Consider the following 72,089-nt stretch of genomic DNA (forward strand, 5'->3'; position numbering starts at 1 on the left):
TAAGTCATATGCTTCATTTTAGAAGCATCAATTTCAAGATTGTGCTCAGAACAAAACAGATTGAATATGTTGACAAGATTTTGGAGACCCACCCTTGTTTTAGCCACATAAAAAAACAGTGTCATTGACAAAACAATGAGCTGGTACTTTCTGTCAAGTAACAGTGGGGGATCCAGCAACACATTTAGTCAAAGACACAATTGTTGATATGAAATAGGAAAATAGTAGGAGCCATAACACAGCCCTGGCACACACACTTGTCAACAGAAATTGACTGGGTTAGTTCTCCTTACATGCCACATCAGACCCCAGCAATATTCTCCTCATAGAGACACGTAATAATGTTTAGAAAATTACAGGGAATCCCAATCTCAGATAGGACCTCCCACAAATGGTTCCTAGGTGCCAGGTTGAAAGCAGCACAAAGATCGATGCATGCTACAAAAGGTCCCCCCACCTCCATTATCCACAGTCTTCTACTTAGCCAAAAGGAGGCATAAGTTCTGGTCAATTGAAATTGTCTTAGACCTAAATCCTGCCTGGAATTCTGCCAGGATATGTTTTTTGTTGATCCAATCCAAGTCTCTCTAGGACTTGTTTGCAGAAAACCTTCTGCAGGTTATCCAAAAGACTAATTAGGCAGTAGTCATTTGGGTAGTTGGTTACTCTATCAGTAATTACTCCCTATTGTCCCACCACTCCCTCTTGTTCCTTCCACATTTTCTACTGAAAGGTATACCGATGCATGAGGAGATATCTGCCAACACAGCAAAGATTGCTGCACAGACAAGATAGGAGACGAGGAAATAGAAATCACCAGATGTAGGTTTGTGAACTGAATTCTGTGGTATGTGCAACAGTACTACTAGCAAACCTCCTCCCATACTCCAAAATACCTTTTGTGACTCAGACCAAAGACATTTTTTCCCATTGCACCCACTTCCAATTGTTGCATGCAGATGGCCCACTGGGATTCAGTATAATTGCTGATTGTTACCAGCATTGAACGTATTTAAGCATGGTGATCACTTAAAGTTCTAGGCACTACTTTAAAATCAGCCTGCAGGAACAGTTTTCAACTTTCTTCATACTTTGATCTTTACAGTCGGAGTTTCCACTATGGGCACCAGTTAAGAATTGTTTTAGGAGTAGCTACCAATGTCATTATAGGTTAAGTTGTAAGGAGCCCTTCTCAGCCTAGTGAAGCTACAGAATGAGATTAGATCAGAGAAGAGAAGACATGTTCATTGTCTGCTATGAGGATTCCCTGCTTGTCTGCTAGAATAAGAAGAGTTGTTCAATTTTTGGAGCTGGATTCACTGTCCATCAAGGTGTGCTCAAGGTCTATACAAACACAACATCGTGAAGTATCCAATAGAAATATTTGTGCATAGCCATACTTGGTCTAATCTGCTTTCCTCCTGGGGGGCCTTTTTTTGAGACCATGAATAGTTGGGAAGAGTAAGAAGCATTCCAAACTGACTATGTGTACCACTGTTATGACAGTAGAGACCTGTGCTCCTAATGAGGAAATACTTTCAATAATTTTCAAGATGACTGGGATTATTGGCACAGTCTGCAAGACATCTGCATTAAAAACTGTTTGAAAAAGCATCTTTGTGTGAAAAACCTACATATGCAAAACAAAATAACAGACTTTGGAGCCTGAAGAAAACTGGGATGGCCTCCGAAAATCTTCCCAAAACCAACACCATTTCGATTCATGATTAGTAAGGGCCCCATCCCAAACAAAGATTTTTTAAACACTGGAAAGCACTCAATTAGGAACTTGAAAAGAATACTTATGATGCAATTGGTGGGAGAAAGCAGCTAGTTTTATTTTATTTGTGTGATTTCTTATTTTGTTATGTATTAAGAAAAATACCTTCAGTTGAATGTATTGTATCATATTGTCTTGTAATTGCATCTACATCGTGCTTATTGCCCCTGATGAGGTATTGGAGCATGTTATGGCAGATTGCATGCTGCTAGAAAAACCCATTATTAGTGGTTAATCAAGTGGTCTTTGTGGTAGATTATGTTAATAGATGTTATTTGGGATCATTAGTGTAGTTCATGCAAATGATTGGTGGGAGAAGATAGGAAAGACAAGATTAATTGTTGTTAGATTGCAGGAACAAGGTGTAGGGGAGGTGGTGATATATAAGTGAGGTGTGAGTAGTTGCAGTAACACAATAATGGAGAGTAAGCCAGACAGGCATGCAATAAAGTAGGATACACCATGATGGAGTAAGGTATGTAGAGGATGAAGGATGTGGAATTACAGGGCCATTCAATAGAAAGAGGCAGAAGGAACAATCAATTGTTTTAGGAAAGGGTCCATTTTTGATGCAGGAATCTGGAACATAGTGGGAGAAGGATTTCTGGGTTAGCATGAATCAGAGGAGGTACTATAGAAAAAGTATTGATGTTTAACACATGTGGGCAGGTGCTATGTGCTGTAGCACATCTGATGTTCCTTTTGGCTGTGGATGATGTTGGAAATGTGTCCATTGAGAAGTAACATTAATAGTAAAGATTATTACCATTCAATTTGTGTTTGTACTTGGCTCCTTCTAAGGTGCAGCTCTAATTTGACTTTGTAGTAGGCTCTTTCCAAAGTGTGGTTCAGTGTTACATGGTACATCTGGAGAGATAGTCCTTTGAGTTTGACACGCAAGATTGAGAAGAGTGAACCACTAATATGATTTACAGTTATCTTTGCATTATATACTGGTTCTTAGTAAGCAGATGTTTGTGAGGAGGCTGCACTAATATGGTTCTACTTTGATCTTAGAGGGTACCTTTTGAGCAGTTGTCTGTAACCAAACAGCCCAAAATTTGAGTTAGTTCTTACCTTTGTGAACAAGATTGTATGACTTCTCTGATTGATATCTTTAGGAATAATTAAGTTTTAACTATTCCTTTGAATTTCAAGTGATTCTCAGTGGTTCCCATCTTTTCAGGTAAGAAAATGCCGTAGTTTAGCAGCTTGAACAAAGAAAGTAGTGCCACCAATAGTTTTCTTCTTGTAGACTGGAATTATTATGTGTGGTGCCAGCCTGGGACATAAGATCCTTGCTATAAGTATCTGATTATTTTTGACTTATGGAATGTTGGCCCTTTGACGTTTATTGCTCTGGTGGTGATGCATAATAACTTGAAAGAGGATCCTCCAGAGATTAGGAGCCTGCAGAACAAAAAGATATGCTCATTCATATTTTTACATTTGGAAGTAGTATTGCTGCTGAATTCTACAGTCTCTGTAACCTTCTCATGGTTAAGAATGGAAACATATGATATCATCTGTTAGTATAATCCTGTTTAGAGAGGATTAGTGATGTTGTTGCTTGTATCGTCTGAAGAAATCCAAGATATGGAAATATATGTCTAAATGTGTTGATTGTCTAGAAAGTTGATTTAGACAGCTTGCCTAGTTGAGTATTCATAGAAAACATAGACTCAAACATGGTTCCAAGATATTGTATCTCATGAACTATTTTTGGCAGAGAAAGATAGAGGATATTAAACTTTTCACTGGAAGTCAGTACTTCGACTTTTGAAGAATATAACTTGAGGCGATTCCATGTCATCCATTGATCTGTGGCTACAAGACAGCTGTTGATTTGCATTTTTCCTATCTCTTTAAATGTTCAATTTAAAAATTATCTCAGTGTCACACATGTAGCTGTAGCAGGTAAGTTCAGAACTGTCTATAAGTTCTAGTAAAGGTTCCATGAAAATGTTCAAAATAAGTAGAGATGTGATAAATAATAGAGCCTTGTGGAATTTTTTTTTTATGATAGATGAATTTGATGAAAAAGGAGGTGTATGACTCCAGTTGCTTAGGTAAGAAGAAATCCAAATAAGAATATTGCCATGTATGACAACCTCTTTCAGTCTAGGAAGTAAAGCGTCATGGGGTGTTGTGTCAAAAGCTGTGGAAATATCCAGGAGTAGTAATGCAGCTGCGCCATTTTTGTCGATTGTGTTTTTTTAGGTCAACCTAAATTTTGATTAGAACTGATTCACTCCCTATTCTTGGGCAAAATCCTGAGAGCAGTTTTTATAAATTGCAAGATCTGTGGGAAAAATGCTCTCTCCATGTTTTTTCAAGGAAAGGGCCATTGGAAATTAGTCTGTAGCTCTTAGGGTCTTGTAGGCTCAAATTGTTCTTCTAAAGACAGAGGGTATGAATGCTTTCTCCAATTGCTTTTGGAAAATTTCAATGTTTAAGGGGCTAATGACAATATTTCTGACTTGGATAGCTTCAGATGTTGACGGAAGAATATTTTACAAAACTAGTGGAGGGCAGGTGTCTGATGGGCAGCCAGTTGGGCTGCTTACTTTTTCCAGGTACTCAAATTCTTGAGTTGATTAAATAAATCAAGATTGTTGAAGAAGTAGAACTCAAAATGTGTTGATTCGGTCCTGTCAGATTTCATTAGGACTTTGATCTTATTGGAATATTCCACAAAGCAAATTGGTTACATAACAGACTATATTTGATGCAGCAATACATTTTGTATTCGCTGACAATTTTTGGGTGAGTGAGGTTGGAAGTGTGTTGTTTTACATCATTACATTCCTAGCTTGCGGCAAGACTATTTGGTATTGAAATGCTTGAGTCTGTGTGTGTGTGTGTGCGTGTGTGCGAGTGTGTGTGGGTGTGTGTTGATAAAATGCCACGGATGGCATAATTATGGGGCACAGTGCATTGAAGTGCATTACAGTTTCAACTGGTTATAGATGGCAATGGTGGATTGTAGAATTAATGGCAAGAAGTACAAGTGGATGATGGTTGCACATGTGGTTAAGCCTTGTCCACTCTTGTGTTTGCTATCCATACATTGAATACTGTATCCTGGAGGAACGAGAAAGTTTGAATTTGTTACCAAAAATTTGCCTACTATGTCCATGAGAAGAATTAGTTCTCTAGAGTCACAGCCAGATGCCCAAGGACAGCAGCAGAAAACAGGAAGCAAAAGCTATAAAATGGTGAATCACCCCTCACAGAATGCAATCAGAGGTGACCGCTAAAGAGATGTACTCAGCAATTATCAAGAGAATCTCATTCAAGCTTAAACTATTATTTGTGTGCTTTACACAACACACACTCAGTGAAATGGTGATGAGGAGAAAGCACATGTTAATGTTCTTGATCCATGACTTGGATCAGGTGAGATCAGGCTGTGTTACTCATCACCTCAGATATGATGTTCAACCACGACCATTATGAAATGGGCATCTTAGCCTGGGCATAATGCTGACTTTCTCAAGAATCCTTGCTTGGCCCCTTCATGTCATGCATACAGAAGTAGAATCGGAGATGCTCCATGTAATGGAGCTCAAATCTCTGGACTGACTCTTTGACCACCAAAATGTCCTGAAATCGCCTGTGTTGGACTTCAATGACCTACACTTGAGAATGCCACTGAAGCCAGGGAAAAGGAGACAGGGAAATGTCCTCCCCCACAAGAGAAGACTTAGCATGAGAGCAGGAAAGAGACTAGGGAAAGTTAGGACATAAATGAGTGTCGGAAGAGGGTCTGGATCATGGATGGGAGTATTGCCAGTAGCATGTTCGTCAAGGTCAGATACATGAAATGGTACAAACTAAAATAGAAAAAATAAACTAATCCTGTGCCCGGGTATGATTGAAGTGCATTTGGAGCAGGAGTGTTGGCTTTAATGACAATGCTATTGCAGGGAAAGAACTAGATACTCTTTGAGTATGGTTCAGGAACTTTGGATTCAGGCTGCCTAAACGTATCAGAGGGTGAGACCACATCTCCTACAGTGGAAATACCTAAAGGACCTAACTTTGCTGTCTTACAGTTTCTGTGGCTGAACAGATTGTTTGAAGACAGTAGCAAATAGAAAATACCTTGGATGAGTTATATATTGACTTGAAAAGAGTGTAAATCTAGAGTATACATTTATTAAGAAGAGCTGATTCACTACAGAGGCAGCTAGTGTTTTCTTGGAAACGTTCATCTGATAAGCGTCTTACCAAGTCCCTGCCTCATCATATTCAGCAAATATCCCGTTCTTCCAATGCTAGCGGCAGTTATAGATTGTACCCCATCTGAGATCTTTAGTTGTCTTGATTGAAGTGCTCACTGCTTCTGAACCTGGTTTTAAAACAGCTGTGCCCACAATGATTAACTTCACCATTGTTACTTCTTTGAAATTTTGCAAGCTTTTTCTCAGCTGTGAGCTTTATTAGGGAGTGCAGTTCACTAAGCATTAACATTGGTGCAGGTCTACAGGTGTGATACCACTGGTTGTACTGTGAGGATGGCCACAGGCCACCGGTGGATCTAGAGAGGTGGCAGATCTCATGGAAGACTACTTCAGCTTGTGATTTCAATATGAACATGGTGTGTTGTGATTCTAATGGAGACCATGCAGTAGTATAGTGTAGCTAGTAATGAGCATTTTATGTGGGCAGATGATGGGAAAGCATCCTCCTAGTTCAGAAAAGCACTGACAACAGAGAAACAGGTCATGCTTCTTACCTTTAGATCTGTGATGTGGTGCTTGTTTCCTGTTTAAGCTGTAACTTTCACTTCTCAGAAAGGCATATTGATGGACTTCTTTCCATGAACATATGTTCGACAACTCATATTTCCTGCTTAGTTTTTACTGGTTGAAAGTGCTATAAATAATGGAGACATTTTGTAAGGCTGTACACTTTTTGATGGGGACTTATTAGAGGTGTCTGTAGACTAGAGGCTGCCAGTCATCTGGATTCAGTAAAGCACATATGAAACAAATTGCAGGTACTCCCTTCTGAAGAACAGCAAAGTTTGTTCACTGTAAATGCCTTTGAGTGATGTTAATTCCTGGGTCCCTGCTTATGTCAGGGAACCAACATCAGTTGGCAAACGCCTAACAGCTAATCTATTAATTCCAGTGGTAGGATTCTTCTGCCTTTTGTGTTGGGTCACTCACCAACGTACTTGTGTTCGTAGAAATGAACATAGCAGATTGATTGAAGGTGAACCCACAGGAGATGAATCCACATAACTGCTGCCAGTTTGAAGTATCATTAAATTTTTCTATCATCTCTAAGGACAGTCATTTGGTATTGAACGTGTCGATCTTTATGCCTAAGAGCGTGTCGATCTTCATGACTCTTTCACTGAATAAGTCTGCATATGGTGGAAATGAGCACTGACAGGAAAAGAAAGGCATGGGAGACAGTTTGCATCTGTCCTTAACCTTCAAACCCAAAGGTAACTACTGCTTCTGGTTCTTCATTTGTGCTAACTTTGTCATGGTCCTAGGAACTCTAACATAAGCACATACCAAAGTCCACTCAGACCAATGCAGGGACAAATCTACCACTATCTCCACACTCTTTATAGCACCAGCACTACTAACCTGTGGTCTCAAAGCAAAAACTCAATGCAACACATCTTGCAGTTTACACACCTTGTGGAGCCATCAGGAACAACTTCCATCTTTTCTGTGGCAGAGCCCTTCAGCATAAAGAGCTGTGCAAGACTATGTAGTGGTAGCCCAACCTACCATTTTTAAACCATAGATGTTGGTGTCACCCAGATACTGACACAGATTGTTTGCTGGGTTAACGGGACACTTAGCTTGTTTTATACCATTGTGATATAGACAATTGGAGCACCACTTGCTGGACACCACCTTTTCCATTTTCTGAGCGTCATAGTCCCTGAAAACAACTGCTGCAATATGGGGGTGGTAAGGAGTTAGTTGAAGTATTGTAAATGTCCCTGGTGTGAACATATACTTTCTGATATATGTGCCAAGCAAACAACTATCAAAACTGTTAGAGTTGGGTGATTCTCAGATGCATACAATTGTTATTATAAGGGGATAATGAACTTTTGAAAATTATGTATTGTCATGCAAAGTGTAAGTAAAAGCAAAAGAAGGAAATTTGAGAAAAAAACAATAAAAATATATATATTTTTTTAAAACGATGATTGATTGATTGATGGGAAACTTATATAGCGCAACTATCGCCCTACGGGCATCCTGGCGCTTAGGGCTAATGAAAATATTAAGTTCACTTTTAAGTGACATCTGTACTAAAGTGCAGCAACCTCCACAATGCATTGACTGTTTTGCTTGGGGGGAGTCTTGATATCCTTGCCTGGCTTCAATATGGAGAGTGAGTATAAGTAGATCGCCGGTTACTACAGCACAGGAAACAATGTTTGAATCCATTTTCAAAGAAAATGTAATTTATTTTTATTTCAGACCTGACAAAATAGTCACCACAGAAGAAATACAATCACAAGTTCAAGTATGCTGAAGAAAGGGAGCCATATACACAGAAGCAACAACAATGGAGGCAAGTTGAGTGAGCTAAGGGTTAAGATGGGTTTAGCAGGAGCTCTAGCATCCATCAATGCCTGGTATCACAGGCAAAGCATCCCTCTATGCAGCACCTACAAGAGCAATAGTGCAGAAAGAAGCAGTAATTGTATATTGAGCTAAACATGCACAATAAAATTGCAACAAACTTTTGCTTATCATATGATATATAAAACTTTGCCTGGGTTACTTTTTGTAAAAGAAACTGATCAGTACTGCATGGTTATAGCTGCTATTCCATAGGCAGGTTTTCAGACCGAGACATAAATCTGAGTGTTCCTTCTAATTACAGTCATACAGAGGCAGACTCTAGGCTACATCAAACTTAAAGTAGACATGGTACTTCTCTTTTGCACTTCCTCTTGTGACATTCTCCTGAAAACAGAGAAGTCTTCCAGAAGCCTGGGAACCTATTTGCTAGGGGATATCCCACCTCCTGCTGAGCAGCCGGCCGTCTCTGAGACTATCCCCAGGGCTCATTTGACTGCTGCGTGTAGGAATATACAGCAGACGAAGAACAACTGAGGAGTAGTATAAGTACTTAAGGACATTCACTACTAAACAACTTCCTTTCTGCAGTAGATCATTACATAGCTGAAAAGAGCCAACACAATTCCAGGGAAGCCAGGCATGAGTGATGTCCTTTTATAAAAGGAAGGATGGGCTAAATAGCTCTCTGAAACAGTATTTTTTAAAAATATTTTACTTCTTTTTTCATGAAAGACTGTGCTTATGTTTTGTAAAATGTTGTAGCTATGTCTGAAGCCAATTAAAGTGAAGTAAAACCATTAAAGTTCCCAGGTCATATATATAGTTCAAGGTATATTTGTGGTGCTAGGTTTAGAAAATCTGCACATACTTACCCTTCAATATTTTGTCACTTGATACTCTGTCTTCAATATTAAGGTCCCATGATATTCTCTACTCAATATTTAGGAGGCACGCCTTTGCAAAGATAGCAACCAGGGGCTCTGCAGCCTACTTCTGACGCTTTGAATGACCACCTATCATGGCAATGGCTCATGCTCCTGTCTGTTGATAGCTGTCGTCTTCCTTGTGGTTGATTTAGAGCTGGATGTATCAGCTACCAAAAGAGGAGAAGCTGGGTCCGTGTACAGTTCCAAGGTCATTGGTAACCCTTACGCTTTCTCTCCATCTGTCAAACAGTGTAACCAGGCAGCTGAAGGAAATGAGTGTGAATGAGAAGGTACCATCGTCCCATAATGTGTTGTAGAGCTGTATCCAGCCCAAAACCATGAGGGGTGGGATGAAGTATCTGTATCTCATAAGGTGCCATGGTATGTATGCTTCACGCGACATCAACCATGCGCCCCCACATTTTTTGCATCTACTGATGTGTTAGATAGATTGATAAAGTACCTTTCAGCCATGAGACATTAGCACACTATATCTGCAGACATCTATACTATTTTTTTCATTTTTAAGTGCACTAATACATAGAGCTGTCCAATCATCCTTTAAAGGTAGGGGCTGCGGCCACTGAGCCACCTTTGCAGGATCCTCCAATTTAAATGAAGAGTGCCAGCGAGGCTCATTCAATATGTTGTATTTCAAAGCTGGCATTTCTTTTGATTGACTAAATCCTTCTGGAATTGTTACTGTTGGTTACTCCATATACCAAAAACGATAGCTCAGCAATCAATGACCATAAAATGAGAAAATAAACATATGAGTGACATCCACAACTCCAATGTGTGAAAAAGTCAGACCTTTTGACTTTGCCAGTGCTTGAATATGTTGAGATTATGACTCTGCTTAGACATCCGCATCCAAAGTGCAGAATAACCGGGATGAGAGACTGCTGGTTCAGGACTGCATATAAGTACAGTGTTTTCGAAACCTTCCATCACATCTGTGGTCCCCACATCCACAACCCAAATTCAAGTGGAATGACCGCTTCCATCCGGATCATAGATGCCTTGTTGACACACAATAGTCATCCTACCAGCTCCAAAGTTGGCCATCTGGTTGCACTTTTAGCAACCATTCAGTGAATGTAAATTTCCCGTCAGACAGTTTGTGTTTATGAAAAGACCAGGAGTGGTCCTGTCGTCTAGTCAGATTCCCAAGCACAACCTTTCAACAAATTCACTTGTCACCCAGAGCAATTGATATCCATTTCAAGGAAGGCACACTCACTGAACTGGTTAACTAACAGAGTTGGATCTTCTCTAGAACTTCACCAGAGGGCACCTTCTGTATTTATAATTATCCTACTTCTACAGGGCTCAGGTGACCTACTTCCCACATTTGCCACTCTACATAGCAATTTGTTTAGAACCAACTCTTCTTCTGGGCACTCTGAAGTTACTAAACCACCTGCAACATATCTTTTGTCAGAACTTGAGGTCCAACTGTCTTTGTTAAATGCCATTCCCTTGCTTGCAGCGAGAGTGACATTTGATTGGCAGTTGGGATATCAAAGGTGCAGACAGGTGTGGCCACTGATATATACAACTAGTATAAGTTTGTGTTTTATAATGTGGCGATTAATTCTGACGCAGAAACTAGAGCATTATAGACACTTCTTTAAGGATGTCACCTAACTAATAACTAAGACCAGAGTTCCTTGGGCAACTCTAGGCTCCAGTCTAAGTTGTACTGTGTATTTTATTGAAAATCTAGTCACCCGTATTTTGGGAAGGAAGCCCAGGATATATATTTTTGCCAGAGTGGAATTGCCAATCCCATTACGGTAGAAATTAAACGAGGATTTCAGTGCTCGAGGAACGCGCACTATTTCATCTGATGAAGTGCTCCCTGGGCTATTAAAAGAAACTTTTTTTTGAGCCTTTTGTAGTAGTGTAAGGTAGCAGGAGCATCCTTGATGACAAAGAGATTCAAATACGGATGTTAGTTTCTAACGCTTGATGAAAATAAACAGTAACACAGTATCCAAGTTATGTGCCTAGAGTCTCATAATTCATGCACTTTTCTGATCTCCTCCCGCCTTTCCAGAATACTTTCAATGCAAATATTCATTGAATGATAAATTATTAATCAAATAATATTCGTTAGGTAGAAAGCAAATTGTGGCTCATTCCGATTAGCCATGCTGACAGGGATGATGGCCTGCAAGGTCAGCTGGCCACCATGTCCGTGAATGATTTTCAATAAACTACACTTTTTTTATTTAAACGCGGACCGTGATCCTTAAAGGAAACAAGGCTGACTTAAAAAAAAATGTGCTTTATTTAAGTTTTCTTAAGCGTTGAAAAAGGTTTGCGTGACCAATGCCTACTCTTTTACACTTCCTACTCTTTTACAAAGTTTGTTTTACATTTACGAGGGTGCCTTTACTTTTTACAAATGGGTTACCAACTCCTCTGAGGTGCCTGTAAATTTCCAATGCTCTACAACTAGATTTTTGTCGCCAAACATTAATACATACGGTACCAATTCAGTATTTGGAAGAGACACCTGCACACACCCGTTCCAAATAAGTATCAGGGAGAAATTGGTTTATTGGTTGTAATGAGGTGGATAAACACTTCTCATGCAGCAACCACAATCCATGTCAGGGAAAACCACAAATGTCACTAAATTAACCTGTGCTTAAATCTCTGGCAGCTTGGCACATAATTAAGGGGTCTGGCTTGGTTGTATAATGGAACCACACATGCAATTACTTTGCATGCCTTAACAACAAGCTCTTTACCATGGTCACGTCTTTACTATGCATGCCTTTACAATGACTTTTGTTGTAAAGGAATGATTGGTAAAGGGATATGCATGGCAAAGGTCACATCCCAGCCCCAGCCCCCGCCCTGAGACCTAAAGCTACCCCTAGCCCTGAAAACTACCCTAACTCTGCCATAAAAACACCCCAGCCCTTTGCGCTGAGCCCTAAAACTGGCCCCCAGACCCAATTTCTACCGGTATCGCCTGCTCTGAGCCCTAAAACCTGACTTCCAGCCCTAAAAACTACCCCGACCCCAACCCTGCCCAAAAAACTACTCAGTGATCCGCTGGCAAGAAGAAAGGAAGAAGAATGTCCAGGCAAGAAGTCTTCAGCACCTCCCACTCCCACCCATTTGCTCCAAGTCTAGAGCGCTGATTGCCTTTATAATGCATATGTCTTCACAGGTCACAGCACCACTTCAAAGGCACACAGGTGCATCCCAGGTGAGCCAATAGCTCAAGGGACCCATTTAAACACAAAGGAGTAGAGAGCACATTGCCTCTCATCCCAGCACAGTTCACCCCATTGCATTCTGGTAAATTCAGTATGCTTACTTCAAAGTTGTTGCAGGTAGGGCTGTTATCTCTAGATGTGTATCTGGGTTTAACAGTGTGCTCCCTCCCCCTAGTGTTTAAAAGCCTCCCATGAGCCTACAAGCTGACAACCTCACCTGGGATGCACATGTGTGTCTGTAGAGTGGTATTGTGACCTGTGAAGACTTGGGCAGAATTTCCGCAACCCCAGATGTCTTTTCTCTGCTCTCTACTATTTTTGTCCTCTACTGATGAAGCGTTAAACCCAGAAACATGTGCCTAGAGATAACAGCACAACCTGCACCAACTTTGGGGAAAAACTACTGCAACTTTGAAGTAAGTGTACGGCATTTACCAGAATGCAATCGGGTGACTGTGCTGGGATGAGAGGCAGTGTGCGCCCTCCCACCTTAAATATGTATAGGATTGATAACTTAATAGTATTAGATCCCTGGTATACCCTTAAATATGTGAAAGTGCAAGTGTGAAAGCATCTCACATCCAAAGTGCCATTCACTTTATTGATAGGTGTATAAATAATTATAGAGCTTAGTTGATTTTTTTTAAATATATGTATATATTTATATAATATTTATAGATACATGATGAGCAGAGGCATTCTGTCTTAAGTGATTCATTGTTCGTATCCTTATAAATGCATTGAAGACAAATGTTGCACTTTAAAGTTTTGCTATTGGCTATGGAACGAACAGTCGTGTATCCTGTACCAATAACTTTTAAATATCAGTAATGAGTGTGTAATGGATAATGGTTTGATATGATAAATTGTTTAGCACTCTTAATGCAGGGTATTACAATGTTAAACCTGCATTTAGCAGTACACTGATGTTTATTGTCTTTCCTTAAATTTGCAGGAAAAGGTACTAATTTACTACTTTTCAGGTTAAAAATTGACATTTTTAAAGTTATTTTTTATGTACTGGGTTTATTACTATTGCTCTTCATTCAAATAATATATCTCAATATTCCATACAACCAAATAAATCTATTCTCTTCAAAGACTTAACCAACCAGTATGTCTCGAACATTTGCAAGGAAATTGCTCCATAATATCTTATTCTTGTTAAACGTTTCTAGTTGCTGATTAAAAAGCATGTTTCATGCACAGTCATGTGATATTTTAGGCCTTTTCATGAGTGTCTTGATGTTTGGGTTAATATTTATTGAACCCCACAAAATCTTACCACTGAGTTGAATTTATCAGGTGGGATAATTAAATCTCAATTACGTGTTTCTCCCGATAATGGGAAATAACATGCAGATTTTGGTTTAATGCAGCATATTCAGCATTTCTCGGTAATTATCTGAGATTTCCCCCCCAATCGTTTTCAGCAGGTTTGACCTGCTTAAATTGATCTGAGAAAAACTGCAGGAGTGGGATTTTAACTACCCAACTCGTAAGTGTGATGTATGGTAAAAGGAGTTACCACACGTATCACAATGAATAGGGTCACTCACAATGAAGGCTTTAGGGTAACAGATATTCACCATAAAAAGAGGGTTTTGTTGGTTAAATTACCTTAAAATTGGTAGATGTTTCTTAGTGGGTCATATAGTGTCATTCAATGCTCCAGACCCTCTGTTCTGTTGATTTTGATATAATATAGTGGTGCTGGAAGGGTAGGGGTTGGAGAATATTAAGGAGATATCCGCTCTGTTCTGCCCATGCAACTTTAACTAAAAGAGGCCACCCTGCCATATTTTATAGTTCACTCCATGTGATAGATTTCTGTGATGAAAAATGCTATATTCTTATTGGGATCTTTCCTATTTCCCTAACTGTTGGTCTGTATCATAGTGTGATTTTACCATTGATTCAAGTTGTCTGGATGTAGCCCAAAGATTCTGTCCATTAATGCATCCTTACGTTAAATGTTTCATTGCACTGGGGTAGTTGTTGTCAGCTGCCCCATCCCATCAAGTGTGTCATCACATCAATATCAAATACTACCATTCACATCTTTTTGAATCATTCCCAAGGACACCAACCTCCCATAGCTGCATAGACAATGCACAGATTATCTACCAAATGTTAAAATTCACAGACGACAAGCCGCGGCATTGTGCATGGTATGTCATTCCATCGTCCATTATCAAGAACTTCTACACAGTCCTCATTGTCTTTGCTGTTATTGGGCTCTCCCAAGTTCCAGTTAGAGTAGATAATTTTTTCTCCATTCAAGTACTTGAAGATCCCTTCTACATGCTGGTCACTGATGCCCAAATAGGCCTTTCTGGCATCTTTCATCCCCAGTATGTCCTGGATAGCGGCATTTTCAGCTTCATTCTTTGGGGCGGCCAGCAGCCCCCCAGCTTCCGTGCATGTAATTTGGGAAATGTCAAAGGACTCCTCCAGCCCGTTGGTTACAAACACCTTTTCACCCACTCTCTTCCCTCCATGGAAAAGAAGAACTGAAAAAAAAGGAAAATCTCTTTTGTGAATTAAGTGCAGTCTATATACAATAAGTGCCTAATTTGATGCTTCAATTATAGGACAACTGTTGTTGTAGGGAGGAAATTATGTGGTAACAATGTGATCAGGGTTGTGGGTGATGGACTGACATCAAGGATGGTTCAGACTTGTAGAACATAAAATGCTTCATTTTGAATGTGCTTAGGAGTAATTGTATTTTCTATTTAATACCTACTGATTTGGTTTTAAAGGTAATTCAGACTACTTTGCTGTGACTCATTAAACTTAACAGAGTTTTTGAAATCCTATTTAAAACTACAGTGACTCATAATTATAAACAACAGAACTGAGGAACTCCATGTGACTTGATTCATTGCAAAAGAGAGAGAAGGGAGTCTTTAGGAGTGGCTAGACCTGCGTTAAATTCAGCCACATGCTTTCCTGAAGTCTTTTGACTCAACCCCAGCCTGGTAGTTATTTCATTGGAAATGACTTGTTGGATAATTACCCATCTCTGCAACTAATTGGAAAGTGTTAGTCAATTACTTGCTATATTGGAACTTTCTGATTTCATGCACTAGATTATTGTCAACACATCCCTTTGGGAATCAACACTCCAAAAAAGCATTCAACCATGTTAATTAGTCCCACTCCTTGTCCTAGAGCAAGGTACCATCCTTGTCTTTACTATCAGTTGTAGGGTAATTTGTGTTTTTGTCTTACCCTAGGTATGAGCCTTTATAACTACTTTCGGAGGACAAGAATGTTGAATTCATGCTCTCAAACCCCATTACAGGCTTGGACACTCACCTACCATTCATATACCCCTTTCTCCTTGTAGGGACAAACCATCACTTTCACCCTAGACATGTAAGCTTAGCTTCAATGTTTCTCATCCTCACAAATCCCTGGCCCAAAACAGCACCTCTTAGAAGAATACAATCTCTTAAGGTACAGCTGCACTCTACATTATGAAAAAGACATTCATCCCATTCACTTGCACTGTAATGCAGAAAACAGTGTACCTCAAGTCAATGTAATCATCAGAAATCCTGAAACTTGGCATCAGGCAATTCAATGAACCATCTGGAATGTTAATTGGCCATTCTGAAACTTCTTTATGAATTCAAATCATACAAATTTTACAATTTGGCAATCATAATTCTAATATTTCCATTCTCTTCTCACCCAAATTCTGTGCTTCTATTAAAAACCCAAGGAGGACCAAGTAATTTTCCAAATACCTTGGGCTTGAAACCCACTTGAAAGCTTAAGTTTAATGGCAATGGATCAGTTTCCTTCATGCACATTGAGTCAATATGTAGGTGGCAGTGCCATTCTGGTCTAATAAAGGTTTTGGGTCTGAGAGAAACACTGTTTCTCAACAAACATCACACCAAAGGGCTGAACCGCTTCCAAAACATATATAAATGTCATAGAACATAAGCAAATAAGAAAGAAACTTACTTTTCTTGAGCTTAGAGAAGGTAGCTTGTATATCCCGAAACTGTCCATCTAAGGCTCGGATTTGTCCTTTGAGAATGTCCAAGTCTGCAGGAAGACATTTTGTTTGGAAATGTTGATTAGGTTACAGAATTTTAACACCTACCTTCCTTCACCACATCTTTTCCTGTTTCTTCACACTGACCTATCATCACCCTCAGGAACTGAGAATTCAAATATTTATTTCTCAAATTCCTGTATTTCTGACTGAAATAAAGTTTCTGGTAATGGAACAATTCGTTAGTTGGTCTCTACTTGACTTTAAGGCTTTATTTAGATTTAAAACATTGCTGTAGTACACACTCTTGTGGGTAAAAAACCCTGAATCATATTCTCCAGCACAGTTCAATCCCCAGGTTCTCCAGGACCTCTACCCCACCCATGAATGTAGCCATGATATCACTATTGACCTAATTAAAAGAGGAAATTGATTGATTATAATGATCATTTAAGATGCACTAAAGACAACCAAAGCACTGCACATGACTAATGGTGAACATTCAAATATCCATCCTTCAGAGAGTGATGTCAAATAAAAAGGTGGACTATAACTTATATACATGTTTTATTGCCAATAATGCTGCATGAACCATTTTGCATCTGTTGTATCTGTCTAGATGCCTGAATCACGCATTATCATCATCTTCTAAATGTAGTAGTATTGTGTTAAGGGAACAAGCTCCAGCATAAGGCAATGCTGAGGAAAATTCTGTCTAGTAGGCAAAAGCTGCTCTCCTAACTATCCACATGAAGCCATAGGTCATAAAATGTAGTTAAAATATTCACTCACACACCAGACACACTACCACTCTCATCATGGGTCATTCGAACTAATTCACATGAGTACTTCATGGATAAACTTCATAATGGCAGCCAATTTCCAACAACAGCACCTCCTTGCATTCACAAGAAGACTCACCCACAGCCACACATAAACAAAACCTTCTCACTATATCAAATGCTTAGCAGTCAGCATATGTTGATTTGAAAGGTCCCACAACACTGGACCAATAACCATCAAAACATTTGAGAATAGACAACACACTCAAGCTGCATTCTACCCCGATACAAACACGAAGATATCAGGAACCCATCTTAATGCCAAGACAGGAAAAAGACAAAACCTCATCTCTATCCATAAGTTCTACTGAATCTTTATTTCAGATATATGGCACACCTGCAACAAGTAGTCCATCTTTGTCAACACAGCTGCAGATAACCTTTCCATCCTGACTAAGTTCCCATTCTCCGTAGAGGTGGGGGTCTGGCACTCATCTAACATTTACATAAAAAACAGGTAAGTAATAGGGTCTGAGGGAAAAGACGACCGGCATGGACAAGTCCCCCTACTGAATCTGTATAAACATAGAAGTCCACGGGTCAGGAAAAACAGAGAACTAACAAAAGTATTGAGACTGTGAAAAACTGTGTGGTATGGCACACCTGGACTACTGTCTAAATGAAGGATCCTCAAAAAGAGGACCTAATCCCATCACCCACTGGAATGGCATGCTTCATCATATGGGATCTCCTCTTAACCGCAACCTGGTACGGTTAAGGAGCTACAACTAGAAACTGTTCTACAAATGAGGATTTTAACAAACATGCTGATGTTTTGTCACAGAATCTCCGTTCTAGAAACTACCGTTCGAGATTAATAAGACAATCATATAAACGAGCAGCTAATAATAATCGGGAAGCCTTGCTAGAAGCCACTGAATCTAAAGCTCCTCTGGAGAGATTGACTTTTGTAAATACTTTCAGTACCTCCTCCAATCAGATCCAAAAGATCGTATTTTAAATGTGGGGAACGACAAACTAGCTCCTCCTCTGTTTTCCTTTAAAAGAGGCACCAATTTGCGTGACTCTTTAGTACATACTAGACCCAGGAATACAACATCTATTACATCCAATACCTTGTGGAATCTCCCGCCTGTTCAGGGACATTATCCCTGTGGGAGTTGTGTTGTATGTTCCCAAACCAAGCACACCACGGAGATTGATATAGGCATGGTTAAACCATGGAAACAAATTCGACACACTAATTGTAATAGTGAGAAAGTTATTTATTTAATCACATGTCCATGCCTTAAACAATACGTGGGAATGACAACTAGAAAAATCAAACAAAGGATCATGGAACATAAGAGCACCATTCGGTGCAAGAAGTAATCAACCCGGTTGACCAACCACTTCTTGGAGTTAAATCACAGTCCTGAACAGATTGCATGGACTATCCTAGAGCAACCATACATTCCTGCACATGTCACCGACGTGTTTACATTTCTTTTTAAAAAAGAACAACGTTGGGTGTTTAAGTTACGCAGCGATCAATTTGGGTTGAGTGATGCTATACCGTGGACTCTAGTACAATAGGTATGTTGGTGCACATCTCCATTTTTGAAATAGACTGCCTGTATGTTTTCATTCCTTTTTTCAGTACTGTCATCTCTGGGATTCATCCGTTCATAACCTTTGACATGAGGAATACACCATTTATAAGGGGTGCATTACACGACTTGATCTTGACAGCATACTCATAGGCATATTGATCTGATTAGTTGGTGAACCTACAACTGTCAATTGTATCAGATATATTTTTATGTTGATTATGTAGCTCTGGATATTTGGCAGTCTATCGCTTAACTACATGTTTGTGCAAGCACAGTAAGTTGCGACCTGTTTACGCTTCTATCTCGAGATACAGACTGCTTTTCATTTTTCATTTTTTTTATTTGTGCATTCAGTAGAATTTGACATTGTGTTTGTTTACCATTACCAACCTAGCATTTATGGCAACCGTTTGCCTTATGTGCCTTATCCACACGATAGAGAACTCCCCTTTTTATTACAAGTATGGTGCTTTGGAGTGTTGATGTCAGCTATTGTGTTTAACATCTGAGTTTGCTTTTCAGGATTTTGTATTTTGACTATATTCACGTGTCAGATACTATCCTGCCGTGCTGTTATATTGCTTCTATATTGTTCGTACGCAGTTGGCCCCTTGTGTTGACTACATCCCCATGAGTCCGCTGCACTGGGCTACGTCAGTAATGGCTGCCCTGGTTGTTATTGGCTAGAAGCTGGCGCGTGTTGACGCAATCGCTCATGCGCATATGCGCCTGTAATCGATCCAGGGATAATAAACACCGCGTACCATTGATGTCCGGTTACCGCGCGGATCAACCAGGAAGGAAGCCCGGGGTAACGACGGACAGGTAGGTAGCGGCTCCGCTGCCTGTTTGGTGGACATTGCTGCTGCTTTGTATCGCTATGTCAAGGCTTTGTGAATTAATTTAGTTGAGTGCTTCTCACTAAATTCACGAGCTATTGAGTAATGTTAATTTCTCTCTGGCCATTGAGGACTGTAGCGTTGACATTCTATACAATAAGGGTGGTTTCCTCATTGTTACAAATTGGCATTTTACTGTTATATATTGGCAATTAAGACACAACAACATCTCTTTGCCTTGACGCCCCCGTTTCACGTCTACATTGATTTATGCTAGGTGTGTCACTGTTGTGGGTGTAAGACTTCAGCTATACACCGGTTTTTCTGCCTCATCTCCGAGCGACTACCCATGAGACACGTTGTTTACCAGATTAGTAACACGTATGTTGAGTACATTGATGTTGCAATCTGGTACCTTTAGTATATAAGTTTCTTTTACTTTTCACAGAGCGTTGCCTCACGCCCTGAGTTGTGACCAGGAGCGGTGAGTGATATTCCGATTTGATACGGGTAAGACTGGCCAAGTGTGGTCTGGCTTATATTGATTTTGTTTTGATGGATGTAAAACTGTTTGGTTCACACACTCTGATTGAGAATAATCATTATATATTTTCTCTCTTGTTCTGTCTTTTTCCAACAGGAATCGATCCACTATTCCTGTAGTGTTTTAAATAAAAGAGACAACACACAGGTACACAGTTGGTTGTATCGTTCCACTGTTATGTAAATCCCCTTTTTTTGTTCCTGGTTATTTTCACACATTGGTGATTGAGTCACTTTAATTCGCTGCAGTAGTTGATCTATGGTCCTGAAGGAAGCCACGATCACAGTCTTTGATCTCTGTTGGCTGAAACATGTAGACCTTTGTTTGATTCACTTTATGCGCGTTCGCAAATTTGTTCAGATCACGCTTCTACTGTTATTTTAATGATGGCACTTGGAGATTTCTATTAAATTATCGTAGTCAATTGTAACATCACCTTTAATACACACTGCAACACTTACTTTTCACCACACTAAGGCCAGCTTCATCGATCTTTAGGAGATCTAGTCCTCCTTGTATAGTTGAAAACATCCGCGAGCTCCTCCCTTTGACAATTGCTGGGAGTTTTAGCTCCTTAATCGTACCAGGTTGCGGTTAAGAGGAGATCCCATATGATGAAGCATGCCATTCCGGTGGGCGATGGGATTAGGTCCTCTTTTTGAGGATCCTTCATTTAGACAGTAGTCCAGGTGTGCCATACCACACAGTTTTTTCGCAGTCTCAATACTTTTGTTAGTTCTCTGTTTTTCCTGACCCGTGGATTTCTATGTTTGTACTCATCTAACATTCACAATTCTGAGTTTTTAATCAGGCAATAAACCCTACTTCTTATATACTTTCAAGTTTCACATGGTATTTAACATTCCATTCCTCCTCTATAAATGGTCCAATTAAATAGACTTGCTGGATAAAGAAAAGGCATACACCTATCCTCCACTTTTAAAGCCTATAATCCAAGCAAGATTCTAATCAGACCTGCAGATAAAGGTGAAGTCACTTAAGTAAAGGATAAAGAGAGGTACACTGAGGAAGCCTCAAGATGTCTGACGCATGCACCATCTAAAGGAAAACTGATTATGATTTAGTGCATAATCTACAATGATTAATTTATTCTTTGGTTTAGACAGTGAAATATAACTTGCGGATTTCAATTATTGAAGCTGGAATATTTTTTCATAATACATTCTGAACACCTACTGTATATTTTACCTCATTATAACGCTTAAGAAGAATTAGCAACAATCCTGGGAGACCAATTACATTCAACAGTTCATCAGTAATGGAATATTGAATGTGGAATTGATGGGGCTCCCGTGTGTAATCTGTGGTATAACGCAGAATGTAAAGAGGCCACCTAGGAATTTAAAAGTGAAAAAAGACCAATGGTCAGAGAGGCCAGGGACAGTTATAATAAAGCTCCACTTAGAGCATGGAGAAGCTGGGAGGAGAAGACTTGGAATGACCTGTTGCAAGAGGCAAAGTCTGAAGATACTGTGACATTCTGTAAAATAGTTGTCCATGGAAGCAAAGACTCTGCCACCTGCACAGAGCATAACCTGGACCCAGCCACCTGGGTTCAAGACCTCACAGACCTTTACTCCGAACCAGTAGAGTACCTGGATGAACAATATCAGCCTCTGAATAACCCCAAAAATGCAGATATGGAATACTCAATCTATTTCACATGAGAAGAAACAATTGGGAAAGTTAACCCTATCAAGTTGGGTTAAGGCCCTGATATGGATAAAATCCCTGGTGATCTGTTTAAATATGATAAAGATATTTGGATCACCTTTGTCAATTGAATCTGCAATGTAGTTGCATAAGGAGCACCTGTCCCTTCCACATGTAAAGAGACAAATTTACAAAAAGGGGAGCAAACATGAACCAGGGAACTACAGGCTGATCAGTCTCCTAGACGTAATGCAGCAAATTTAGACTAGGCAAGTCCTGAATAAACTGAATGAATAAATCACCAATAATAACATCTTAACAGTTTTTCAGACTGAGTTTAAGACTGGCACAAGCACGATTGACCAGGTATTCAGGCTACTATGCATCCTGTGAAAGTATGTCAAAACGAAGGGGACCACATATACATTCAATCAATCAATCAGACATTTGTAGAGCGCGCTACTCACCCGTGAGGGTCTCAAGGCACTGAGGGAGGGGGGGAGCAGCTACAGGTCGAACAGCCAGGTCTTGAGACGTCTCCTGAAGGTCAGCAGGACCTGGGTCTGATGCAGGTGGATGGGAAGGGTGTTCCATGTCTTGGCGACGAGGTGGGAGAAAGATCTTCCACCGGTGGTCATTCGGTGGATGCGTGGGACAGTTGTGAGTGCGAGGTCAGAGGAACGAAGCTGGCGGTTCGGGGTGTAGAAGGACAGTCGTTAGTTGAGGTATGCTGGTCCGGTGTTGTGGAGAGCTTTTTGAGCATGGGTGTGGAGCTTGAAGGTGATCCTCTTGTTGACCGGGAGCCAGTGCAGATCTCTCAGGTGGGTGGTGATGTGGCTGTGGCGGGGGAGTCCAAGGATGAGGCGTGCGGAGAAGTTTTGTATACGCTGGAGTATCTTCTGGAGTGTGGCTATGGATCCTGCGTAGAGGGCGTTGCCGTAGTCCAGCCTGCTGGTGACGAGAGCTTGGGTGACCGTTCTTCTGGTTTCGGTGGGGATCCATCTGTAGATCTTGCGGAGCATGCGGCGGGTGTTGAAGCAGGAGGAGGAAACCGTGTTGACTTGCTCGATCATAGAGAGCGTTGAGTCCAGGATGACTCCCAGGTTGCGCACGTGGTTGGTAGGTATCGGGGCAGCACCCAGCGTGGCCGGCCACCAGGAGTCGTCCCATGCATTTATAGACCTGAGGGCGGGGTTTGACCTTGCCCCACAAGGGCGCCTAGTGGCTGCACTAGAGAAGCAGGGTGTGCCTGATGATATTTTCACCCAGATAATTAGGTTGCACCAAGATAATTTTGCCAAAGTCCACTGGGCCCTGAATGACCTTACAGAATTCCTCCCTATCAGCAGAGGAGTGAGGCAGGTGTGCATACTCACAACTACCCTGTTCTCTACATTAATGATGTTGTAGACTATCTGAGGAATTCTTGCCACGATTCTCTGAAACTCTGTGGGACCCCTATTCCTGCTTTCTTTGTTGTGAACAATACCATTCTAGTCTCACAGATGCCAAGGGGCCTTCAAAACCAATTAGAGGGTCTCAATGCATACTGCTTCAAAATGGGATTGAAAATAAATACCAGTAAGACTAGGTGTTTGGCCATGAAACCCCATAGGACTTTCAGGAGAAACTAAACAGTTGGCAAACAAACACTGTATCAAACTTGAGTTATTTAGGACTAAAACTCGATTCTAGATTATCATGGAATCCCCAAATAAATCGAGGAAGAACAGTCCATGCACACTGCTCAAGGGCTATTTCTAATAAACATCACATGTCCACAACCAAGATGATCTCACCGGCCCTGGACATCTACAAACACAAGGCCCAAGAAGCATTCCCAATACGGGGCAAAGCTGTGCGGGATAGGCAATATAAAACGGCTTGACCTCTGTGAGAATAATTTTATGAGAGGCTTATCAGGCTTGCCTTTGTCAACATCGTTCATACCTATGTACCAGGATCTAAAAATCAAACAGAGCACATTGCAGTTCTGAGGCTAATACTCTATTGGATCAGATTATGAAGTACACAGGAAATGGAACATTATAGGGAAGGCTTAAGAGAATTGCTGAAATTAGATCAAACTTAACATTCCCTTGGTTCTGACATGTTGAGGCTTGGTTTATCAAACATGGCCTAGCCTCTTATTGGAGTGAGCACATGCATTAATACCACACTCTAAGAAACACCTGAAGCAAGTATATTGGGGCCATGTTTTGAACGCTGCTCACTGTAATCCAAGCTTAGGTAGGCTGACTTGGCAACTTCTTGCCATAAAACTGAGCCCCAGCTTTGAGGAGTTCCTAGATAATGTTTAACTGTATCTAGGTAACATATTGTACCTGAAGTTCCGTTATGGAACTCTCCAAGTCAAAACCTTCACTGTAAAGTGAAAGCCACACAATAAAACCGATGAAGAGTCTATTTGCACTTTATGCACCCAAGGTAGCAAATGTGTTCTTTTGCATGGCCTATGACAACATCAGGAAGAAACAGATCCGCCCACCATGCAACAAAATGAAGTTCAGAACCCCTAAGAGTCCTGAAACACGACACTTCCCCTTTTATAATTTTCAGTTTGAGTACAAACCTACTTGCAGTTGGATTTGCACGCAATGGGAGGAGTCAAATATTTTAATGAATGGTGATTTTATTACAAGATGGGCCTAAGATCCTAAAGTTTGATGATATTATTATTTAATGTTTTTCACTAAATTATGCATTCGGGTTCTTAAACGATCAAACATGTATGAATTGTATTGAGTTTTTCAAATGAAATATCGAATTGTATGTATGTTTTAATGGTTTTAAATTATCAAATAAGTATGAATTATATTGATTTTGTTAAATGAAACATTGGATTGTATGTATGTTTTTAATGGTTTTTACCAGAATTAAAAGTTAATAATAATAATAATGATGGGTCACATATATAGAATTGTGATGTGGCAACTAATGTCTCAGTAACAATGGGCACAGAATGAGCATATTGTAGGGTACTAAAGTCAGCTAGCAAGGAAGACATTGCACTCAATTTGGATGTTCCTACTGCCATCATTTTACATCGAGTTGGTGTTTACAAAGCATTATTTTTCCTAAGAAAACCAAATTTATTGGTAAATCTAAGGAATTCAAAAGGGGCTATGGCTGTAAACAATCTGTCAAAGCAGTACATAATAAGTATTACATTCAATTTTGAGCAATAATCCCATGTTGTGTAAAACATGCCTACTTAATCAGATATTAAATAATAAATACACAGAAACAGATTAGAATTGATCTATAAATATGGTTATTTCATTTATTATGCTCAACTCATAAATGTGAATAAACATTGCAGGGCAGCAAGGAATCACTTTTTTACACAAACTAAATTCATGTAAGTTGATAACTTGTGTTGTAAGGTATGTTTTACACTACTATGAAGTGTGAAGAACGCCACATTTATTATAGAAGGGCAATCAAGACCATGTAGGAGGATTCATTCTAGGTCTTGACTTTCATGAACAACGACTCATCTGATTTGCACTCCATTGGGCTAGAGTTTTTCCTCAATAGATGGCATGCAAATAAGGTTCTTTCCAGTATGCTACGAAAGAAACAGTGTCTATATCAGGGTCTATGTGCCCAACCCATGTGGTAAAGCTTTCATCATGGGGTAAGCCGTGACCAGTAAGAAAGAGACAACCCAAAATGGAGGTCCCGTCACAAGAGCTGATGCACTGAATTCATGACATAACTAAACTAATGGGAAGATGTTATTGCTGAAAACAGTATCCTCTTATACAACAATATATGAGAATGGAAGAGCATTGAAAACTGTAATTTAAAAAGTAGCAAACCTGTTTGTTCTACCATAAGACCTCAAATGAAAATAACATATGTATGCATAGTTTTATAGTGGCTCATGTTTAATTAAAACTCATCCCTTAAATAAAGAATTCTGTTTTCCATAAGTGAATGCAGATAAATGAAATTAAACATTCTTCAGAAAAGTTTACAAAATAGTTTTATCCATACAGTAAATTGTTATAGGGATGAGGTCAGTATTAATTGTCGGTAGGTGCAATTTGCAAAGATCCCTAATTCAAATGTTCATTTCTGCACCAGTGCTACCTTCTTGTTCAATTTTAGCCCTTTCAAAGACTGTCTTCCAACCTTTGTGCCAGCATAAGACTAAAAGTATATGAGAGTAGACTGAATAAACTTTACTAGGGCCTCCCTGCAGAAATATTAAAAGCAAGAGGATCTAATGACGAAGCCAGCATGTTCAGGTCTAGCCCCTATGTAACCTTGAAGACATTGAGTATTAGTTATATGTAAAAAGGTATAACATATGTAAGAAGCAGGAAAGTATAACATATGTAAAAAGCAGGTAGCCCAAAGCCTTCCAGGCTACCACACATTTTATGTATGTTCAGGTATAACGTAAAACAAGTCAACATCCCAATGTGTGCACAACATGTATTCTATTACTTATGGTAAGGATTTTATATTTGAAAAATCTTTCATAGCTCGATGCATTATTGGAAAATCAAGTATTCTTTTGGAATCACTTATTATCATTGTCCATTTTAGATAAAAAGGAATCCTTGAGAGTTGTCTAGATTATTGTACATGTACACATGCTACAAATTGAAAACAGATTTAGAACGAAACCATACCTGAAGGAGGAATAATATTCAGTGTTTTTTTTAAATATATTGTCCAATTAACAATTTCTTTCACAGTAAAATTAATCTGACTGAAATTTAATTCATTTTATTTTGAAGGAAAAGGGTAATTGGGAAGCAGGTAATGTTGTTCCTAACTTAGGGCCTGGTTTAGATCCTTGGAGCCAAATGGGATACTTGGTAAGGCCCTCTATTCTCATTCCTATAGTGAACACTCATCAGAAGCGGCAAGGTGCATTTTCATTCCTCTTATGCCCTTAATAGGACTAACTAACAGCGACCCAAGAGGACCAGTGTCAAACCTCAGCACCATTGTCGCTCTCAGTTAACTTATTGTTGAACAGTTCATTCTGTTTGACATCAAGAAAACTGAAGTACTTTTGCAACATGTAGAGTTTTCTTTTGATGTCAAGAAGTATCTCGATGGCAAAACATGAACATCAGTTAGTGTTAGTCCCAACACTGATGGCACACTCTGTATAGTTAAGCCTAAAGTTTTGGAAAAGGACTAAGCCAGTGTAGCCTTTTCCTGTCCCCTCACAGCACTTGACTGAGTAGTCATAGTTATTTTGCCTTTGAAAAATGACAACTTTGCTCTGTTCACTTGCACACTATAGCAGGCGCTCTGAAAACAGCACATCAACCACCTGTGGTGCCATTCTCTACCTATCAGCAACACAACAAAAGCTAGGGGGAGGTCCAAGGGAGAGGTTTAAAGTCCTGCAGGTTGTGTTTCCCTCAATCACTAACACAAAGAGAATCACAGACCCAAATGATGACAAATAACGACCTTCTGTGAATGATGGGTCCTGTTCTAGAAGGGTTTCTCTCCTAAAGAGATGTCAGAACAGCTGTGAGTATTGTCTCCTGGTTTATCTTTTTTGATTCTGCACAGACCCAGGTTGTTTTGTGGTTATTGTGTTAGTGATTGAGGGAAACACAACCTGCAGGTCTTTAAACCTCTCCCTTGGACCTCCCCCTAGCTTTTGGTTTGTTGCTGATATATAGAGCGGCCTCGGCCGCAGGTCCTTTTTAGATTCCTTCAAGAGTAAGGAACCCGTACGCTCATTGGTTTGCTCTGTGGGACTTTTCCTGTACTGCACACTCAGTGGATGGATAACGTTTTTTTCTTTTCTTTCTTTCTTTCTTTCTACCCTTTAGTTTACTCTCAAGATGTCTGAGAGGCAGGGTCTCTCCTTCGATGATGCAGTGGCACTTGACATTCTCCAAACACCTAGCATCATCGATGTAACAACTAACCCTACTATCATCAATAATGATGACTGGAATAAAGTTTTATTTCTCAAACGTACACATTCACGCACACAGGTACATGGTGCAATAATGACCGAGTATTTACGATCAGACTGTGCGCCAACTGGTCTGATAGTGACTAATGCGCCCAGGCTTTTCTTGGAGGATAAGGCATTTCTCAAAGACTGGTCCCTGGTGGCTTGGCACTGCACAAGGGACTGGCTGATCCTGATTATAACAACAGCCAAGAGAATAGCTGACAGTATCCTAGTAGAGATTCAGACGTTGGAATCCCAGATTAAGTCCGTACTGGTAACTGCCACTTTCAATAAACAATCTAAAGAGACCGAGAAAACGAATAAAGAATTTAGAGACACTATCCTAGCTAACAAAATTATCAAATTCAAAAAAGATCTTGCTAAATTCTCGATGGTAAGGGTATATCCCTATACCAGGGACACTTATGTACCACCGACATATAACCAACAGGGTAGACGAACTGGCTCGAACTATTCTACATCTGGTAGTGATGGCGGTTCATCTGACTCAGATTCAACTCCAAATCAGGCACCGCGAGGGCAGGATTGGAAGAAGAGGGGGCGTAGGAGAGGGAACTTTTTTGGAGGTCCCCCGCCACCACAGTGGTGGCCCCCCGGTCCGTATAACTATCCACAGTCTCTCTTTCAACACCAGATGTACCCTGGTCCGATGTACAATGATAACTTCCAACAGCAGCCTTTTTTAGGACAAGGCCAACGCCGCTCCAGAGGAAAGAGAAGAGTGGCCCAAGCCAATGTTCATTGGAGTCCTCCTTCGTCTCGTACACGGAGCAACCAGAAAGACACGTCACTACCAGGCCCAAGCAACGCGATAGTCTGATTGTCAATCTCAGCAAACGTACACTTACTATAGATGAGATTGGCGTCCTAGAGAAAGGACTCGGCTATGTCCCCACGTATAAAGGAGATCCCTTTCTGACTAGACAAGAACTAGCCGGTTTTTTCAGGAAGGTAAGATTACGTGCCTTCTTCAAGGATAAACCTCTGCAAGATGATGAGGAAAGTACAAATATAAACACTGGATTACGACCTAAATCCACGTTTATCCCACCTACTCATCTGACTCCACCAGAAGTGCTCACTTTCGAGAGGGCTGTCTTGAGAGACACTGAAACTCTCTTCCAAACTGGGAATCGACATTTTACCAACCTTTCAAACAAAGAGCGTTTTGCCCTTCAGACACTATCAGACGATAAATCAATCACTGTAAAACCTGCGGACAAAGGGGGAGCCACGGTCTTAATGGACTCAGAAGCATATAGACGTGATTGTAAAAGGCAGCTTGATAACAAGAAGTTCTACTACCCTCTGAAATTGGATCCAACAAAAAGACTTATGGCGACCATCAAAGAATTAGTAGATGACGCATTGGAACAAGGCTGGATTACCAACCCTGAGGCTATATTTCTTAAGACTCTACATCCGGTAACTCCATATTTTTATGTGTTACCAAAAATACATAAAGGGATCATACCACCGCCCGGAAGACCTATAATTTCTTGGATAGGGTCTCTCCTTGAACCACTCTCTACTTTTGTAGATTTCTTCTTGAAGCCCCTTGTGAGAGCAATGCCCACCTATATTGAAGACACTAAGGGTTTGTTACGTATCCTGGATAGTATGCCATTTGACGACACACAAGATTTCCTGGTGAGCTTTGACGTGGAGTCATTATATACCTGTATTCCCCAAGATGAGACATTGTCTGTCGTCAAAATGCTCCTAGAACAAGTGGAACTTCATAGCACTACACCAGTCGAGTTCATTATGTCTTGTGCAGCGTTAGCCATGAAGGAAAACTTTTTCAAGTTTGAGGATAAACTATTTCTACAGATCTCCGGAACATCCATGGGAAGTGTTTTTGCTCCTTCTCTAGCAAATCTATATGTTCACCACATTGAGCAGACAGAAATTCTATCTGCAGACAATCTGTTTCTGTGTCATATTTTGACCTGGAAGCGATATATAGATGACATTTTGGTCGTATGGAGAGGCTCTGCGGATACAATCAAGAATTTCCATAGTTGGCTCAATAACAGAAATGAATTCTTGAAATTCACCTGCAAATTTTCTAAGATCAGCCTGCCCTTCTTGGACTTACTAATTGGTTCCAACGATGGCGTGCTTAGTACTGAACCATACAAAAAAACAATGGCTCGTAACTCCTTATTACATTTTCAGAGTGTCCATCCGAAAGCTCTAAGGGAGAATCTACCATTCGGTCAATTTCTCCGGATACGTCGGAACTGTTCCAACCTCTCTAAATATCGAGAACATGCCTCTCATCTCTCAGCACAGCTCCTTGATAGACAATACCCCCAAAAAATCATTAGAACATCTATGAAAAGGGCTGTCAATAATCACAGAGAGGCTCTCCTTGAAAAGAGGATTCGCAACCCAGCGGTCGAAGGAGATAAAAGAATTACATGCGTCAACACATATTGCTGTTATTCCAACGCATTGAAGAAGAGCATCCTAAAAAACTGGAAATTGCTTAAGATTGAGGGAGAAGCTCTACCTCCTCCTCTCTTTGCTTTCAAAAGGAGCTCTAATATAAAGGATCAGTTGATACACACACGTCCCAGAGAAACGAAAAGTTCTGACAACACCACACTATGGGGTTTACCTCCTGTTAAAGGCCATTTTCCTTGTGGCACCTGCTCGGTGTGCCCACAGACCTCGCATACAACAGAGGTAGACATCGGCACGAATAGATCTTGGATTCTGAACAAACACACTAATTGTAATAGTGAAAGAGTCATTTATCTGATCAAATGCCCATGTAAGAAGAACTATGTGGGCATGACATCTCGTAAGATCAAGATAAGAATATCAGAACACAAGAGTACTATACGCTGCAAAAAAAGTGCGACGAAACTCACGAATCATTTTATTGCAGCAGGTCATAAAGAAACTGACATACATTGGGTTATTTTAGAACAACCCCCTATTCCCTCACACAAAACAGATGTCCAACACTTCCTGCTACGCAGAGAACAACGATGGGTACATCGATTACACTCAGATACCATAGGGCTGAATGACGATATTCCTTGGCTGCTGTTATAAATCCATTTACAAACTGTCGATACTAGATATCGATACAACTATTCGATATTTTGAGCTTGAAGCTCTCATGTGACAGACCATCTTTGTTGTGTCTCTTTCATTATTCATATGAACCTTTGTCGGCATCTCTAGGTATATTATATCTTATCTTACTGTGAGACAACTCTTTTACTGCTCATTTCACATATTCCGATTATGAATCACAAATTGTTTTTGTTTAAATCGTTTTTGGCATAGATTGAGGATGCACCTAATATTTACTGATATTTTATGATACTGATTATGCCGTCTATCAAAGATCTGCTAGTACATTACGAACCGCTAGCAACTGTGCTTTTTCTTGTTTTGAATATACCATCTCTGTACATTTGAGCGGAATATTACGGGCGCTGACATTAATACAGAATCCAGCCCTGTCCTTTTATTTCTCCGAGTAAACGAAGGGCTCAGATACACTCAGCACGCATACGCTGGTTTGTGCACTAATGTGTCTTCCATACACGCATGCGCTTGTTTGAGCGCTACCTTGAAAGCGCGGAGGTCCGTACACCAGCTACTGGTCTAGTGTCGCTGATCTCTCACATGCGCGCTAGAATAGACCCTCTGTCTTTTGGTCTAGTGTCGCTTCTTCTGCACATGCGCACTAGATTAGACTTCTGATCAGGCATTAGCTTAACCAGCTTTTTGGACACGCGAACCTGCAACCAATTAAGACCTTTGGGCTATAAAGAGCGCGCAGGCCACCTCGGCGGTACCTCCGGTCTTTACTCTCAAAGACCGCCCTGGGGTACCGACGGAGAGGTGAGTTTGGCGTTCCCTTTTCTTCCTTGACCTTTTCTCCTATCAACTTTACTTTAGCGCGAGGTACTGGCTACTCCCTAAGAGATTCTTATAGTTTTTTTGTCCTGTTCCTTGTGAACAATTAAGTTACATCTATTTTGGTATTGAATATGAAATGTGACTAACAAACATACCCCATCATGGGTATATGGAATAGCGGTTCATTCTGTAAACACTTTTTCAATGAAAACTTTTTCAATGATCTCAGACAGACAGTGACTATTTAGTCACAAAGAGACACTCTGTTTCTACAAACACTACATAGTTAAAGGCACTTTGCCACTTAGACTATCACCACGATTTAGGTCCATTGACTTTGACAGTATGTTTTCCATTCCACGTGAGTGTGCATTAGATTAGTCTCGTTGCTGTTAGCCAATACTAACTTGAAGGCTATGCTTTGGGCATCATAAAATGGAGCCTGATTTTGTCTTCCTTTTTAAATAGAGCGGGCCCCCTTCCCTGAGTAAGGACCAGGTTGAGGTGAGGGCGTAACCCAATGATTATGGGTAAGTGCAACTTAATTCAATTACTAAGTGCTTTTAAGCATTACTGAATGCTTTTATTGAGTCATCTAAGAGAATAGACCAATTGCTGAATCTAAGTACACCAGGAGATATGTTACCACTAACTGTTCTTTTTGTTTCCCTAGGTATCCAGTTCACGATATCTTGAAATTCAAGAATTGACTGGTGCGGTAGGATTTTCATTTAAAAACAATTTCATTTAAACTAATTTTTGACATATTCTTTGTCACATTTTTTCACTATAGCAGCAGCATCTAAGGTCCTGAGGAAAGCCCAGATACTTATAGATCAAATTGGGCAGAAACATGTCGACCCTACTAATATGGACAATAGCATAATGATAAAGAATTTTTGCTAAGTTGCCATAGTGCTTTTTAATTATGACAGGAGCACTCTGCTAATAAAGAACATTTGATTTCCTCTAGTCATTTTTATCTTCACCAATTATTATTTAGTGCTGCTTTTTCTAGGATCCCCTTCACAACCTTTGGGTACACTGTCGTTTTGACACATATTGAGATCTGACAGAAAACCCCTTTTTTGCGTTCTCTCTGTGCGCTCCCTGGTCAATATGTCTAGACTAGGTTCGTCACTCTGAGAATCACAGACCCAAATGATGACAAATAACCACCTTCTGTGAATGATGGGTCCTGTTCTAGAAGGGTTTCTCTCCTAAAGAGATGTCAGAACAGCTGTGAGTATTGTCTCCTGGTTTATCTTTTTTGATTCTGCACAGACCCAGGTTGTTTTGTGGTTATTGCCATTCTCTACCTCCCATGTGCTAGTCCACCATCTTACTCAACTGCAATCAAAGGAAAAGTAATTGTGACAAAATGGCAGGAAAGACAGGCCATCTGGAAGTCGCCACACATAATGGAACCACCTTCGAAGTCAGCTCAGTAAAAGGGCAACCATGATGTCGCACCCCTTGACAAGCCTCCTGTGGTACCATGTGAGTCCTAAGAAGGATCTCACCTCAGTTTGTGATTTTGGGGGGGCTCCCAGTCTATCTTGGCCTGGAGGGGCTGCAACCCACCAAGTGTCCTAAGTATACCACAGACCCCAGCCCTACCTGGCTCTTACCCTTGACAGTCAGTCTAGCCTTTTGCAGGGCCTGCAACAATTCCTGCAGGTGAAACAGGTGGTCCTTCCAGATGCTACTGAAGACAGCTATGTCATTTAAGTAAGCAGCACTGAAGGCCTCCATCCCGGTCAAGACCTGGTTCACCAGTCTCTGGAAGGTGGCAGGGGTATCCCTTAACCAAAAGGGCATCACCCAGAACTGGTATGGGCCCTCTGGGGTGGAGAAGGCTGTCCTCCCCTCGGCTCCTTTGGTTAGAGTAATCTACCAGTACCCTAAAGTAAGATCAAAGGTACTCAGGAGCTGGGCAACCCCTAACATTTCAATCAGCTCATCTGGGATGAACATCAGTCTTGGTGACTGAATTGAGACCGCTGTAATCCACACAGAACTAGAATTCTGGTATGGTGCCCTGTAGGGCAGCCTATGGTACCAACACGACTGGGCTGGACATGGGGCTACTGGAAGGTTATATCTCCAACATCTTTTTTACTTTATCTTTGATGCTGGTTCTCACTTTATCCAACAGCCTATAGATTTTATTCTTGAAAGGAAGACTGTCTCCTGTGTCCACATAATGGATACACAGATAGGTAGTCTCAGGATTAAGGGAGAGCAGAGAGGAGGACTGCCCCAGCAACTGGTGACAAGCTCACTGCTGTTCTGAAATCAGGGTAGGGGAAAGATTTACACCTTTCACTGACCCATCTTTCTCTTTGGATGCCAAGAGATCAGGAAGAGGTTCATTCTTCTCTTCCTCCCTACCATCTGTCACCAACAACATAGTGAGCTCAGACCTCTTAAAGTGTGGTTTGAAACGGTTGATAGGGAGAACCCTCTGGGAGTCTTGAGGTCCACTGGGTAGGTAACCTCCCCCTTCCTCTCAACTACCTCATAGGGCCCAGTCCACGGGTGCCATCACTCGTTCTTTCTGCCCAGGGTGGAATTCCTCAGGGGTAGCCGTTTGCTCGTACCAGTGCTTCATTACATCCTGGCTGGCCTCTAAGTTGTCAGAAGCTTGCTTCCACAACATGGCCATCTGGCTTCTTAAGACTAGCATGTGGAGGGGGGTCTCGGGAGCTAACTCCCACCCCTCCCTAACCCAACTAAAATGTTCCCTTCTAGGATGACCATACATACGTTCAAAGGGGTTAAAGCCAACCCACCTCTGTGGTACCTCTCTGTAAGCAAAGAGCAGGCATGGTAAGAGGGAGTCTAACTTACCACACATGGCCTCAGACAGGTCCTTGATCATGGCTTTAAAGGACTTGTGGAATCTTCCAAAAAACCCATTGGTTTGTGGATGGTAGGGGGTGAAGAACTTGTAAGTAGCTGATCAATTTCTCCACATTGACTGCATATATGCAGACATGAAGTTAATTGACCTGTCAGACATCATTTTCTTCAGAAAACCCACTCTGGGAAAAATCCTTATCAGGGCCATAGCCACTGCATGTGTAGTTGGAATCCTCAGAGGGATGGCCTCTGTGTACTGTGTGACATGATCCACCGGAACAAGGATAGACCTGTTGCCAGAGGCTGTCTATGGATCCAAGGGGCCCCACAATGTGGATGCCAACCATTTCAAAGGGGGTGTAAATGGCAAGCAAGCTATTTAGGGGAGCTTTTAGCTTCTGCCCTGCCGTTCCGCCGGTCTAGCAGGCCAAGCAAGTCCTACAGATGGTATCTGAGGAAATCTTAATCCGGGACCAATAAAAGTGGGGGATAAGCTTGGCAAAGGTATTTTCCTGTCCCAGGTGTCCTGCCAGGGTTATTTCATGAGCCAGCTCTAATATGAAGGCCTTTTGGCATTGGAGCATGACCAGTGTCCTTGTTGCCCCATTCATAGGTGCCTTAGGCTCACTATGAAGGAGGTTGTCCTCCCTATAAATGTGTTTATTTTTAGAGGCATTACCTGCTGCCTTGGCTTCAGCCTGTTGCCTCGTGCCCTCCTAGGCTGGGCACTCCTTCTGCACCTTACAGAAGTCTTCCCTGGTGTATCCTCCTTCTACTTGCCATCCAGCAAGTTCAGGCAGGTCACCAAGGAAGACAAGTCCTCTCCACTGGGCTCCAGGGCAACCTCCTCTAGCACCCCTTCCATCTCAGCTGAGAGAAGTCCAGGGGCTAGTTTCCCAAGCCTGTTGCCTTTCACTCTTTTGGCAGCTGTCTGGGCCATCCTTTCAGCTCCAAACATCCTTGACTCCCTTCCTGGGCAGTCATAGACCTGGTGGTTGCACACAACCACTCATGCAACCTCAACATTTCTAGGTGTGACTTAAGCTCCACTTCCTTCCAGGTAGTGTGCTGTAGGTCATTCCATAGCAGACAGTGAACAGGCATGGCAGGGCTCACAGCTACTTTCAGAAGACCTGAGACCCCCTTCCACTCAATTGGAACAAGGCCACTGAGTAGTGACACTCATAGTTGTCTACTACCACAACCTGGTGTAATGTATTAGGTACAATCTGCTCAGGGGACACCAGCTGACTCCTTACTTTAGCCATGCTGCTGGCACCTGTATCCCTCAGAGCCTCAACACCTTGCCTTTTGATGGTAACCCACTGCCTTTTCTTTGCCATATGGAGGGCCTATGGGTCTTTGGAACCATCTCCACATCACCCATGAACACTAGTGTAACCTCACTGAGTCCCCCCATTAACTGGGACAAACTCCTCCACCATCACTACATTCACCACCTCTGGTGTCTTATCTCTAGTAGGAGGCTGTGCTATTTTTAGGTACTTAGGATCCCCCTTGTAATGCCCATATTCTATTAGGATTCCTGCCACAGCTCACCTCTCTTGACTATCACAATACACCAACATGACTCATATTATTTCTCCTTAACACTTATAAATGAACAAATGTCTTGTACCCTGACTTTTGACCATATTATATGCTGTTTGAAATAGCTAAAGGCAGCTGGTGCTCCCCAGTGTGTTTGAAAAGGCTTAATAGCTTTTACAAATGTTTTACCATGCATATACAAGGTCAGGTTTCAGGTGCCACGGAAACATCCAGAAAATCCACCAGAATAAGCAGCAAGCAACCGGTATAGATGACCTCAACGTGAACCTCCCGGAAGACATCCCTCATCAAATTAATCATCTGCACCTGTTTCTTGCTATAAGCAATTAGAACGCGACCTCTGTGAACATTCTAAAACACCTTCTAGAAGCCAGCCTCATCTAATTAATCATCAGCACCGGTTCCTTGCTATATGCAATTACGTGACCTTTGTGAACATTCTAAAGCACCTTCTAGAAGGCAGCCTCATCAAGTTAATTATCTGCACCTGTTCCTTATTACAAACAATTAGAATGTGACCTTTATGAACTTTCTAAATCAGTCTTATTTAAAGACCATCCACACTCCTCCCCTTTGCTTAGCCTCTTCACCTGCCACTTAACTGTTTCCCGGCTTCCAGGAATCTGTCTTGCCAGCTCCCTTGTTCCTTCCAATTCAACCTCACCACAAAGGACGCCCTGCATTAACAGACTTGATTTTGCTATGCACTGACCTCAGTTGCAACACAGCGCTTGCAGACAAGGTAACTAGTATTTTTGTTCAACTTGCACATTCTGTTGGCAGGGCTCTGCCAGAAAAGACTTGAGTGAAGCTAACCCCATCCAAATTAGCTTGTGGGGTTGATGCTGGAATCCTACTCACTACAGTTTAGAAACTTTGATGAAAGAGCCTCTTGGAACTATCAAAAAACAACTGACAACAAAACTAAAGGTTGCTTGAGATATTAAAAACTTTTGTGAGGTGATACCTTAAAAACTATGGCTAATACTAGTCTAAAGCCTTATTATTTGTTCATAAATAACATATCTGTTGATACCATTCATCAGACTGGTGTGAATGCCTGCTGCAGTGTTGCGGTTGATGAGACAAGCCACAGCATCTTTTTGACTCCATACGCTCTCTACATCCCAACCCCCTTCCCCCTGAGATTTGCCACTGTAGCAGTGTCTCCTTCTGTAAACCGAGTGCAAGTCTTGAGAGGATTCATGAACTAGCTTTGCCGCCCCATTGAAATCAACTGGGATCCAAGTAGATGGCTTATGACATATTCATTGAACTCATAGCACTTGGGAGTCTTGTTCTGACATTTGCAAGGGAAGCTCTTTTTCTGGTGGCCATATGGGGAATGGGTCCCTTTCCCCTGTGAACTAATTTAGGGGGGGAACAACCTTTACAACGCAACTTTTACAACGCACTACACTTACAATGCATTTTTTACAACGCAAAATCCATTACAACGCACTACACTTACAACGCATGACACTACAACGCATTTTTAAAAACTACCTTTACAACGCATTCCATTACAATGCCTACCATTACAACGCATAATATTACACTACACTATCCAACACTTACCCTACTGTTGCACCCCCTGGAGTTAGAATAGTAATTTTTACCACTATACTATCCAACACTTACCCTACTGTTGCACCCCCTGGAGTTAGAATAGTAATTTTTACCCCTATACTATCCAACACTTACCCTACTGTTGCACCCCCTGGAGTTAGAATAGTAATTTTTACCCCTATACTATCCAACACTTACCCTACTGTTGCACCCCCTGGAGTTAGAATAGTAATTTTTACCCCTATACTATCCAACACTTACCCTACTGTTGCACCCCCTGGAGTTAGAATAGTAATGTTTACCCCTATACTATCCAACACTTACCCTACTGTTGCACCCCCTGGAGTTAGAATAGTAATTTTTACCCCTATAATATCCAACACTTACCCTACTGTTGCACCCCCTGGAGTTAGAATAGCAATTTTTACCCCTATACTATCCAACACTTACCCTACTGTTGCACCCCCTGGAGTTAGAATAGCAATTTTTACCCCTATACTATCCAACACTTACCCTACTGTTGCACCCCCTGGAGTTAGAATAGCAATTTTTACCCCTATACTATCCAACACTTACCCTACTGTTGCACCCCCTGGAGTTAGAAAAGTAATTTTTACCCATATACTATCTAATACTTACCTTAAATGCAATTTAATAGTATGCGTTGTAATGGTATGCGTTGTAAAGGTAGTTTTTAAAAATGCGTTGTAGTGTCATGCGTTGTAAGTGTAGTGCGTTGTAATGGATTTTGCGTTGTAAAAAATGCGTTGTAAGTGCATGCGTTGTAAAAGTGTGCGTTGTAACGTCATACATCCAATTTAGGGGCCTTGAGATAACTCCTTCCTATACCTCCCTCCTTCTTCTGGTGAGAATCCTGACAACCCTTTTGGGAGTCCCCCAGATGCCTTCTTGGACACACTGGTGCTGACACAGATGTCCACCTCTTCAGCAAGCTTCCTGGGGTCAGTCAACATGCTATCAACCAGATGTCGGTGCACCTCTGGATAACAAATATAAAGAATGTATTCCTTCTAAATCAAGTTGTACAGCCCAGAATAATCACCAACCTTGATGCCCCTCTCCCAGTCCTTCAGTGCCTTTCTGGAATAGTCAAGGATGTCCACCCAAGTCTGTGAAGAGATTTTGTGACTGCCCATGATTGTCTGTCTATACCTCTCAGCTGTCAACCCAAATTTACTGACTAAACTGTCCTTCATGGAGTTGTACTGGGTCTAATCCCTTACCTCTACTGCCAGCATGTATCTCTATAAACTACACCCCCAGGACTCCACAAGAACCTTGTGAATCTTTAGCGCTACTTCATAGGTGGAGAACCATTTGTCAGTGTAATCCCCCACAACAAAACTAGGTACCAAATCATTTGGAATGCAAACCTTCCCTTCTCTAATGGACACTGAGTAAAGGTACGCTGCCACGGTTACTGCCGGAATCAACTTGCATGGTTCTAATGTACATCTCTCTAAAGCTTAGCTCATGTGCCATTCTCCTCTCCTCCATGGCCACCCTCTTTTATTCTAGAGCTTGCTCCTTCTCCTTTTTTGCAGTTTAAGCTTTCTCTCTTTCCTCATGTCTTCCAGCTCCTCTGGGGACAGTTTCCTGGATGACACACTGCTCCCTGCACATGGGTGGATTGCCAATCCTGGAAGGATGTTTCCCCCCTCCTCAGCAGCCGCATGCCAAGACCCTCAGGCAGGTTCTGCTCCAATTCTTTCTCCAATTCTGATCCTTCCTAAACATTTCTGTGTGGGTCTGGAGGGCCTCTGTGCATGCTCTCATAGCTGTTTGGACCTCTGCTTCGTTAGCAGTCCCTTTGGTAAACAACCTCTTCTCCTTGAAAAATCCCTTGAGCTGGTCAAACAACAACAGCAAGCAAGGAGGCATAGCCACAGCAAAGAACACATGCAGGTATTAGGCAAAAGCACACTGGCTGGCTACACAAAATGGCCACCGGCCACATAGTGAAACAAAAACAAGCAAGGATGCATTCCCACAACAAAGAACATTTGCAGGCCTATGGCAAAAGCACACTGACTGGCTGCACTAAATCGCCACTGACCACATGGTCAAACAACAACAGCAAGCAAGGAGGCATGGCCACAACAAAGAACACATGCTGTCCTTTTGCAAAAGCCCACTGGCTGGTTGCACAAAATACCCACCAGCTGCATGTTCAAACAACAACACCAAGCAAGGAGTCATGGCTACAAAAGAAGAACACATGCAGGCCTATGGCAAAAGAACATTGTCTGGCTACACAAAATGGCCACCAGCCACATGGTCAAATAACAGCAACAAGCTAGGAGGCATGGACAACAAAGAACACCAGACGGCCTATGGACAATGACTACACAAAATTGCACCCAGCTACATGGCATGGAGAACAAAGACAAATGGTGGCCTATGGACACACACACACACCGGCCAGACAACGGGGGCATGGCAACACTAAAGAAAACACTATAATTAATTCAGCAAAGCCACAAACGAAAATTAAGTCAGCTATACATTTTTTTACAACAACACACATCCTCTCAAGGCATCAAAAATTATCCCAACAAAAGGCACTTTTTGCAGAAAAAATACGTGAAATGCGAAGAAAAAAAAAACATGTATATTTTGATCCAATGCCATCACTGGCCTAAATGATGTTTTAAAACAACAAATGCCACATAAACATTTGTTTAATGTATCCATGAGAAATACTGGCTCTGTTGCCCATGGGCAGTCTATGCCACATAGTAAAGTAAATTAATAGTGCACAATTTAACAGACATGGAGAAAATGTGCTGAACTGTGCAACCTTTTTCCCCTTACAAAACATAAAACATTTAAAGTAAAAAAATAACGAGGCCCTTAATAAAGCTCCAGGCTACCCACCACAATCTAATTTAAAAATGTATTAAAAGTAGAAATAAATGCTGGGGCATGCCCTCTATCAAATAAACAACACCCTTACACAAACGTTTTTAAACTTACTTGGGATATCACAAAAACAAAGTCCTTAAATCCAATGGTGTATATGCAGCAGACAAAGTGAGTGATCCTTCCACCTCAAACTCTAGATGAAAAGTGACCAGGAAATGCACAAAGCACTGAGAGGAGTCTGCTGGACAGGAAGAGGAAGTTGGAGCCTCTGGGACACCTCCTTCTTGTTGACAAAAAAGTAAATTAACAAAAAGCTTTGAGCACTAAAAATCAACCTGAAAGGTCTACTGGAGCAGAATATTAACTTGAAAACTTATTTTCAAGCAGATTTAGCTGCTTCTCGAGTAGAGAATATGCTTGAGAAGCAGCCGCTTGTGCTTTCCAGGGTTACGAAAATGGTGCCTGAAGCCTCCATGGTGATCTGAGGCAGTGTTAGCGGCAAGCAAATCTCTTGTGCGCTCGCACGAGTCAGCAGAAATATGATTCCTCCACGCTCCAGATGGCGAAATTTAGCGGGTACTTTGCATTACACGCATAGCTCGGGGTTCCCGAATTCCGCCATCTTTACCAATGGAATTATATTTCCACCCAGGCCTAATTAGAACCAAAAAATATTTCAGAGGTTCACACTTCAAATAGTAAATCATCAGATATTGTGAACATTTCAGTCATTTGTCCCTGAATGTGCATTTATATATCAAGCCTGTTTATTCTAAATTGCCTGCGCTGGAGGCTAATGTTCCTCATATGAATTAATACCTGTTTTAAATAAGCATCTAAACTAATATATGAAAGAAAACCAGTTCCACAAGTAGAGGAACGGGTCTCCGTAAAGTGGCCATGTGAGCGAGAATTCCTTTTTCCTTAGCGGCCAACAATTTAGCCACATTCATAAACCTAACCAAGGAAAATGATATTTACATATTTTTCCCACTTGAGGCATATCTTGCAACCTCTTTCACATTCAAGAAGGCTTCTCTTACCCATTTGATTCTTTCCCTTAATAAGTGAAGACATAAACATGTAATGTGGGCTAAGGATTCAAGTTTGTACGCATAAAAACTGGAACTAATTATAGAGTATTTCTGCTTTGCCCAACCGTGGCAGAATTCCAGTACTGAATTGATAAAAGGCACAAGTGAATAAAGGAACGTCTCACAATCTTGGCCATACTGGTAAGCAAAAAAGAGTAATCAGAGAGTTTTTATTGTGATTAAAAGAATCCAAGTCTGCAGTGTAGGATTATATTTTCATTTGCTTTTTTGACCCTTCTTAAGCTGTTCCAATGACTGGCTGATTGACACTGGCAATCTCCATAGAAATTCCACTTGCAGAGTATTTAATGCAGTGTTAAGATCATTATTTCATGGAACAAAGCTTGCTGAGTCTGATGAGATAGCAAATCAGATTGCTTCCTTAAGGGATGTATCCCTGCCTCAGCCTGTGACTAGTGACAAGGAACTGGCTGGATGTGCTACTTACAGGAGGCATACTCCAATCTGCCAAAGACATATATATAAAATATGTAAGATTCCAAACTGAGGGAAAACAATAATATACAGTCCTTCCTTTTAGTTTAAGGTTAGCTCCTTGAGCTTTTTCAAAGTGGAGGGATCACCATGGTCAAACGTGAATCTTCATTTAAAATAATAGATTTTCCTTGCCTTCACTGGCCAAATTGCATTGCCATTTGTGAGTGGTGATGGACCTAGTTTATGTTGAAGGTCTTTAAATCCCACAAAAAAATATATCTTTCTTCCTCACAAATAATTCAATACATAGGATCAGTGCCTCTCTCAAACACATCAAAAGTGCTTCCTTCAGTAGACAGAATATATTAATTCCTAAACGAGTGTCATCATATCCAGGCATCATCTCCTTCCACAGTCAGACTTATTTCCCCACTCCGGGGCTCAATGGCATTGTGAATCTTCAAGTGCCAGAGTCAAATTCCAGCTGAGAGACCAATAGAAAGGACTAAAGGTTAATGGTGTCAAAATACAATTGATTTGGATTACAGAATTATAATGTACATGAAAGGTGTACATACTTTTTCATGATGGTGCATAAGAAGAGCAGGTTTCAAGGGCCCCATTTTAACCACCTCATATGGAGCTTGTGAATGATATGCCTCTGTAAGGATGGGGAGTTCAATGACAAATTCCTCTTGAAGTCTTCTCAAGTTAGGACACCCACACAAGTACTTGTCCGCCACAGACGGAATTTAAAAATGTCCATACTGGTCTCCTTGTACACAGAACCTTGCCACAATGACAATTCTCTTAAGTCTCATCTAGGACATTTCTGTATACTTCTCCGATCTGACTTCTACTAAATGTGATCTTCAACCTCCAATGCAAAATGATTCGAATCTCTCTAGGGTACTTTCTCCAACAGCAGTAATCCAACCAAGGTCAGAAGACTTGGTTGGATTACGGAGCGACCGCACCGCATCTCCTTTCCAGGATGCCGGGGGTATTCTACACTCTAGGCTTGGTTCTTGAGCACCATCATTATAGATATTCAAATGTAATGGATTATTGCGTGCCACCCAGAAAGAAGCAAAATATATTTCCCCAAGATAATAATGAGTCTTAAATGCATCATTAAGAGTGTTCTCAGAATTCAAAAATGTTCTACCTGACTCCTCGCAGACAATTATCATAATTTTGAACGGGGCTCAGTTGGATCACTCCTCAATTTCAGCATGATGAGATAAGTCATCATTTAGAGTTACTGTGAATTTTCATTAATTTTTTAGTCTAGCTATAGGACAACCAATCACTACTTTATTTTCCTTCGCAGTACACATTGCTCATGCAATGTTATCAGTCAAATTGTGAAAGTCAAATTGTCAACAAGTAAGTAAGTAAGTAAGTAAGTAATAATCTTTATTCAGTTGAAAAAAGAACCATAAAAGATGCAAAATCATACAATTTATATATGGCAAATGTCAATCAAGTATGCATATAGTCCCAAATCCACAAGTATCAAGAATTTATGCACCATTCCCATCAATAAAGTTTACCATAAAATCTGTAATAAAATCACTTAACTATAAAACACCTTGGGTTCAGCCGATGGCATGAGAAAACCATGTTCTAGCATTTATAAGTAGGTGAATACAAAGCCTAGTTTAGTAAAGTGCTTGTGCATTGCTAACAATTTAGTGGAGTGTGTGATAAAAAAAGGACAGAAAAGGTTTTCCTATTATTTATTTTCGTTTTTGAATCATGTATACTATTGTTTAATTCTGAGAAAATTTACATGATGAATAACAAGGATTACAAGTAATTAACATTTTCTTCCTTACACGCTTTACTGATTTAATTATCAACTATAACATTGAAAAGAACCAAAATCTATTTTAATCTGAGATTTAATCCACTGGCTCAACTTTGTTTAAAGACCCACAACTTGCCCTCTATTAACGAATTGAAAACCTGCCAAGACCTCATTCACACCCATGTTCAAAATGATAAGTATAACTTTTAAGGAAGCACAATAATTAATACTCATAAATTCACATCATTCTCTTTTAACAGACAACAAAGTAATTCCCATAATTTTAATCTCTCCTGCCCCAAATGACAACAGCAAATACAAGCAACAATCACACACTTATTCAGATCAACAAACTAACTGCACTCATCATCATAAAAGTGAATGAACCAACAAATCTCAGCACTGCCACACAATTCCTTCAGACAAAACATTATGTACTCCCTCTGCCCTTCAAACTAAGGGACCGCCCCTCTCTATAAAACAAACACCACACCAATAAGAAATAATGGCTGGTGCAAAAGCTAACTCAGTTCCTTCATCAGAATTTCAAAATGTATACAATAGTCTGGAGAAGTTCACCCACAATGTTCAACGCCAAACATTATAAGGCTAGCTTCAAACATTTTCTCTGTAAAACAACCATTTGATTTTAATTCTCTTAGTAAAGCAAACTACCTCCAACAGTAATTCCAAATCACCTGTAAGACTATAAACCCCACTTCTCTAAATCCAATATCAAAATAAATCTTATCAATTCTGCTAAACATATCCAACCATTGCACTGATAAAATCAGAAAGATTTGTAACATCATTCAAGTAAATTGAAGATTACTCTCCAAAAGCTACCTTAAAACAGATTTTTAAAACTAATCAGTAATCTGTCTTTCCCATCTCTTTGACACTGACCCATAAAACTACCTCTAGGACATGATGAGATATTTATGGGCCAGATCCTCTCTCAGTGACATGTTACCCCCAAAAATTCTTAAAAGTGTGGAGCAGCTTTTTTAAACACTTCAAGCACCCACTCCTTGCCATTGTTCAGAGTTATGACAAATAAGAAGCTCTGTCATTCAAGTATTCATACCACAACTTTTTATATCTTTGCCATTGTTAGGGGTAACAGCAATGATTAGCTTAATATATTTTAATAAGGCATACCCAAATGTTTTAAACTGGGTAGAAGTTAGTTTTACTCAATTCAATTACAACTTTATTCAATGCTCTTCAGTAATATAAAAGTATACTACAAAATAGATTAAAAAGGTTAACATTTAAAATGACTCTTCATATATACTGTGCAATTAAAAACATTCAGAAAAATAAATGAATAAAAAGATGACTCAATTTCATCTCCTCAGGTGACTCTTTAGGGTAGCAACAGTTATACTACAGGGGAACCCCCCGCATGCTTTTCCTTACTTTCAATACCTGCCATATGTTAGAAGACATTGCACAGCATATGAGTGGGGTATGTAATTGTTGTAAAAATAAGAATGCTGGTCTACAGTGTCTAAAATTAAGTGCTTTAAAAATAAAGGTAAAATATATCTCTTCCTTGGGATTTCACAGAATTTACAAAAAAATTATGATGTGTAAATTGGTTATGGGTGACACACTGTCACACAGGTACATTGCTAACTTGGACATGGAATGGCAGTTATTTGGAAATCCTACCATCAACAGTAACATATTTACCCTAAATCAGGTTAGGATGAACATTTGCTGGTCATTACGTAATAAGGTTAAATATGGCTTCAAACCCTTCTGGAGGGTCATTCTTTTATAGGTGTCTACAGATGGTTTTGTTCCCTCAGCCATCCCTCCCCTTTCTATTCCATTGTTCGGAGCACACTGTTTTATATGTTCTTTATCTATTGATTTACTGGATTCAGGATTGGTAAAAAGTTTCCATAAACCTTGCATATGGATTTGACATATCTCAACAAAGGGATTCCCATTATGTGGTCTGAGTTAATTGAATCATAAGTGTTAGTTTGTTCAATCCAGCTTCTTCATGTGAACAAATTGAGTGCCAAAGCAATATAGGGGCTATCTTCAATCTGTCAAAGATGTATGGGATTCCCAGTTCAACATGGACTATGTAGTTCAAGGAGCTGGAGAGGAGGGAAAGGGTGCATTTGAGAAATGAATCCTCAACTCTTTGGATACTTTGTATATTGGTCATTCCTGACACCCCTGTACCGTATGAAACTACTGCCACTGCTTTACTTGCATATATGATAAGGAGTTCCCTTATTGCTTTAAAACCTAGTTTCTTTTTAAACGTGGACACCCCATTGATGGATTTCTCCATTTGCACACATCTGCTGGTTACCATCGGGGACCATGAGTTCTTACTGCGAAAAAGGATCCCTAAGTAGAAGGTGGGTGATTGGCTCAAATTATGTCCTTCTGCATGGAAAACGGGTTTTGCCTTGCGCTTGGCCCCATAGGTCCTGATATAAGGACTATCCTAGCTATTGCGGGAGAGCGTAAGTTCAGAATCACACAAACACCTGCAATGGTTTTCTTCCCTCTGGCCACCCAATTTATTCACCTTAACATTATTAAATCATTATAAATTTCACTAACCCCTTTCGATCCAAACCTCCCCCCTAACCAGGGTGCACATTTGTTTGTTAGTGCCCCCCTGGTTTCCTCATTAACTTTCAGGATCAGCGGGACGCCTACAAGGACTACCATATATGGTGCACAATCAGGTGGCAAGTCTATGGTTCTTAGGGAGGATGAGCTGGTTCTGTGGACTTGATGTTGGTTTGGGGCTAGTTCAAAATTAATTGATTTGTTTATGTTACTGGTCTTCTCACGATTCTCATGGCCAATGATAGATCTAGCTCCATTACTCTCTGGGACCTTTTCTTGATTGTCCCCTCTGTACATCTCTAGTGCTATTTGGTTCAGGATCCTCCTATTACAGGCGGAGCTCTTCGTGCGCTGGTCTGGTACTCCGGTATAAGATTGCACTAGGGTCTCAACAGCAGCCAGGCGATTGGTCAGGGATAGGATCAAAAGGCTGTAATTTTCTGTTCCATAACTGCCAATATATACTTGATATATTTAAGGGTTATTATCGCAGGGTCCTGTCCCTCGTGCACATCTTTTCTGCGTGCATTTTATCTCGTTGTGCCTCCAACCTTTCTCTTATCTACCTTAATACCCATATGTGGGGGAGATAGCTTGGAGTGGCCCTCTTGTATGAGTTACTGCTTTGATTTCTTCTTTGGGAGAGATGTACTTTTCTCTGTAGATGTGGCTTTTAAGGTGTCTGTGTGTGGGTCATTCCCTTGAGATAGAAGTTGGGTAATGTTTTTTGTTTGTAGCTCACATCCAAGTGTAGTTAAGGCTATAGGTTCAAGTGACTCTGCTAGTGTGGGGGACTTTTTTAGAGTAGCTTTAACGGTTGCCTCGAGTTTGACCTCAGTGTCTTTTATTTTTTTGTTCAAAACCCCCATAGTACATGTTTAGAGTTTTTCTAATGGGCCGGTCATTCCCCCCTCAGCTGCGTTAAGTTTCCGTTTCCTCATATTCAAAGTCAGTTACCTGTGTGCGCAGCTTTGATCCAGTGAGGTGGGGTAAGTGCAGGTGGACTCCAACGTTGTCTTCACGTGGTGAGGCAGAACCACTGGGGTGGCCCAGCCTGGCCTCTTCCGCGCAATGACGGGTTAGGACGGGCCCACCCTTGGCCCGGGCTTTGCCCACATGCACTGCATGTGTGTCCTGCGTTGCGGAAGAGAGCGCAGCGCTTTGTAGCGCCCAGGTGAGGGCGCTCCTCCCCCTTAACCTGCTGACAGTCCAGGCGTGTGCTTTCTCGGACCTGGTGTCCCGCTGTTGACTTCCCCTGTTGCGAGAGAGAGCGTGGCGCTTTGTAGCGCCCAGGTGACAGTGCTCCTCCCCCTCAGCTGCTGACAGTCCAGCCATGTGCTTTCTGGGACCTGGAGTCCTGCTGTTGACTTCCCCAGTTTTACTCATTTTGTAGTTACTCATGATTTCATGGTGCTGGGTTTGAATCAAACATGGCAAACTGTTTTACTAGTAATACAAATAAGAACAGCTTCAAGAATGTTTCGACTGCTTCTTAAATGGTAAACACAAATTTCATAGAGTTTTTAGAAAAGTTGATCTTGTTTGTTAAAAGATAAGGATATCTTATATACATTTCATCTTATATAACTTTTTTATAAAGCTACAACGGTTTGGTATAACTTAATACCTATTAGTATGTACTGCTAACTAACTCAAAACCTTTAAATAACTTATCTCATGTTTTAACAACCAAACTCTTTTTTTAAAGCAGTTATGAAACTGTTGAGTATGTTTGTTAAAGACGAAGTCTAAAATTGATAACTTTCTTCCAGTGAAAATAATGCCTGTAGAAAACAAATTTTCTTGCAATTCCAGCATTGCATGGCTGTGTTGAAATGGTCAAAATGTGACACCCTCACTATCGGGTGAAAAATGTTGCACACTACTATGAAAGGCCCCGTATATGAAAAAAGCCATACCTTGTATTCCACTTCTGCCATCCAGTCCTCTTTCTCCTGGTGGGCCTCTTTCGCCCTTAGGGCCGATGGGGCCTAATTTCCCTGGAGGACCCTGTGTGCCTCGTGATCCAGGCAAGCCTAGTAGTTTATTTGTAGAAAAAAAACAGAAAGGCAGTACTTTATAGTTTGTTAAGCCTTGATAAACCTGATTTGTGGGCAGTTTACATAGTGTACACATTTTCTACACATTTTCACTTTCCCCCAGACCTCTACATGCAACAGAAAATCATAGTCTACCTTTCTTTGTGGGTGTAAAATGTGAAGTGCTTCAACATATCCAGATTTTCAGCACAACCTTTCTCGTTTTGTTGGATTTTTTTTTTAAACAATATTCGTCCAAATCTTGGAAATTTTGAAGTAAAAAAATCCTTCATTTCAAATTCTCTGACAACCAAAACTAACTTCTGTTTAACTAGAACTCTGAGCTTAGAGCTCGGATGGAATGTGGAAAGATGAGATGGATGGAAAAGAGAGAAAGGTAAGGTACCAGAGGTAGAGTAAATAGAATAAATGCTGGCAGAAGCAATTAAAGAAGAAAGCTGAAGAAAGAAGAAGTAACAAGTGGTTGGTCAAATGGAAAGCAGGTGGTTGGTAAGTAGTCATTGATGGATGGAAGTTGGTATGAATTTAGTATTTCCCATTCCGGAGTTCCACCAAGTATTGTCATTCCCCCAGATTTGGAGTAGGGGGTACTTACCTTATTTTGCTCACCACACTGAGCTTTCAGCCATAATTAATAGCATTCGAGGAACAGGAAATATTGGTCACAAAACAGTTTAGCGCCCCGTACCTATCTCCCCCTTTTCTCCTCTAGGCCCTTCTTTGCCATCTCGTCCATCGCGTCCAGGAAGCCCGTTGATACCAGGTGTGGGACACGAAATGACGGCACAGGTGTTGGTAATCTCCTCGCATGTTGCGGTATCTGTGCTTGACACCAGCATCCAGGAAAGACCCAGCACTAGTAAGTTGAAAGGTTGAAGAAGAAACATTACTCAGGCTTTAGTCCTGGAGAGGGAAAAATCATAAATAATCATCTTAGGAAACTGTTTACTGGCTCTGCCCTGAGCTTTCACAATTTTATAAAGCTATGTAATCAAGTTCCACAAGGCACAGTAATATGCATATGGAGAAAAGCAGTGTTTATATTAAATAGCTGTTTGTCCAGAGTGCAATCCTTAGAAAGAAGTTTGACTAAATTGAATCCAAAACATCAACCATGTCTCCCTCAAAATAAAAACGTGTTTAACCTACCATTGGTACTGAGTACAATCTGTTTATCCCACTGTTGATCATGTGCCAAGGCTCATTAATATGATCTCAAGCTTGGAAAATTGGAATGAGCTAAGATCCACAAATGTGTTAGTGAAGACCATGGGGAGAAATATATTTGGTTGCGATAATGACTCATGAGCTTCAATGCTTCCCCAGAAAGTGTTGCTGTTATGTGCAATAAAAGAAAGGTACCTTACCTCAGCACAGACCAGAGTTCATATTGCTTGTCTGCAGCAGGCTCTATCATGGAACGGAGGGTTGAAAGTGAAGAATATGCCCACCCCGCAACATGAAAATAAACTACATTTGCAGTTCATTAATGTTTCATTTAAATCACATAACTCAGCTACATAAGTGGTGATATAGCATCGTATGAGAAGTTATATCTTTTTACCCAATGGAGAATTGCAATTTCTGGTTCACAGTCAATGATCGCAGACTGCTTCTTCTGCTACTAAACACTTAACCAACATTAACATCATTCAGCAATCTCCTAACACTTTCCATATCAAGGGATATGTGTTGGACTAGGTTTTAAATCAGTGGGCCCAATTTGCAGATCATTTTCAGTGAGTAGGAGGGTGAGTTTGAGAAATTCAGTAGTAAGTCATATCTACTACCAGAAAATCTTGGTACATCTGGGTCATGCTGTTTTCATGTCACTGATGACTGTTGTAGCAACTGACTGAGAAGATAATTCTAAAATGTATGTGTAGTCTTTCAGCACCAAAAGGAAACAAGCATTGGCATAGCCAATAGGTCTCGCCTTTGGGACCTTATAAGTGTTTAGCCATGCAACAGTTGCATAACTAAATACTTATAAGGTCTCAAAAGCGAGACCTATTGGCTATGCGAAGCGGCCCTGCGGCCGCGAAAGTGAAAGTGATCGCGATCAAACATCAAAGCGGCCGTGCAGCCGCGAAACCGAAAGCAATCGCGGTAAAGCGCGGGTGCGCGCACTGTGGCTCTAGGCTGGCCTGGTAGCACTTTTTGGAGCCCTCTCAATAAGTCTCGCCAGACCAGCGCATGCGCTGGGTCAGGCGAGACCTAAAAGGGAGAAGAAAGAGAGGCGAGAAGGAAAGAGAGAGAGAGAGGATGAGTGGAAAGTGAGATAGAGGGAGAGCTACTTTCTGTAAACTTACAGAAAAGGAAGTAAATAAACAGCTCACCACTTTTTTAGAGGCAAATAATATTTGGCACCCAAACCAAGCTGGTTTCAGCGCAAAGCATTCGACGGAATCAGCTCTAATTTTTTCCTTGGAAACACTTAGAGCAGCACTAGACCAGGGCAAAAAAGCAGTCCTCATACTTTTAGACCTGTCCGCGGCTTTCGACACGGTGTCTCACACCATCTTGATAGACCGACTAGCCGCGGCAGGGATAACTGCTAAGGTACTGAGCTGGCTAAAGAGTTTCCTAACAAACAGACGACAAGTGGTCACCTTGGGCCATTTTAGATCAGCAGAGATTCCACTAAACTCAGGTGTTCCGCAGGGCTCATGCCTGAGTCCGACGCTTTTTAATGTATACATGGCCCCCCTGATTACCCTCATATCATCCTTCGGCATAGCTACCATCTCATATGCGGATGACACACAACTCATCCTAGTGATGGAGGATGAATCCAGCGAAGCAGAAGTTAGACTCAAAAACTGCATTAAGGCCACTTTCCACTGGATGAGCACGAATCATCTTAAATGTAACTCTGGGAAGACTGAGATTATACCCTTTGGAAAAAACAACTCTTTCAACCCAACTCTATGGTGGCCAGAAGACGCTACCGTCCCCCCTAATACAGCTAATGCAGTCCGAAATTTGGGGATAAAATTTGACCCTTCTCTGAGTTTCCAACAACAAGCAACAGCCGTGGCAGGGACCTGCTTCGGCATAATAAAAGGACTCAGGAAATTTTTCGATCTGATCCCATTTGCAGCGAGGAAGATGGTGGCAGTAGCCCTCATTACCTCCCGCATCGATTACTGCAATAGCATATACGCAGGAACTAATAGGACGGTAGGCCATAAACTACAAATGGTACAGCATGCAGCGGCCAGATTAGTGTTGGGATGGAAAAGAAGGACCTCAACTTCAACAGCTATGAGCACCTTGCACTGGCTGCCAATACATAAAAGGGTGCTGTTTAAAATCCTGTTAATCACCTTTAGGGCAACAAAACAGGACCCAAATACATTGAAAACATGTTCCAACACTACGTCCCCTCACGATGTTTAAGATCCCAAAGTGAGAATCTTCTTACCATCCCCAAGTTTAGACTCAAAACCAAAGGAGGTAAAGCCCTGGCAGTTTTGGGGTCCAAAGCATGGAATTCTCTGCCGCCCCACTCCGACAAATCCCCACAGAAATCCCTTTCAGAAGGACCCTTAAAACATGGATTTATACCTTATCCGACACAAAATGCAAGAATATGATATAACATTCCAACCCAATTACACCATAAGAATCAATTTTATCTGGTTCTTTCACACTCAGAAGCGCAAAGATGCTCCGTGGAGTGCAACCCGCGCTATACAAAAAATCATTTACATTACATTACATAGAGCGAGGAGAGGAAAGGAGTGGGGATGCTTTGAGTATTTTTGCCTGGACTGCTTTTGGTTCCCCAGTCTGGCCCTGCCTTTGCTAAGAGGAGGTTATTCACAAATTGAAGAGTGAGGGTGCAGAACCTTGCCCCCAACCATTGCCCCTGAAGGCACCAACATTATTTGTTCTTGTTCCCTTAAGAATACATCCTACCGGCGCAAAGTTTTCTTCAGTGGAGACAATTTTTCAATTGAATTAAGGCTAGGTCCAGGCTGTCAACGCCAAATTCTTCAAGAAAAACATTCTGCAGATTGAGGTAAATGAGAACCTAGGCCAACAATGGCCAGGAATAGCTGCTCCTTCTTCAGAACCATTTATGAGAAAATCACTGGCATTCTACCATGCCACAATCTACCCTGACAATGAGTGCTGTCTCTTCCAATTGAAAATGACCACACAATGTATAATGCCAAGGCAACCATCATGGCAAAAAGCACAGTCTTCAATGAAAGAACCTAAGCCATTCTTCATCTCCAGGCTAGTAAACCACAGATTTCTGATAGACAAAAAGCAACTTTAGGAATGCTTCCAAACAGACTAAACCATTGGCAATCTCCCAGGGTAGCATTCTAATCCATTTATTTCACCCACTGCACCACTCTAGAGAGAGACCCACCTTATGCAAATCAGCACTGACCCTTCTTCTAATGGGAACAGTCCATTCCAAACTGCTAGGGTATGCCTCCTCCAGAAGGGACCACAAGCATCCCCAGACCAGTCTCGGTCTTGACAGGCCTCTTCAGTGAGGTATATCTTGGATCATACCCTTGGCAATGAGGGCATTACATCAGACATACAAAAGGTGATGGGAGAGGCGGCTCTAAACCACTGGCAATCACTGTGGGTTGTATTCCAAACCATTGCTTTTCACCTACTGTAACACTCTAGACAGAGGCCAGCCTTACTCAAATCAGCAATGGCCCTGCTCTTAATGAGAACAGTCCATTCGGAACTGCCAGGTGAAAAAAAACCCTCCAAAAGGGACCATAAGCAACCCCAGATTGAGTTTGGACTTTTTTTAAACAAATTAATTTAATGTAACTTTATTATCTACTGCATTTTATTTGAACTCCTTGCAACCATTATTTTCTATGGGAGGATATTGCAGTACATGTTGTTGGCCATGTGTGTGTGGTACTGGACTTACTCCAGCTCTGAGTTAGAGTAATTTGCTACTGATTTGGATTCCTTTTGGCTGGAGTAACTTTAGAAGTGCAGGTTGTGAGTTGCACTGGGCTTAGGGCCAGATGTACGACCCATTTTTGCACGTGCTAACGCGTTAGCGACCCGTTTGCACATGCAAAAACTAATAGGGCCATGCACAAACCCTATTTTGCGAGTCGCAATTTATAGGATTTGCGACTCACAATTAGGAAGGGGCATTCCAAGGACTTCTCTTCCTAATTGCAACTCGCTACCCTATGTAAGAATGATTTGAAACCGCAATTGCGGTCGCAAAACACTTGCAGTTTACCGCCCTCTTCAAGAGGGTGGTAATGCAATCGCATATGGGAATGAGGTCCCCAAGGGACCACTTCCCCTTTGCAAATGCAGGGGAGAATATTTTTTAGGTGTAGGCAGTGGTCTTAGGGACCACTACCTGCCCTTAAAAACTGAAACGAAAATGTTTCATTTTTTTTTTTGTAAATGCATGCTGTTTTCTTTAAGGAAAACGGGCTGCATTTTTTTTTAAAAAATGCTTTATTCAAAAGCAGTCCCAGACATGGAGGTCTGCTGAGCCTAGCAGGTCACCATACCTGGGAGGGCCAGTCATTCCTAATGGGGTCACAAATTGCGAGTGCCTCATGAATATTGACGTGGCATGCAATTTGCAACCCAATTGGGAATCGCAAACAGTGTCTCTGACACTGTTGTACATGGCATTTAGCGACTCGCAAATTGCGACTCACAATTGAGCGTAATCTGCGAGTTCCTAAATGCCCAGGTCGTACTACTCTTTTGCAGGTGTGTTTATGTCTCTCCCTAAACACATTTCAGACAGTCCCAAAAGCCCTCCTTACTGCTCCTTCAACACTCCCATTTAGAAGTAAGTACACCCTTTTTTTATGGTCACTCTCCCTGGTCCCTCCCATATTACTTACTGAGTAGTCAACTTAAATGTCTGAGGAGCTACCCATAGAAAAGATAAGAGAGGTGGAGATGGAGTTTTACACTTGTAGGTTTGTAAGTAGCATTTTGTAGCACATTTTAATTATTATATAGTACTATTAAACATACTACAAAATGTTGTTTGTGAATACGTCCCATAGTTTCCAGACAACCCCCGGGGTCAATTGTATCCGTTTGAACATGTAGAGTTACAACTGTAATCTTTCAGAGTGGTGTGTGTGTGTGAGAGTGGCATGGATGTTAAGATGTGTTTGTTGTGAATGTGAGTTGGTTGTGAGTGATATATCTGAGAGAGCTGGGAGTGAGAGTTCAAGGCGTGAGTGAGCTGAGCATGACCATTCTCATGTAGGATGTGAGAGATGGGTCTTTCATTGCTCATACTGGGTGTGAACAGTATGTTCTCTTAGTGTGTAGGAGTGTGTGGGAAGAGTACATTTTGATGCTCGATCACCTTTGAGAGTGTGGTGTGTGTGGCTGCTCATGCTAAGCGTCAGTGAGAGGTACTCATGCTGGCTGTGAAATTCTGCTGTGTTTGGGAGTGAAACCTTTGACAGTATACACAGGAAGGGAATTAATGTATCTGCGGGTAATGCAGGTGATATTTGTGACCTTGGCCCCAACTCGTCGGCCATGAAGTAAGGTTCCAAAAGCGTTTTTTTACAAATAACGCTATGTAAGGTACTTATCGGTTGCAGCTGAACAGTTTGTTGTCACGCACGCTATTCCAATTACGTGATTGATTGTAGCAAGTTAATGTGCCCGATACTGGATCCCTCAAATAGTCTAAAATCTTATTTTGTGTTCTGACATACAACCACCTGTAAATCACGGTTCAGCTCGATGCCAATAGCGAGTAAAATCCAGAATAAATCCTTCAACTGCATTAGTCCCAAACAAGAAAATCAATGTCTCCTGAACCCTTCCCCACCTCCTAAAGCCTTTATTATAAACTGTTTTGTATTCGAGTTGTCCGGCAAATGCTTTACACATGTACAACAAGAACCATTAAATCTGCGATAAAATACCACTTACCACTTGCTCCTGGAAGGTAATGTGGAAACTCTCACTAGCAGAGCAGAGTTGAACTGGAAACAGGAAGGTCAAGAAAGTTCTCGTGCAAGTCCAAAAATATCATCCAAGATGGCCACCAGGTGTCCCGAGGCAATGGTGGCGCAAACAGGATAGCTGCTCAGCTGCTTTTTTGTGGGGTTGAATTTGCGGTACTGTGTGACCTTCACAGTGACATTTATTTACAAGTCTAAAAGACTTAGTAATGTAGGATTTGTGGCTGGGGGTATGTTTCAGCCTAGAAGCCTTTCTGCCAATTTGCTCTCCTGTTCCCGGACGCAGCAGTCAACATTTCCCACTTGAACTTTGGCTCTTCCTAAGTGCAGAGCGCACGTGTTTCCTGTCCTCTGTTTGCATTGCATTGACTAAAACACAAACGTTGCTTTGAACCTTTGTAGAACAAGGACACGGTACCCTGCGTCCTGACGGTGTTCAAGCGTCATAGCAAAAACAGTTGCGGAAATCTAAACAAAACCTGGGCAAAATCAAATATTTTTTTCCACACGTCATGGGTGTAATTTTCAAGAAAACTACACGTGACCAAACAAGCTTAGGTGGTTAGATCAATTTTCCCTGAGAACAATACAATTTTGTGCTAACTTTTACAGCGTTGTCTTACAGAGACACCTATTGACTGATTTCCCTCTTTGCTGTGAGTTGCCACTATTTAAGATTTTTACATCTCGCATGGATGACAATTAAAATCGCTGGAACGTGAGTTGTGACATCCAGCCTTGAAATTGGAAAAAAAGGTATTCAAATAAATTGGCATTGGGGTCAGCAGCATAAAGAGGGTGCTTTTGTGCCTGCCAAGAAACCCTAGAAGCAAGAGAAGGAAGAAGTTCCCTGAATCTGAGCAGGTAAATAATATCAGTCATCTGATTCAAAGGATGGTAAAAAACAAAAGACATGCTGCAGGCAAGGGACACACACTTTATGGAATTAACAAAAAAGCTAACCAGTGCTTAGTAGTGAGCTGAAAAACCTCACTGTAAGTACTGATATTGTCTACAATAGGTCTTTCAACAACACACAGCTAAAGCTGTATGTAGGTGAGACCTAAAAATGTGACAGCAAAGCTGTTCTGTGTTACTTAACTGGTCTAGAACAGGCTACATTTAAGATAGCTTAAAGTTTTAAGGCATCTGCTGCAATAATCTTTGTTTAGGTAGAAGATTCGGGATACATTACTAGTAAGATAACTCGTGAGGTAACGTGCCTGCTGTAAAGTATAGCATGTAAGTGTAGGTCACAGAGGTGCATTTTATTTAATGCTAATTGCAGAGATTCTAATGATAATCATAGGTGCAATTTGCATTTCTGCCACAATAGGTCATTAGTTATGTTCCCACTTCAAGCAGCTCCTTGTAATATGAAAGCCAATTTTTTAAATAATGCATGTTTTATTTCAATCTTTTGTTATTTCAAGATTGATAACATTGATTCTGATGGGCAGTAATAAATATTTAGAATTAAGTATTAACAATTTAGGGGCATATCAGCAACAACCGGCGATAATTATCGCTAAGCGCACTTAGCGCTAGGATAATTATCGCCGGCTAACGTGGATTTTTATCGCTGAGATAGCGTGCTATTAGCAACGCTTATCTCAAAAGCCATAAAAATCTTAGCGCTAACTGCCTAACGTAAGATTATCGCTGGAAACCCAGCGATAAACACAAAGATTGGCGTTAGCTTGATGAGAGGGTCTCACATACTCAGCCATGATATCCACCTTCCATAGGATATCATGGATAAGTCAGTCCTGAAACAGGCGTAAGGAAAGTAGCAATAACAGGGGTTATCGCTACTTTTCTTGCCGCTATGCTTCATAGCGTGGGGCTTGATGATAGGAGAAATGTCGCTTAACGACATTTCTCCAGTCATGTCAGGTCAGGAACGCACACGTTGCATCTAATTGGAGATGCAAAGCTGGGCGTTAAGAATCCGGGCGCTAATGCAAGGTTTCACGCGATAGCGTGACCTTGCTGATTAGGCGATAAAATTATCGCTGCTTTTCGCCCGAAAACAGACGCATAAGCGGCGATAATTTTATATCGCCTCATTGCTGATATGCCCCTATGTTTCTACTGAGTGCTATATAAGTATTCTTTCAATACTCATACACATAGTGTTAAACCACTTAAAATCTCAGTTTATTTGTAACAACATGTGACATGATACTGTACCGGGTGGATCTTTGTTTCTTCAGATGGAGTGATCGGCGAGGTTGTCAATAGTGAGTTTTCATCTGTTATCGATCAGTCACCCACAGCCAGGACACCGCATGGGCACAAAAGGAAATAGATTGCTTGTAAATTGTATACATTTCTGTTATGGAAAATAATAAATCTTAGCAGATGCTCACGGCGACAGACACTGAATTTACTGCTAAATATGTCCCTTGTTGGCAAGTCGCAATGGGATAGAGTGAGGATGATTTTCTGAGACAGGCTGGAAATCTGCGATTTCTCAAGATTTGTTCCCAATCCGGAAGCCTATTTGGCCGCGCTGTATTCCAGGACTGAAGGCATCCTAATAGTATTCTTGGCGACCAGCACTGTTAGAAATGGGGGTCTCTACTTGGCAGTGGTATGCACCCTGTCCAAGTAGGGACCATTCCTTCTAGGCAGGGCAAGGGGGTTACACATCCAAGGTAACCCCTGCTCATCGCCTTGGTAGCTTGGCACCTGCAGTCAGGCTTATCTCAGAGGCAATGTGTAAAGCATTTGTACAAAACACACACTAGAGCACAGTGAAAACACAACAAATGGACACCACACCAGTTTAGAAAAATAAACAATCTTTATCTAAACCAAACAAGACCAAAATCACAAAAATCCAACAGACATAACTCAAAATATCACTGTTTAAAAGTTTAAGCAATCTGTCCATAGAACGGATAGAATAGAATGGATGCTGTGATTTTAGTACAAAGTACCTTTTGCATGTCAAAACCCACAAGGAAAAACAGGCCGTGAGGACAAAAGCATCGGAAAAACCAGAGATGCATTGGTTCCTGAGTCCCTGGGGAAGCGAAGCATCAGTTCTGTGTCATGCAGGAGAAGTGTTGCATTTGTTCCGGACTGTAAGGAGAAGTGATGCGTCGAAATTTGAAGGTAATTCTGTGGGAGATGCGGTAGAAAACTTGAGGCACAGGTGCGATGCGAGGAAATCCCGGCGTGCTGTAGTTGATGCGGCTTGTAATGCCAATGTGGTAACCCTGTGCCCCTCAGAACGTGGGTATCTATGCAAAAAGCTACAATTGGTTCCTTCGGGTAAGAACAATTGATTTTGCGATCAAGGAATAATCATTAACGATAGGTTTAAGAAAGTAACAACATTATTTGAGAGAATACGCTGTAACATATGAGACAAACAATTTATGCAGAGTAGTAAATGTTTACTTTTTCTCTGGGTCAAAATATTTTCTATTCAGTAAAAATGGAGTGACAATAAGTACAGTGAAAAAGTGCTCAAGTGACATAGGTGAATAAGTGTCATTTACACATTGGTGAGACAAGGACATATACTCTATATACAAAATGGACACAAGAGGAATTTTTGATGCGGCTAGAATGGAAATAGGTCAAGTGTCTCTGGTAGACTGCGTAATTGCTTGGTAGTTTGGATCCAGAAGACATGATGGGACTGGACCGATACGGAATGTCAATGTTTCGACCCTGACATGTGCATGATTTAGAGGAGCATCATAGCGGGTCTTCTTCAGGACAAGGTAGCAACAGCAAGGACAACCGAATCCATGTGGAATTATTCAGACATATGGTTTCAAAGCGTTGCCTCAAAAGTATGCCGTAGAGCGCCTTGGGATCTAATTTTCTCAGAAAAAGTTCCTGTGATTTTCGGGTATCAATCAACCTAGATTCAACAGGCAGACTCGTGATGACACTCAACGATTGCTCAGAGGTAATGAGGGAATCCCCTTATGATCTGATTTCAAACTATTTCAAGGGCTGTTGCAGTAGTAATCACCCGGTCAATGTAAAAGGACACTGTCCCTTCAATTTGGGAGTGCTCCAGCCTCGCGGTCAGCAATCTCAAAGGAGACAGCAACAGTCCTTGAAATAGTTTGAAATCAGACCAAAAGCTCTGCGTCGATTTCTTCAGCTGCACGGCAGCTGTGCATAGAAATTTCTCCTGCGTAGTGCTGCTGTGTCAGAAAAACAGGCGCTGGAAGTGCCATGCATCGAATTTGGGTCTTTTGCATCCGGGACCTTCTCCAAGGGCCCAGGGCTGAAATTGCCACCACTTGGCAGGTCAGAATTCCCAGCAGCAGAGTTCAGGGATGCTGCAGGTGAAGTCTTTGTTGGCCCTGAGACATCTTAATAGGAGACAAGCACACAGAGCCCTTAGAGAATCTTCCCAAGCAGAATACAAACAGCAAAGTCCATCCTTTGTCCTCTCCAAGGCAGAAGCAGCCACTGCAGGCCAACCCAGCAAAGCAATACAGTTTTCCAGAATTCCAGCTCTTTCTCTTCGCCATCATAATTACATTTTACACAGGGAACACTTGCACTTTAGCACTGATCAGCAGTGGTAAAATGCCCATAAACCAACAAAAACGAAGTCCAGCATACCATCAAAAATACGTGAGGTAGAGGCAAAAAGACAGGGGAACCAACGTCAAGGATGCCAAGTCTAACAACCACCAGAGAGCAAACTTTCATAGAAAGATCCACACCACAATCTGAAGGACCGCAAGGCCAATGATTTTGTTTTTTAAACACATTTTTATTGGTTTTCCATACATCCAAAAAGGCAATGAAACATGGAGAGAAACAAGGGGTTTCGGTTACATGCCCCATTTAACCGTCAGTTTTCCAGTTTCAAGTATATCAGTAAAGGCACAGTTATAGCGTCAGAAGGTGTTTTATACCAGTTTTTGGACAGGCTTATGAGTATTCCAAAATGATGCTGGACATTTATACTTAATCGGAGATACAATGTTCACCCCATGTGCTATCCAAAACTACAGCCCGGGCAAAGCCATCAGTAAGTTCTGTGCAAAAGTCCTTGACCAATCGTTGAAACAATTCAAAACCCAACTTCTGACCGCAAGGCCAATGATAGCATAATTTGAAGCTTCAACATCTGTGATCAGCTATTTTTCAAACGTTTGTATTCTCAATTGTGGACCATGGAGGGATGCAAAATCAGTACCACCTATGGAGCTGCTCCAGCACTGCCATTTTTCCAATTGCCCCAAACGTTTGTGTGGATCTCGATCCTGAGGGAGCCAACAAACTGTAGTTCTGGTGTTCCTTAGGGACAAACCTGATATACCCTTTGACTGAGTAAATATTGATAATGATGTTAATGACTATTAATAATGGCTTTCTTGCCCATGTTCAAGCCCAGTTCAAATGATTTTATGACCTGAGAGAGAATATTTTCCCTAGCACCATATGCATTTTAGAGAACAATTAATAAAACATGGAGCGCTCTTGTGATAATTGTGTATGCAGTTATGAGACAATAGCATACAATGGGCCTCAAAGTCCCTGGCCCTGGTTCAGCTTTTGCCTCTAAGAATTTCCGTAGAACAAATTGACAGGTATTCAATCTCATTTGGTGGATTTTAAACCTTTACCAAATTCTAGCCCTAATCAAGAATTTAGTAAATAAAATAGTACCTATGTTTTTTACATTGGGGAAATATTATTTATACTATAGCCTTTCTTATCAGTTAACACATAAAAACAACATAAAGTAAAATAAAATGAAAAAGGACTTCCTGCGCTTGTCTATGCTATTAATTTTCAGAAGGATTGAGCCATCTATCATGCTTGCTATCAGTTGCCATATAACCCAGTTCCAAAATACTTAATCTGTTTTTTGTAATGGGGAAAGCAGGCAGCAAATTACCTCTCAGATGCTTATGGTGCTGCACAGTTAGCGCACAGAGGGTGAAGAGGAAGAGAACAAGTCCTGTGGTAGGCCCTTTGGAATTCAAAGCCTGCAGCATTTGCCTGAACCCATTTTCATTTGTTGTCTTGCTTTTTGAGTGTATAGGTAACATCTGAAATTTTCACCAACTGGAGTACTTTCTGCAAACTCTTGAACTATTTTTAAAGTAACCTTTTTAATTGTATGTTGGTTTTTCTGTAGTATTTGGTCTCGTGAAGTTTTTAGTAAAGATACCTTATTTTTCTAAAACTGGTGTGGAGTAAATCTGTGGTGTTTTCACTGTGTTACTGTGAGTGTTGGTACAAATACTTTACACATTGCCTTTGATAGCCTAGACTGCTCAGGCCAAGCTACCTAGAGGGTGAGCAGGGGTTATCTTAACAGTGTATCCCCCTTTCCCTGACTAGAAGCAAGGGTCCCTACTTGGACAGTGGTACCTACCCTGCCAACTAGAGACCCCCAGATCTAACAAAGCTTCATAGAGGTAGGAAGTAACAGTGAGGTAGACATCAGTCATGCCCCCCTGCTTATGAATATAGTACTCCGTTCACCATGGTGAACCAATTATACATAGAAATACAACATAAACAATATACTTTGATACACAACAGAACACAAAACCACACTGTGATACACAACCAAACACAAAGCAACACTGTAATACATAACAGAACACAAAAAACAAAGGAAGCCTATAAGGCTGCCTTGAATCCACTCATGCATTCAAACATCATTTGCGCATGGCGTGTTTCCAGGTGTTAGTATATTAGAAATAGATCTTTTGGCTTCAACCTTATACAAGGAGGAGGGGCCCCTAAAGACGCAGAGACGCAGAGTTGCATGAGCCGCAGAAGGCTTGTATTTTGGCCGGGCCGCGGCTTTTCCTGATTTCCCCCTGCGGGTTTAACCAGGACAGGGGGGGTGCACCGAGTTAGCCCTATGAGCCCTACGAGCTGGTTTGAATCACCGGCGAGTGTGGTGAGCGCGGCTGCCGTCTGACGGTGGTCGCAGTGAACCTGCCCCGGGGTGTCTGGTATTAGCCACAGTGGTGCAGCAGGGGGGCCAGGTTCTACTGCGGCAAGGAAAGACGATCAAAGCAGGCACAGCGCTGCAGCCGGAGTCCTGAGGCGACGCCCGTTCTCCAGAGTCCCCATTGCACAGAGTGGAGCCAGCATTGAGAGGAGGCATTGAGATGGTGAAGAACTGTGTTGGATTTTCAAATTATAAGTCTTCCCTTCTCTTCTTGGCATTTTCTTTGCTGTACTCTCTATTAATTGCTGCCACGGTTTCGCAATATTTTGTGTGACAGAGTCCAGTCTGGATTTTCCAGAGAGCCTTTAGAGAAACCGCAGCCAGAGCCATCAAGCCAGCAAGCAGAGAAGGAGCACTTGCTCTTCTCTCTCTGCCGCACTGCATGCCCGCCTCAACGTCAGCGCCAGAGCCAATGTCAATACCTCGATACCGGTCAAGCGAAGAAGCAAGTGGCGTCCTGTGCGGTCCTGTAAGTGGCGTCCCGCTTAAGGATTAAAATATTTTGTAATGCCATACAGGTGCTTGCGCTCAAACGCACCAGTAGGCTCAACCACAGGATTGTCAGGGTCACCTGCAAGCTCAGCAAGTCGCTCCACTGACCACCGTAGTCCCCTAAAACTCCCAAAAACTATCCGGCGAAGGAGAAATAGGGAGCACCTTTCACATTTGAAAACCTATCCATCGGTGATATCAATGCTCACGAAGGGTGTAAGGAGCTCCAAATGGGGCAAGGGGTCAAAGGAGGCCCAGGATGTCCAAGAGATGGACTCCTATGTAAAGCCGGAGAATGAGGAGGGCATTCAGTCCGCTCTCCCAGAGTTTAAAGTACCTCCCTTTCCCACCTTAATTATTCACCATCAGAACACAGGCAAAAAGCTTCAGTCGTCCTCACTTACACAGCTTCCCGGTGGAAATGCCTTACAAGCAGGGGTGGAAGACAGCGAAATGGAAAAGGATCTAGCTGAGGGCTGAGTAGAAGTCTTTTCGATTGACGGCTTGGACGGAAAGGAACTATCATCACTGTCACCATTGGCAGGGTTGGCATCCTTGTTCTTGTACTTCCCCACCAAATGTGTGTGAGCAGGTGTCACAGGTGTCACAGTCTATAGAGCTTAGCCCTGAACTGGTGAAAATGGAGGATTATACCCTGCCGGACATCGCTATATCACTGGAAAAAAACAAAGACTTCAAGGTTCATTTGAGAAAATCAATCACCCTGGATCCGAAATTGAGACTGTCTCCAGTTTTATCAGCTGGTTGCCCTCATATGCCCGCCCTGTACAGTAGTACCCCCAATACTTTTTCTCATGTTCATTCATTATAATTGTCCGAAGTGGGGGCATCAGATGCATTTCTGGATAAGGGGGCATATGACATCCTGAACTCAGTCGAGATTTTTTATGCATTGGAGAGAATTCGCTCATCAATTTGATCTTTGTTGGAAAAAACGACGGTAAATTCTGATCATATATTGGAGGTTCTCTCTCCTATCTTAATGGGCATTCAAGAACCTAGCTCGGTTAATCAAGTAACAGATAAGTTAGCAAAGGTCCCTGATATAGATTGCATCCCATGCCAGTCATGTAATGGGATGTCTATAAGTGGAATTAAGTTAGAGGAGCAGAAAGTTAAGGAGGCCGCTATAGTTGTACTGCCTAGAGGCAGTCTGCTGGTAAGCTTAGCTCCAGTTAAACAACATAGAGCGAGTACCCAGTCTACTAGTCTTGAGGGAAATTTAAATGTAACTCCAGTTACCTCCCCATTGCAGGTATACCCTATTTTTAGAAAATGTAACTTAAACACCTTGAGCATTGGCAGGTTCCTCGATTAAACCACAGTTTATTGAAGAGGCTGCTAATACGTTAGTCACAGCGCCCCTTGGGGAGGTTCCCCCCACCGAGCGAAAGTAGCACCCGACAAAGTCGGAGCGGGAAGAAGAAGAACAGGATTTGACGTATCCCTAAACGGAAACAGAAAAAACTACGGTTACCCACCGTAATTGTACTAAATCACCATCAAGTAGAAAGGTCCCTGGGCCCTTGGAGCAATCTATATCGAATGTTGGTCATAACGAAGGGCTAGTTAATGGTAATCAGCCGACCTTCTTGGACCCTGTGCCGAATAAGCCACGGAGCCAAGAGGGTCAGGAAGAAAGAGGGTCCCCTAAAGTCACCTTGGGTGACATAGAGATTCAGAGTTTCCCCTGCAACACTATTTTGGCTCATCACGGGATCAGTGGAGACCCTACACCAGGAAATGTACTGACAAATTCATACGTCTCTGTGTTAGAACAGGGTGTAGTTAGTGGAGGTGCCCCTCTTCTTCCTTTCGGTCGGGATACTCTCCCAGTATCGTATGATCCCAGCCAGGGGAGAGTTGGGAAGGGGGACTTAATCACAGTTTGTAGCAGTAATAGGGTTAGGTCAGAGAGGGGATCGGTCTTGGGGCCAATGGGTAAGCGGCACATAGGGCACACAGGGCCGGGTATCAGGCAAGCTAACAAAACCTTGCTTTTTGTCTCCGTGTTCGATACTGACTCAATGTTACTGAATAGAAGCGCCCTTTTTCAGTTGTTATCAGAAATAGAGGACTTGGGACTGGTAACAAGCAAAGACCTCGAGTTGGTTTATTTAGACCTGAGGAGTGACCCTCCAAACACTAGAGTCACATTTACATCAGGGGTAGTTTCAATGCTAGTACTGGCCAATGTAGATTCCTTTAGGAAAAGAGGAATAGACGTGCTCCCTTGTGTGAATCTTTGGCTTGTCCCATTTGAATCCTCAGGGAAGACCCATCAGGTGCCGGTAGCGGGTTCCCTACTCCCATGGGTGTTATAAACCCTATCAATCCTAAAGACATTAAAATATCAGTAGGGAGAAGCCCGGAATCAGAGAAATTAACATTATAAGTCCCCAAGTTCAAAGGCCCAGTAGTCCCATTAGGGAGGATGAGATGGCCCAGTGGAGCTGGGTAGCTGGTACCCTGAATGGCTCAAAAGAAACTGCAAAACTGCCCTTGTTGCGGAGGTAGCCAATTGGGAAAAATTCTATCCTGGAATCTAGCGGGGGTAGAAAAAACTAATTGTAAGCCTAAATCATTATTAGAATATGACCCTAAAATAATTTGCCTTCAGGAAACCTGGAATGGTGGGGATTTTCACTTCGAGAATTTCTTTGTATACACTTGTGCAGCAAAATCTTCTGTAAAAGGGCATGATAGCGGTGGTTTCGCTATTTTGCTTAGCCGTACCATAAGATGGGATCCTGTGATCTACATTCATCCCTCAAAGTGTTGTATCGGAGTGATGTTGAGGATGGATGAAGATAAATCAGGGCAAGCTGTTTCCCTTCTTCTGGTAAACGTGCATATTCCCCCAGGGAGAGCATTCAACTCACTGGTTGATTCCATCTGTACCTATGTGCAAAGGATAAGTAACACTGAAGAATGCTCGCGGATTATGATGTGGGTGATTTTAACGCAAACATTTCCAATGGTTCTGTCATGTCTTTTTCAAATCTTGAGCTGGAGGAAGTATGGTCTATTCAGGATTCTTTACTGCACGATCATTTAAGATCAGATAAACGAGGCCTGTTACTGTTACATAATCTGAGAATGTTTGACCTAGTAATGCTAAATGGTAGATTCTCAGAGGATTCCCCAGCCTCCCATACTTACTGGGGCCCATATGGTCATCCATTAATTGATTACATGGTGGTATCTTACCAACTTTTTGGTGTATGTACACAATTTAAGGTACTTCCAACAAGTATGAGTGATCATAGAATTTTGGCTGTTAATGTTGACATGGAAATTGAGAAGCCTGAACTCTGGAATCATAGGGACGAAAAGGTTTCATATAATCGCAGTAATAGGCACACTTTTTGGTCAAATAATTTGCTTCTAAGTTTTAAGAGAAGTTTTGAAAATATGGCCTTTATTTGCACTCAAGAAACCCCTATTGCGTGGTTTGATAGAATCCTGGGTGTAACTAGATTGTGTGGAAGTAAAAAGCAAGTTGCCAGTTCTGCATCACCAGTGGCTAAATCATGGGAATTCAAATAAATAAACCGGGAAATTAATGCCTTAATCAGAGAACAATTTAGGCTGTCCTCAATACCAAGGCAAAGGGAAATCAATAGACTAAAACAGGCACGGAAAAGGAAAATGGTATCAGAACGCACAAGGGTCGAAGACTCAAACTGGGTTAAACTTCGATAGGTCACTCAAACTTGTGACACCAGGAAATTTTGGGCACTGACAGCAACATTTTGCGATGGGAGGGATAAGGCAAAGCCCATTTTGATTTCAGATGTAGAATGGTCTGCGTATATTTCCCAGCTGTATGCTTCAAATTCTACAGTTGGATGGAATCACGATGTTGGCTCTGCCTCTTCCGTGGGGTGTGATTATGGTGCCCCTTCGTGCATTGAAATAGAAGGTTACATTAAAGGGGCAAGATAATCTAGTGCGAGGGGCCCAGATGATGTAACAATAGCCATAATTAAAAAGGATGGCGAAGCATGGGCAGAATTTTTACATCCACTGTTTGTACATTGTTATACCCATGGCGACATTCCACAATCCTGGAAGGGAAGTATAATTGTTCCTTTATACAAAAAGGGTCCAAAAAATTCCTCTGCCAGTTTTAGACATATCTCTCTCCTGGATGTGACTGGTAAATTAGTGAAGAGCATTCTTACCCATCTGCAAGATTGGGCTTTCGGAAATGGTCTCATCCCCATGGAGAAAACAGGATTTCGCAAAAACAGTGGAACCCTGGATAACATCATCGCCTTGCAAACTTCAACTGAAAAATATCCAGTGAGCCGGGGAATGCCGTTATATGCGGCTTTTATAGATTTCTCTACAGCCTTTGACCGCGTAGATCGGAGTATGTTGTGGAGAAAATTAGTTACCATTGGGATACAAGGGAATCTATTACGATTGATTATTGCGCTGCATTCCTCTACTTGGACGCAGGTTTTATTGGGGGAACAGAGGGCCTTTCAAGAAAAATAGAAGCTTATAATGGGTTGAAGCAAGGGTGTCTTCTGGTCCCTCTTCTTCTTTCTATTTACGTTAATGATTTGCCAAGTAGAGTGGGGTTCAGCAAAGGGGATTCCCCTAAACTAGGAAACTTAAAGTTGAGCTGCCTGCTATATGCAGATGATGCCATATTAATGGATCTAACTCCAATAGGACTTCAAAGACGCCTTGCTGAGTTGATTAGATATACAGAAGAATTCCACTTAGAAATAAATATTTTAAAGAGCAAAGTTATGGTTTTTAGCTATCGGGGATGTAGAGTCAGAAAGAACTTGCATGGGTTCTTGGGAAATGAGAAATTGGTTGTAGTAAAATTTTACCCATATTTAGGAAAAATCTTTACAAACAGGTGTTCGAGTAGCAATCAAATTGTTCAATGTAAAGGCAAGGCAATTTCACAGGCCTTCACAATTAATCAATTTTATACACACTGTGGGAAAAGACACCGCACATATTTTATCAGTTTATAAAGTTAAGATACCACCAGCATTGAGCTATGCCTGTGAAACAGTAGATGCACAAGAGTGGGATAAATTCGAGAAAGTAGAGGGACAGATTTGGTGTCAAATCTGTAATCTGAATCGTGCTGCTCCGATCACAGCGATTCGGCTAGAATTTGGTTTACTCTCCACTTATGTGCTTTCTATGGCTGTGTGCTTAAGATGGTGCAACACATTAGCAAACAGCTCTGATAACGCCCTGTGGTTAGCACTAAGGGCCTCATGTAGGTGGGCTGGCATTTACCACTTCATAAATACTGAATCATACCGATTCGGTATTTATGAAGTGGTAAATGCAATGTAGGTAATGAGTCGGTAAATATTACCGAATCGGAAAAATTCGGTAATTACCGAATCGGTATTTACCGATTCGGTAATGAGGCATACCTTCCCATGGATGGGAAGGTATGCCTCATTACCGAATCGGTAAATACCGATTCGGTAATGGGGGAGCACATGCAAGGGTGGCAGGGTGTCACATTGACACCCTGTTGCACCCCTGATTCGGCCATGTGTGCACATGTGGCGCACATACATGCCCTAAGGGCATGTATGTCTGCCACATTGCACACTTAAACGTGCACAAAAATGCTTTTTTTCTCCTATTCGTCATTTACCACCAACCTTTAGTTGGTGGTAAATAACGAATCCCCACACCCACCACACACCCCCCCTACATCTCATTTCATGATTCGGTATTTACCGAATCGGTAATATTACCGATTCGGTAATTTTACCGATTCGGTAAATACCGAATCATGAAATTCTCCCCCTACATCTCAAAAGCCAAAATACCGGTCGGTAACGGTATAATTACCGAAAATCGGCCGTTACCGACCGGTATTTGGCTTCCTACATGAGGCCCTAAGTGAGGAAATCTCTGCCCGCATGAAAGAAAAAAGTGCTCTTTTTAGGAGTCATCAAAAAGCCATGAAACTGTTCGTCCTAGAGATGGATAGTGTGGCGGTACTTTGTAAACATGCTTTGAAAATCAGAATTAAAAAAGCAATCTACGGGGTATCTCGCGAAAGAGATATTTTATTGTGCGCAGGGAATAGTAATATTGATTGTATTGCGGGGAGTAGTATCTAGAAAAAAAAAAAAACCTTATGTTTTATGGAATCTTAAACATGGAGTATGTAGAGTTATTCTGTTGCTTAGGCTGAATCTACTCCCTTTAAGAATCATAACAGGAGCTTTGGGAGGGCATTGCCAGACAGAAAAGACTCTGGGGCATATGTATGAAGCCCATTTCCCGTTCGCAAACTCGGCCCGTTTGCGAACGAGAAAAAGCCTTTTGGGATGTATCATCCTAAAAGGCTCTGAAAAATGCAAAGAGATGAATCACAAAATTTGTGATTCTCTATTTTGCGAAAGCATTTAAGGAATCGCAAACTGTGATTCCTTAAATGCAATGTAAAAAGCACCCAAGTTGGGTGATTTCTCCTTAAGAAATTGCAAATTACCACCAACTTCAAGTTGGCGGTAATTTGCTATATCTTTGAAAAATGCACTTTTTGGCAATTATTCAAAGTGCCATGTGCACACATGCTCATTTCAGGGATGCATCAGGGTGTCCTTATGACACCCTTGAAATTGCATTCGCAATTTGCTAGTACCTAATGGGTACTCGCAAATTGCAAATGCCTTCCCATTCATTCCTATGGGCCTCTAGGCTCATAGGAATGAATGGGAAGCCATTCCTTAATTGTGACTCGCAATTTGTGAGTCGTAATTAAGGAATACCAAGGAATCGCAAAAAATGTGCGAATTTTTTATTACATCTCGTTTTGCGATTCTCAAATAGCGATTCTCCCCAAAAAATTCTTCGAGAATCGCAAATGCAGTATTTGATACATATGCCCCTAGGTCACTTATGTAACTCCTGAGTACAAGATTTAAATCATGTCCTATTTGTTTGCACCCCTCTTTTCTCTTTCTGCACCTCTATTGCCTCTATCTGTACCCCTGTTCCCTCTTTCTGCACCTGTCCTGCCCGTTTCTGTACCCCTCTTGCCTCTTTCTGTACCCATGTTGCCTCTTTCTGCACTTACCTTGCTCTTTTTGCACCCTTCGTGCATCTTTCAGCACCTCTGTTACTTCTTTCTGCACTTCTCCTTCTTCTTTCTGCACCCTTCCTGCCTCTTTCTGCACTTCTCCTTCTTCCTTCTTCCTTCTGAACCCCTCCTGCCACTTTCTGTACTTTTATTGCCTCTTTGTGCACCCCTCCTACGTTTTTCTGCACTGCTCTTGCTTCTTCTGCACCTTATTTGCCTCTTTCTGCACTTCTCTTGCTTCTTCCTGCACCTCACTTTCCTCTTTCAGACCCTCTGTTGCTTTCTTCTGTAGATCTCTTGGCTCTTTCTGCACCCCTCTTTTCTCTTTCTGCACCTCTCTTGCCTCTATCTGCCCACTGTTCCTTCTTTCTGTACCCTTCCTGCCTGTTTCTGTTCCCCTCTTGCCTCCTTCTTCACCTCTGTTGTTTCTTTCTGCACTTTTCTTGCTTCTTTATGCACCCCTGTTGCTTCATTCTGCGCTTTCCATGCTTCTTTCTGCACCCTTGCTGTCTCTTTCTGCACTCGTCGTCAATCATTCTGTACCTTTCTTGCCTGTTTCTGCATCTCATGTGCCTCTTTCTGCACTTTTCTTGCTTCTTTATGCACCTCTGTTGCTTCTTTCAGCAATTCTCTTGCCAACTTCTGCACTTCTCTTGCCTGTTTTGTCACCTCTCTTGCCTCTTTTTGCACCTCTCTTGCCTCTTTCTGCACCTCTCTTCCTCCTTTCTGCACCTTACTTGCCTCTTTCAGCACCTCTGTTGCTTTCTTCTGTAGATCTCTTGCCTCTTTCTGTACCCATCTTTTCTGTTTCTGCACCTCTCTTGCCTCTAGCTGCACCCCTATTCCCTCTTTCTGCACCTTTCCTGCCTGTCTCTGTACCTCTCTTGCCTCTTTCTGTACCCATTTCCTCTTTCCACACTTACCTTGCTCTTTCTGCACCCTGCGCGCCTCTTTCAGCACCTCTGTTACTTCTTTCTGCACTTCTCTTCCTTCTTTCTGCAACTCTCTTGCCTCTTTCTGCAATTCTCTTGCCTCCTTCTTCACCTCTGTTGCTTATTTCTGAACTTCTCTTGCCTCTTTATGCACCCCTGTTGCTTCATTCTGCATTTTCCATGCTTCTTACTGTATCTCTGTTGTCTCTTTCTGCACTCGTCTTCCCTCTTTCTGTGCCTTTCTTGCCTGTTTCTGCATCTCATGTGCCTCTTTTCTTGCTTCTTTATGCACCTCTGTTGCTTCTTTCAGCAATTCTCTTTCCAGTTTCTGCACCTCTCTTGCCTGTTTCTGTACCTCTCTTGCCTTTTTTTGCCCCTCTCTTGCCTCTTTCTACACCTCTCTTGCTTCTTTCTGCACCTTACTTGCCTATTTCAACACCTCTGTTGCTTTCTTCTATAGATCTCTCGCCTCTTTCTGCACCCCTCTTTTCTCTTGCTGCACCTCTATTGCATCTATCTGTACCCCTGTTCCCTCTTTCTGCACCTGTCCTGCCTGTTTCTGTACCTCTCTTGCCTCTTTCTGTACCCCTGTTCCCTCTTTCTGCACCTGTCCTGCCTGTTTATGTACCTCTCTTGCCTCTTTCTGTACCCCTGTTGCCTCTTTCTGCACTTACCTAGCTCTTTCTACACCCTTCGTGCATCTTTCAGCACCTCTGTTACTTCTTTCTGCACTTCTCCTTCTTCTTTCTGCACCCTTCCTGCCTCTTTCTGCACTTCTACTTCTTCTTTATGAACCCCTCCTGTCTCTTTCTTTACTTCTATTGCCTCTTTTGCACCCCTCCTACCATTTTCTGCACTGC

At 41.6% G+C, this 72,089-nt stretch overlaps 1 protein-coding gene across 2 annotated transcripts; it reads right to left on the reverse strand.

Moving 5' to 3' along the window:
- Positions 1–13,437: 13,437 nt before the first annotated feature.
- Positions 13,438–56,002, reverse strand: LOC146867371 (mannose-binding protein-like). 2 transcript variants are annotated; one of them, XM_085604711.1, is made up of 5 exons: positions 55,699–56,002; positions 49,454–49,621; positions 48,625–48,741; positions 16,499–16,582; positions 13,438–15,030 (listed from the first exon to the last, which is right to left on the reverse strand). In XM_085604711.1, the coding sequence occupies exons 2-5, from the start codon at positions 49,602–49,604 to the stop codon at positions 14,651–14,653; spliced, it is 732 nt and encodes a 243-aa protein (XP_085460837.1). In that variant the 5' UTR covers positions 49,605–49,621; positions 55,699–56,002; the 3' UTR covers positions 13,438–14,650. The 2 variants fall into 2 exon arrangements, with proteins under 2 accessions (XP_085460837.1, XP_085460831.1); XM_085604705.1 differs by having other exon boundaries at positions 49,454–49,668; positions 55,699–55,835.
- Positions 56,003–72,089: the final 16,087 nt, after the last annotated feature.

This window comes from Triturus cristatus, chromosome 1_2 (genome assembly GCF_964204655.1).
Source record: "Triturus cristatus chromosome 1_2, aTriCri1.1, whole genome shotgun sequence".
Classification (NCBI taxonomy): Eukaryota; Metazoa; Chordata; class Amphibia; order Caudata; family Salamandridae; genus Triturus; species Triturus cristatus.

What these genes read in the sequence shown, in the direction of transcription:
- LOC146867371 (XM_085604705.1), bottom strand. Translation starts at nt 49,652, where the DNA reads ATGTTTCTTCTTCAACCTTTCAACTTACTAGTGCTGGGTCTTTCCTGG. An exon ending in AGGAGAAAAGGGGGAGATAG is followed by an intron (nt 48,742 to 49,453) that starts GTACGGGGCGCT and finishes ATAAACTACTAG; the next exon opens with GCTTGCCTGGATCACGAGGC. An exon ending in CTTCTCTAAGCTCAAGAAAA is followed by an intron (nt 15,031 to 16,498) that starts GTAAGTTTCTTT and finishes CTTTTTTTTCAG; the next exon opens with TTCTTCTTTTCCATGGAGGG.